Source organism: Nomascus leucogenys, chromosome 4 (genome assembly GCF_006542625.1).
Source record: "Nomascus leucogenys isolate Asia chromosome 4, Asia_NLE_v1, whole genome shotgun sequence".
Lineage (NCBI taxonomy): Eukaryota > Metazoa > Chordata > Mammalia > Primates > Hylobatidae > Nomascus > Nomascus leucogenys.
In genome coordinates, this window is record NC_044384.1 from 10,693,838 (window position 1) to 10,765,926 (window position 72,089).

The window sequence follows — 72,089 nt, forward strand, 5'->3', positions numbered from 1 at the left end:
CTTGAACCCAGGAAGCAGAGGTTGCAGTGAGCCGAGTTCACGCCACTGTACTCCAGCCTGGTGATGGAGAGAGACTCCTTCTCAAAACAAAAAAACAAAAAAAATCAACAAAACAAAACAAAACAAAAACTCCCTGCCCAGCATTTCTGCCATTGGCTTTCCTTGGGGACTTTGGAGGGACACCTGTCTGTTCTCCACCTTTCTCCCTTTCTCCCCCATTCAGCCTGGCAGCCCCTCATCTGCACTTCCATGGACCACCGTGAAACTTACCAAGATACTAACAGGGCTCCTGTGGAACAGCCCCCATCACTGCCCACCCACCAGGCCCCTTGTAGTCCTGAAAGGACTTCACTGGCAAAGCCAAGGCCCTTGGCAGGGCTGGTGGAAGCTCGCTGAGCAAAAGATCATCATTACCTGTTGTTAAGTATTTTCAGTACAATTCCTGTTGTGTCTGCTGTAACAGTAACTTAAATATACCATTCTCGATCATATCGCAGAGAAATATTTGACTGTTGTAACTAAGAGTGCTAGCTTGGAGTCAGATTTTCTGTTTCTAATTTAGATTTGCTAACTGTAGCTGTACATCCTCAGTCTGGTTACTTAGCTTTTTAAATTCTCAGGTTCTTCACTCGTAATATGGGAATATTATTATGTATTTTTGGAAGGAGTGAATGTGAAAATCATATGAAGTGATGAGCAGAGGTACTGGAGGGGGTATAGCACGGGCTAAGTTCTTGTTGTTGTTGACTTGGCAGCATGACTATTGCTAATATTTCTGAGGACCTCATATACTGTGTGAAGGGGCTCTGGCACTACCCAGCCAGTACCCATGGTTTTGCCCAAGTGTAACATGCAGGCAAGGCCAGGAGTGTATATTAGCATTGGGCACTAACAAAATCCCTTCTGTGTGCACGAAGGTTCTATGTCTGGGGTTTCTCGCAGGTTATTTCTTAGGCTATGTCTTTAGACCCTTTAACCCATCCAGATTATTGCTGCTATCCACCGTGACAATGCTGCCTGGGATTTGAAGGATTTCTAGGGAACTAACCTTTCCATTGTGTCAGTGATCAATTCTTCCACTGAAGTGTTTTGGGAAAACGTTCTTTCAGGAAAAGCTTTTTGTTCGCCAAGAATCTCTTGACTCTGTCCTGTCTTGTTGATGTGCTATAGATTACCACGGGTTTTACTTGACATTTTCAGGGGAGGACCTTTTCTGTCTTGATTAGGATAAAAGTGTCCTCTCTTCTCCAATTTCTGCCTTGTATTTGGCCGTCATCACCACCCACAGAGCCAGGCCAGCATATAACTGACCATAAATCCTTGTGTTATGCCAAACTCCATGGTTTCATTCATCTGGCACAGAAGGCCACCTCTTTGTGGAATTGTGTAAGGATAGTCCTAGAAATGCAAGTCTCAAAGGATCTGCTCTCAGCTCCACTTTTTCAAACCAATATTACAGGATATTTTTGAGTGAGAGTACATTAGAGGTAATATAATCTATTTTCTACCCATTGAAGTATTTCTTTTATTAATATCTGTAAACTTTGGTCATTAGGCCTCTCCTTAAAAATGTCTAATAATATCTCACTATTTTATATATATATATATATATAAATTCACCCTAATTGCAGAATGCTTTTCTTAAATTGAAGTCTAACTTTCAGTAATTTGAACTCATACAAATGAGATCTTAGTGTAGCCTCTGTCCCAAATCATCTCTCTAACATAGGTGACCAGGCTTTATCATTGTAACTTGCATCTTTTCAAGAAAAGCTTATTTGAACTCGTGTAGATGCTGAAAACAGGCTAATATGGGACCGTCAGAAATACTCAAGTCAGAGTTCCTGCCCTCCAGGGGTTAATGATCCACTAGGAAAGGCAGACAGACACAGAAGCGAACAGCTCAGATTACTGTGTGGGAAAGACTGTGCTAAATGAAGTGGCGGTGCGTAGTGACTCCGTAGAATCCGGACGCCACTGGCCCTGACTAATCGTGAAGCCTTCACGAAGAAGTGAGGTCTCTGGAGAGTCATAGAGGAGCCACAGTGAGGCAGGTGAAGGAGAGAGATATAGAGAGTGAGGAATTTAGAGGGTGCAACATGAACAAAGGTGCAGACAGATCAGCAGCACAAAGACTCTAGACCTGAACAAGCCCTTCCGAGGGGCTAGGACAGGAAGTCACGGGTAGACATTTTGCCCTGGGCCTCATTCTCCTACAGTCAAGTTTCTCTACCACATAGCCATATGGTGCCACGTCTCCTCGTACAGCACTGAAAACTCTATGTTCCCTGTCCAGCAGAAGTCATTGTCATCCCTAACATTGCTCTTCCTTCTCTATTTCCATCTTTATTGATACCACCACCATCATGATTAAAATATAGGTTGGCGAGTCGGAAGAGCAGGCTCAGCCGCTTCTATTTGACTGATTACAGATGAGTTATTTAACTTCTTGGGGCTTTAAAATCTCATTTGTAAAATGGGTATAAATAAAAGTACCCACTTCATTGAACACTAGAAGTTTGAAATGAACATTCTATGAATAGGGCTGTACAGTACCTTACCCACAAGTTCAATAAATAAAATTGTTAGTATTATTTATATTAATAATAACATTAATATTAATACAATTGTTAATATTAATAAAACTGTTATTTAATGATTTATTCTAGTTGAAACCTGGACATAAACAGAAACTTTTGCTTTTTCTTCATCGACCTCTGGTTACCCATAAGAATGTGTTAGTTTACAAATGCCCCTTTTCTGTATTAATTTTTTTATTACGATGATGAGTTTTTCTCTAATATACATGCATATAATCCTGTCACTTTGGGCCAGTATGGGATCTTTAGATATATTTTCCTTAAAGGACACACTAAGGCAGGGTGTATTAATCCATGAGACTGTTTGATGAACACTTTCGACTTTATGCTTACGCCTAAGACAATGTATGATTCAAACTATTAAAATGCCACCAATAGGAAAAACAAGTACCATGAGCGAGCCACTCTTAAGGTGAACATTCTTTAGGGTAAAGCTTTCCCCTGACAAAAGCTTTTAACAGTGTTTTAAAAATCAGACTTCAGGATGGTGGCGGTGACTCACACCTGTAATCCCAGCATTTTGGGAGGCCGAGGCCTGTGGATCACTTGAGGCCAGGAGTTTGAGACCATTCTGGCCAACAAGGTGAAACCACATCTCTGTTAAAAATACAAAAAAGAGCCAGACATGGTGGCGTGTGCCTGTAGTCCCAGCTGCTGGGGAGGCTGAGGCAGGAGAATCGCTTGTACCGGGGAGGCGGATGTTGCATTGAGCTGAGATAGCACCACTGCACTCCAGCCTGGGCGACAGAGCAAGACTCCGTCAAAATAATAATAATAATAATAATAATAAAATAAAAAAATTAGACGTCAGCACAGATCTTTCCTCTGGGAGTGCTGCTTTGCATCATTCCCCATTTCAAAGCACACTTTCTGTGGTGTGATCAACATTGGATGCAACTGACTGGCCACAGCCTGCTTAAATCTCCTCTACAGCTCTTGGCTGCCTATTAGATGGTGTGAAAGGTCCAGGGCCTGGTACACCTGAAGGTATTTAATGACCTCTCAACCAAGCCCCTCCTACATTTTCAGGCTTGTTTCCTGACGTACTTAGCTTTGCAGCAGGCTCAGCACAGGCTCTGCTCTTTCCCATCTCCCGCCTGATCCCCTGAGTGTGTAGCAATGGCCTTCACTCATTTCACAACCCAGCCCCTTCCCATCTAATAAGATTTGGCTGAGGACTTTGTGCAGAGTGTGTTTCTCTTTAAACCTTTTACAATCTTCTTTCTCTAAATTCCAGGGTGCATCTCCTGTTGTGTCTTTCTCCACCTGTGTCCTAGAGATAACTGTTGCAGTTATTTATCACACTATTACAGTCTCCGTTTCACCAAGTAGTTATTTTTCTAATTTAGCAATAAGCATCTTGTTGAATAAATAGTAACACTTTTAACTCTAATAGTAACACTTTTAACTCTTTGTCTGTATTCCAACCGTGTCCAAGAACCTTTTCTTCAATAAGCACAGAAAATAGAGATTACTTGCCTTTCATGTTATTCCTCTTTGGCACAATTAGCCTTTTCATTTTCTTAGCAATTCTATCATTTTGCAGATAAGTCCTTTACATTATTGGTTTAAAATTATATCTTAACATGCTCAGCTTGTCTTTTAGAATGTGAGGCTACTCATGGACGGAGGCCTTTTTGTTTATTTTTATCTATCTAACTCCTAGGACAATGCCTAGAGGAATGGATGTTAGTTAAAATTTAAAATATAATAATAATAAAGCAGGTATAACTCTTTGCATGTATAGCTACATATTTCCTGAGTATCTCAGTCAGAAAGGAGAGTTTAATACAGAGTCTTCAGGTCAATGTAACGATTCCATGCATGGCCAAACCCCCTATGATTCAAGATGAACTATGAATGGTCATGTTTTCTACTGAAAACTGCCTTACACTTAAATCTAGCCTAAAATCTCTGTGCATAAAACTAAGCTTCTCAAAATGTCAGTGCTATGAGATAAGTATTCTGCTGTCTTTAAACTGTGCTTAAAAATCTGGATGAAAGAATGCTGACAATTGACTAAAACATAATTAAAGTTCTCAGCAAATAGAAAATTTAATTTAAGAAAACTATCCGTTTTTTTCCCCAGAAATAATTCCCTTGGTTGAACAAGTAATTCCTTTCAGTTCTCACTAAAGTTAATGTATTCTTGAGCTACCTTGCATGATTTAACGCTAAACAAACAATCACTACACGCAGAGTAAAGAGTGGGATGTAATTCTTCTAGGAGGTAATTTCGCCGTAGATGCTATGGGTCAAAAAAGGAGACCTTTCCATGTGTTTGCTGAGGGTTAGTGAATCTTCTGGCTCCCCCTACCCCAACTCCTTGCTCAGCACCTCCTCTGTGTCCCTACCCTCTCTGCATTCTCATATCTGTTAGTTTAGTAAAGTCTAGTTGCAATGGGGATTACAAATGCCCATTGCCATAAACACGTGATATTTAATATGGGTATGTTGAAAGGGGTTGATATGGTTTGGCTGTGTTTCCAGCCAAATCTCATCTTGAATTGTAATAATCCCCACGTGTCGAAGGGCAGGGCCAGGTGAAGTTAATTGAATCATGGGGGTGGGTTTTTTCCATGCCCTTCTCGGGGTAGGGAGTAAGTCTCACAAGATCTGCTGGTTTTGTAAATGTGAGTTCTCCTGCACAAGCTCGCTTGCCTGCCAGCCTGTAAGACGTGCCTCGTTTCTCCTTTGCCTTCTGCCGTGATTGTGAGGCCTCCTCAGCCATGTGGAACTGTGAGTTCGTTAAATCTGTTTCCTTTATATATCACCCAGTTTTGGGTATGTCTTTATTAGCAGCATGAGAACAGACTAATACAGGGGAGAAGCAGAAATAATTTAAGTTTTTTTTTTCACTTTAAGCATATGTAAAATCTTCTTCCTTCTTTTTCCGAAGAGAATTAGAGCCTATGATGATATTCACTCACCTCTTTTTAAAGAGGATGCAACAACCTAAATTGTCACTAAATAATGGAAACACCCAGTTCTCTCCACAAAATTCAGTACTCCGTCTCTATTAAGTACTTCTAACCTTATTCTCTCACCTCAAGTTTTCCTGGATTAGAAATTAGAACATTTGCCCCAATAAAGTTCAGTACTCTTGGAAACTTCTTATCTTATTCTATATGCCAAACTATTATTTATCTTAGTTCTCCAAGGTTCTTCTGCAGATGGTAGTAATAGATATGAATACTTGGTTAAACCCATCTCAGCTAATTTGATAGAAAATGCATTATCCTTTTAAACTTAAATAACATATTAAGCTAGCGAAAGAGCACTGAAGGAGACTAAGAGGGCCAATGAGGTTGGAATTTGTGAAAACGAAGCAGTACTTTGATAGTTATTTTTGATTAAGAAGACGTTTTGGCCCTCTTCACCTTGCACTACGTTGACAGCAGCTGTCTTTTTCTATTCAAAACAAGGTCAGGGGAAAAGAAACCAGTAAGTGCCCCTTTCAGTTATCTCCGAGTAGTGTCTGCTTGTGGGCAGTGGTTTGGTGCTCCTCCCGGGTCTGCTTGGCAGGGATAACCCAGAGGTTAAATGGTTTTGGACAGAACACTCCGAAGCCTTGTGCCTTTAACGGAGTGGATTTTCCTTCTTCTCATAAATCAGACAGGCTCCCATGAAGATTTTACAACAGTCCATTTCACCCCGTGGGAGAGAGAAATGTTAGGTTCATTAATCTTTTTCTGCCTAAAAGATTTAAACATAAGAGAAGCACAAGAGTTCCACATGGGTGCTTTATAGGTAAACGTATGCAGTGAAATCTGGAATTATACACTTGCTTTTAATGTAAAATTCAGAAGCCATTAACAAATGCTAGCCATAGCTTGATATTAATACTTTTTTCATTTCAATAAGAAGGAAGGGGAGAAAAATGTCTATACCTGAAAGACACTACCAGGAGCTAGAAAAAAGGAAACAAAGGAGGTGTCCCTGCTCCCAGGAGTCTACATTTTTATCCAAGGTGGAATTAGAAGAAAATCAGATGCTTGATGCTATTAGGGAATTTGCGTATTTGAAAAGAAAATGAGATGATGAAAATAAACAGTGGATACACATTTAAAATTAAGGCATAAAAAAGAAAATGAAAGGCATTAGGGTAATTGAAAACATTTATTCAAAAAATCTCAAAATAATAAATAAGGTAAAAAATATAGTTGCATCATGTATATGGACTTGAAATATTTTCAACACTATAAAATTGCAAAAGCAAAATTATGGCTTTTAAAATAACGCTAATGCAAATTTCAACATACTAGGAGCTATGTTGACCCTCCGTTTTTTATTTTTAATTTTAAATAAATATTTTCTTCTATTGATTTACATTTCTAAACTCTCCTATTTAGATGAATCTGTTTTGATTTTAAATTTTGCTTTACTGAAAATAGGCCATTAATTTTGTTACTAATAACCTTGCTTTTGTGTTTGATTTCTTTAGTTTAATTAATTGAGGCCTTCCTAAGTTTAAGCCTTGTCAACACTGATAGACAAGGTCTTAAGCTATTTCTAAATAAGAATTGCCCTAATTCTTTGGTGACCCATGGATTTTTTTTTTATTTTTACTCCTGCTTTTCAGCAGTTCATGGATTAGCCAAGTAAGACTTCCATTTATCTGCAAACTGTCAGCATAGTAGATGAGCTTTGCCATCTGCTTAGCTGACAAAAATTTTTGGTTGAACATATTGGAAGGGCACCTCTCACTTTGATGACACCACCTGCCAGTACAAAGAAAAGAAAACTGTGTACACCTGTCTGATCTCCACATCCCTGATAGGATGGAATAAAAACCAGGTCTGCCATTCACGCCTGCACGGTGTTTGTTGTTACAAAGTTGTAGCGACTAAAGGTCCATTCCCTCACTGAATCATATTTTGCAGAATGATGGATGGGGTGGGAGGGGACATCAGATTAAAAGTAATTTTATCTTCATGTTTTTGTTTATGTAGATAAAATCTGCACAATGACAGTGAAAAGATCAGGCAAAAATACCTCTTTGCTTCCAGTGACATTGCCCTTGTTTAAACCCATCTTGACTTCCTTTAGTCTACTTATAGCTTTAACATTGCTACATAATTTCTAGGCAACTCCTTTAACCTGTCATGTCATCTATGACTCCCTCCTGCAGCATCTAACTCTGTAGGTGATTGATAAACATAAATATTTGGTGAATGGATGTAAAATAGTGAAAGTGGTTGGCTATGTTAATAGAATTGAAGAAGGAAAATGCTAAGAGGTGCACATCCAGATGAGAGAATGTGTGATTTGACGACAACCAAGACCAGATAGAAGAAACAAATTGAATATGTTTGCGCGTGTGTGTATGTGTGTTGGGGGGACTTCCTTCTGTGTAGATAAATCTGAATATAGAAAGGTTGCTTTAAGGCCTGGTGTGGTGACCTGTAATCCCAGCACTTTGGGAAGCCAAGGAGGGCAGATTGCTTGAGCCCAGTTGTTTGAGACCAGCCTGGGCAACATGTCGAAACCCCGTCTCTACAAAATAATACAAAATAGCTGAGTGTGATGGCATGTGGCTGTAGTCCCAGCTACTCGGGAGGCTGAGGTGGGAGGATCACTTGAGCTGGGAGGGAGTGGCTGCAGTGAGCCATGATCACGTCACCGCACTTCAGCCTAAGTAACAAAGCAAGACCCTGTCTCAAAAAAAAAAAAAAAAAAAAAAAGAAAATTTGATTTAAAAATTGCTTTCTTTATTTCAAATACAAGCATAAAAATACGTTTATATAATTACATACCATACAAATATTGTAAGACTTTATTTCTTAGCAAACGATGTTTTGATTACTTATCAAGTACTGAAACTACATAAATAAGTGTACTTGTCACAGTTGTAAAAGGATTCACTATAGATTCATACTCTTTTCTTATATCAAATTGGGGAAATAAAAGACAGCCTATTTCACTTCATTGCACTAAATTAATTTAAACTCTTCTGCAATCTAAGGCACAATTACTCTGGATTTAGATGCTAGATGAGAAAGTTAATGTTATTTCCAGATTGTTTTATTATTTTTAGATTATCTTTTAGGTTGTCATTTAAGTTTCATTGCTACAGCATCTGGTTGAAAATCCTACTATTACTGGTTCAGAACTAACTGCTGAGGAAGTCTCTAATCCTTCTTGCCCAATCTATGGCCTTTGGGTATCAACTTCTTTATTCCCTCCTTCACCAGAACCATGGTATATAGTGCTATGTGTCTCTTTTCATTTTTTGTCCTTATGATATGTTGTTCATACTTTATATAAATACACACACACACACACAGGCACACACATACTCTTTTTTGCCTTTCTTGCAAAGAATACTGAGAGATTCACTCTTTGCAAGGTGAGAGTTTACCGGTTTTCATACCTGTCCCCACTGCTTAGCATAATGACTGATGTATAAAGGTATTGGCATTTGGAAGCTGAATAAAACCTTTAAATCAGTCATGACCCTATTATATGGTTTGGCTCTGTGTCTCCACCGAAATCTCGTTTCTAATTGTAATCCCCACATGTCAGGGGAGGGACTTGGTAGATGTTAGATCATGGGGGCGATTTCCCCCACGTCGTTCTCACGAGAGTGAGTGAATTCTCGAGAGAGCGGCTGGTTTTAAAGTGTGGCGGCGCTCCTTCGCTTGCTCGCTCTCTCCTGCTGCCCTGTGCAGAAGGCGCTAGCTACCCCTTTGACTTCTGCCGTGACTGTAAGTTTCCTGAGCCTTCCCCAGCCACGTGGAACTGTGAGTCAATAATACCTCCTTTCTTTATAAATTACCCAGTCTCAGATAGTATCTTTATAGCAGTGTGAAAACAGACTGATACACCCTAAAATAATTATTTTTTATTTTTATAACTTCAACTACTTTTTGGATTCAGGGAGTACATGGGCAGGTTTATTACATGAGTATATCATGTGATGCTGAGGCCCAAATAGACTATTTGGATCTAGCCATTCTACAGAAAATTTCAATATGCTAAATCAGAACAAAGTGCATTTGATTTGGAAGCTTGCAGTTTGCAGAATATAAAGCTGGAAATACCACAATGTTAAAGACCTCAAGAGATCAAATTGACATGCTGATGAATTAGATTTCATCAAGAGTATCACACCAGATAAGAAAAAATTATGTAGTAGATAATATTTAGCATGCTAAAAAATAGAGGCGGAAATCAATGTATTTACCCTCAAAAGAATGCAAATGGTATTAAGAGTTTCCAGTTGTTAAACGTCTCTTATGAAGCAAGCATAGAGCTTGGTGTTTTACATGTCTTTAGTCTTCACTGAAACCATGCCAAGTGGTTTTACTTCCATTTTCCAGATGAACAAAGGGAGGCTCAGACTGATTATTAAACTTAAGCAGCAAAATTAGAATTGGAAACAAAGACTCATTTTCTCTGATCCTAAGATTGTCTACCTTAACCTCTCATTCATAACTGAATCATTCAAGCATAAAGTGATTTGGAAGAAGAAAATAGACGCCATGAATATTTTGAAGAACACAGTGTTCCTACCGTAATGGTAATATTATCCTCCTATTTAATTTAAGGCTTAAACAAAAGATAAGTAGGATATAATACTAACCCATGCTTTTATAGTTTGTAATATTTTTATAGCTTGCAATATTTTATAGTTTAAATGTCATTACATATTGTACTCTAGTTATTTGAGTTTTTGTTTGGGTTTAAGATATTTCTAGGATCAATGCTTCTTAAATTAAAATTCAGAAAATTATAAAACATTTTCTGGAAAGGGATTTGAGACCTCACCAAATTAGTTTGTTTTCCTGTCTAAGCCTATTTTCTATCCAGAATAATCTTATGTTTTTATATAAATAATTTTACGTACATATTTGATATTATATAATAGTATATATGTAATTATATAATGATATTTATGTATTTTACATGCATAGGTAAAATATGTGTTCATAATATGTCTCAATTATCAAATAATCATTTTATATAATTAATCTTTTTTAGAAATGGGTTATGGGAAATAAGGCCAAAAGTTTTTGTGAATGGTTCCTTGGACCATAACATGGGTGCCTTGATACTAAGAGACACCCTCACAAACGTTGCATTCTCAGGTAAAATGGAAAAGATAAACCACTCTTCCTATATCTAACGACCCTGAAATGTAGGGAGGGGGATATACACATAAGTATATTTGGAACAGTAAAGCTTATCACCAAAATTTAGACTGTGCAATTAAGTAACAGAATTTTACGGTGTAAAGCGTTATATTGGAAGAAAAAGGAAGATAGAAAACAATATTAAATATGAATCCCCAGTTCATGGATGTGTATTCAGGCAAATAAGATACAGTTCAGATGATAACAAATAGAGTAAAACAAATTCAAAAGTGAGTTGTATAGACAAAAGAGCTGGATTCAGAGAAATGAGAGATTATTGGAGGTGAAATGAGTAACATAGAAAATGCTTTATGAAAAAGAAATATTTTGAATGAGGCATAAATGGATGTGCAGCCTTTTGGAATAATGACAAAGTATCCCAGGTCTAAAAATAAGTGTAGATGTGGAAGTGCAAGGAATGTGATAAGAATGGTGAATGGCCCATTTGGGTCTTACCTGGGAATTGGGAAAGTTGAGTAACTGAAGAGATGTTTAAGAGGCAGTTTAAGCCAGTTTCTGAGCTATGTGTCTATCATCATTGGCTGACCATAAAACAGTGCTTTTGGTAATCTAGAATCTATTTTGGTTTTGAGTATCAGAAGATAAAATAAAAGTCGAAGAAGGACTTTAGGAAAAAAAAAGTTCTAAAAAGGCAGAGTAGGCACTTTTCTCTAATTCTGAAAATGTGAAAACTTCTCCCATAAATTACAGCAAGCAATTTCAGATTTTAAAAATTATGTCCAATAGCTCCAAAAAGAGTTCCCTATTGAAGGCTCTGTAATTGAATAACTTAAGCAATTCTAAAGGCATGAAAATGTAATTTTGTATTTTATAAAGTAAACATTTTCATATCCCATTAAAACATGTTCATTTATTGCATAAATGCTGTTCATGATCCTTTTTTTAACCACATTCTGGGCTTTTATTTTTATGTATTTTCGTTATTATACTTTAAATTCTGGGATACATGTGCAGAACGTGCAGCTTTGTTACATAGGTATCCACGTGCCATGGTAATTTGCTGCACTCACATGGTCCTTTTCTTTACATAAATCAATTATGCATGACTTTAGTGCATAAAAGCATTTTTCTTCCTATGGTGTGAATATATTAAGGATCCAGGATCATTTCAAAATAGAATTTTTTGTGTGTGTGAAAAAAGGAGATGTTTTCAAATATTAAAAAGAATAAAACCAACAAAAACCCACTTATTTTGATATTAATCAAATACCTTTTCCCCCCATAGCCAAAGATAATTTTTAAAGAAACTCATGGAATTATAACATATGGGCAGAAAATGTTGAATTTTACAAATTTTAAAAAGCAGTGCATAATATTCAAACCCAAAATAAATGTAACTATACAGAAAGTTTTGGATAACAGGTACATCTGTTAAACAAGAGGCTCGACATTTATCCAAGGGTTAGTATTGCTTTGTGAGTATTGTGAAGAGAATATGCATTAATAGTATAAAAGTTCTATTGTATACATTTATTTATTGTCAAATGAGTTTTTGTTATATTATTCAATGAATATTATGTTTTTACATTGTAATGACATATGTTAGAATGGGGAACTTCCTCTCTTTCCTTGCTTCTTATACATAAATAACCTACTTTCATAATATTACTTCACAGGATCACCTGCATAACATTCACAGTAATTTATTAGGCAGAACAAAATACTTTAGGTGAAGTAAATAATATTTTATTAAAAATTAATATTGAAAAACAGAAGTACAAGGATAGGAGAAATGAAACATGAAAATTCAATAACAAGGAGCTTAAGGAAGATGAAGATATTTAAAGTAACTTTTGGCAAGCATTGCAATATTTAGCTGAACATTTTCATTTGTAATTAGATTATGAAATAAAGCCAGCTGGCTTTGTAAAGTTTTAAATACTGTGTGAACACAAAAGCATATGGTCTTTTGATGGTGTCAGCTGATTTCAATCTAGATAGGATACTTACATGTTCCCAATAGTTACAGATTTCTGAAGAGATTTTCCATTAGCTATAAATAATTATCAATATAAATTAATATTTATCTGACCTATGCCAATTATTTAGCCACTTTTGTATGTGTTCCAAATACAACAAAAATGCCCAATATTTACTTTTGTCACTCATTTAGTGAGTTAATAGATGACATTTGTTTTAAGCTTTTTGAATATTTAAGAATAATTAAGTATAATTCTGAGATTCGAACTTGCCTAGATACTCGCTCTAGTTTTGGAAGGAATGTTAAAACAAAAATGATCTAGCTTCATATTTAATAAAGGTTGCTGTTGCTGGAATCTATCATATATTATTGATTTTTTGCCCAAACTTTACAAATTACTAAGCTTTCATGAAACATGCATCTGCTAATTCCTCTCAAATCTTTCCTTTCTCAAAATTAATAAGTAGACAAATAATTAAAATAAAATATTATTATTTAATAATAGTGGTTTTATTATCACCTAAGACTCCACAGTCTCCTAAAATGAAGAATCTCAGTATGTTATAGTTAATTTAAACATACTTTTAGTCTTTAAATACTGAATACTTTTCCATTTTCCCAATACCTTAATTAGAAAAAGGTGATTAGTAGAATGCGTGCATTCACTCAGACTACACACCCTTCTTTTGCGTATTAGTTTGTATTTGAAAAAATAGAGGTTTGAAGTTTGCCATCCAGCTTGAAATAAGTGACACTGACTTTAAAATACTCTTCTTTACATTTGAAAACTATAGCTAATTCCATGCTTCCTTTATCTTTTCTGTTACATTCAGTAAACAGAATGTAGACACATTTTTAAAAGGCAAATATTTCAAAACTAAGCAAGCACGCATCTTTCAAATCGCCTTCATATAACTATTCCAGAACAGGCCCCCGTTTCAACGAACTTTATGCTGTGCTGTCAGAAGATTCTTATTTGAAAAAATCAAGTATTCTCAATTTTCCTTAAAAATAAAATATAAACTTTTAAACCTGGCAGTTAGTGTAACATTCCACGCGTTGTCTGTAATGTTCAACTTCTCAGCTTCAACTTTTTGTCTTATTATTCCTCTTTACAAATAATCTATTTCAGCCAATTTGTACTCAGTGTTCTGTAAACTACCATGCTCTCCCCTCTAGGGGCCGTACTGTACTGAGTTCCATAAGCCTGTCCCATTTTTGCACACCAAATTATTTTATCATCCAAGGTTATTGGACTCCTCTTTGTAAGCTTTCTGTAATCTCCAGCACGTAAAATGCCCCACATTCTGTCATAGTATTTCATATCTATTACTGAACTTATTCGCTTGTAGCTCTATATCTGCCCAATTATATCTGTACATTGGTTTATTCGATTAGTAGTTTCCTGAAAACATACTCTATGCTTTCTAATATTTTTGGAAATATCTATCACTCAATTTTATTTGATAAATGACTTTTCCCTTGTCATATTTTATATCTGACCTATTCAAATACTTACCAAAGAGAAGAAGCAACAGAGAACATATGTTAGGTGGTTTGTTTGCATGTTTTTGTAGTATTTGATAAAAATAAATAACTACTGCATTACTGTTGATGTCTATAAGTAAGATAAATATTTATTTTCTAATTCTTGGAAAGATTATAGTTTAGGCTATGAAACTAAGCATTTTTCCCTCAATTTTTATGCAGTAGAGCACATTTGGTGCTAAACAATGACCTATAACCTTCCTAACTGGTTTTGAATTTGTGATTCTCAGTCATCTTGAATTCTTCATTTCTACTATGTATTGAATATTTGCTTTGTTATCAACATGTTTGCATATGAGACCTTCAGCATTAACTCTCACTTCATATAGCCATGTTATCTCAGCAAAAGCTATCTCTTCTCTTATCAGCGGATATTAATATGAACTCGAAGGTGCAAAATAAACATTGCATCTTTTCTACTATTGAATATAGAAGTTCCCCAAATTGCTGTTGGTTGGAAATTGACAAAATATTTGAAATTGCCATATAGCTATTGCTTTGGATTGTTCAAGCTTTTTCAGTGGCGTCCACTTGTTTATTAAAATCAAAGTAAAATCTTTGCAGCCTCTTACAAAAAAGAATAAAGGAATGGTATGTAGAAATGGGATAATCTTATTTTAAGAACAGTAGTTTACTTTGGATGACTTACTTTAACCTCTTTCACACTCCAGACAACACCATCAGATTTAGCCATACACAGAGCTTCTGGAGAAAAGGATTAAAAATAAAAGGACAAGTGAGCTTTTAAAATTAATGTAAAAGTGTCAGCCAACATTTGCCAATGTAATATCAGAGTTTTTGTAATTATAAATAGTAAGCAAGAAAGGTCAAGTCGCGTGGGTCAACAAATAAAATATTCTTATAGTGGAAAATAAAAAAGCACAGAGAAAACTGTTTTTATTTTGCAGATCATTTCTGCATTGCCTGAAACTAGTGGTTTTCATCCTAGACTTTGGAGATATCAATTCTGACCAAATTATTTGATATATTCAGAGAAAACGTGAAACTCTTTTTGAGATTCCTTGGGCAAATATAATGAAATAAATGACTATAGCAGTTGTCTAGAGTGGTCAACAATAGCACAAAGAAAAAATGCTAGAGAAATCTTATCTATGTGAACAACTACTAGAGGAAGAATGAATATGTAGAATATTTGGTGAACACTAGAAGAATATACTATAAAAATATTGATAAAAACATAATTCTATATTATGTGTTCTTTAAAAGTATTTAGAAATATTTGTCAATGAATCAAAAACTTGATTCTCTTTGATTGAATCCATTTGTATGTTCATAAGTCCAAGCATGAATTTAGAGTATACAATCTAATTCCATGATTTAAAATCTTGGTGTGCCCATTTGAAGACATTTCTTCAATTATGCTGATATGTTACCAAAATATCTAGATAAGAATGCTCCAGAAATATTGCCGCCAGAGGAACTTTTAATTGCTTCCAGATTGTAAGTGCGCTGAGGGCAGGGGCTTTGCTCTTTCTTTGTTGCTGTGTCCTCAGGAACAGCATGTGGCTTCTAGTGGGCGCCTAGCATGAAGACAAAAGACTTGTCACATAGAGGCAGGGATGTGGAACTGTGCCAAACAAAATACCTGCTTTTTTTTTTTCCAAGTGTCATTTCAGTGAGAAAAAGACTTTCTGTGAAGAAAATAAATTCTGTAAATTATCATCATGACAGTGTAGAAGAAAAAGCACCATTAAGCTACTGAGAAAGACATAACAGAGAGATTGCCGGCACAAACTCTCACGTTTGTTAACTGTTTCTGTTAAAAACCAACAGTGGACATTTAGCAGAGAACTTTGGAGGGAAGGAAATCCTTCAACAGAAAAGAAGTGCAACATGACATGACTTTTCTTTGAATAAGTCTATTGACAAACAAAAATTATTATGTGATGAATCTTAAAGGACTTGAAGCAAGAATAAACCCTTCAGTACAGAAAATATCAGGGGTTAGCAGACCAGGAATATTTGCACAGTACAGCTAGGACCATAAAATAATGATTGTCTTAATCACAATCAACAATAGTAACAGCAGCTATGTGGGGATGATTACATGGGAGTGCTTATCAGAATTCTTCTGTGAAACTATTAATTATATTCATTTATATTTAGACCTAATGTAAAATAAATTAACTTGTATATAGCATTTCTAAACTTTGGCTTGAGTTATCGAGAAAACATCTTGTAATCATTATACAGGTACAAGTTAAATAAATCATACCTCTATAGTTTTGAAAATGGATGAAGGAAAATGGTGATAGAATTTATTTTAATAGTATAGCCAAGTTTCCCATGTCCAGCATGAATAAGAACAGATAAGCCTTTACTGAATTCTGTCTAACTAAAAATAAATTCTGGCTAGGTATATAATTTGTTATACTTCTATTACCCAGCCCTTAACTCATCATGCTACTGTGATTAAATACAAATTAAGCATAACAATTGATATATCACTTCATATAATTTCAATTCAAATGTTATAAAATCATGCTAGCTATTGCCTAATATTTAAACATTTCTATTCTATATTTTAAATTGACACATAGTAATTACAAATATTTATGCAGTACAAGGTGATGTTTAGATACATGTATTGTATAATGCTCAAGTCGGGGTAATTAACATATTCACCACCTCAAACATTTGCCCTTTCTTTGTAGTGGGAACATCCAAATCCTTTCTCATAGCTATTTTGAGAAATATAATACCTATTACCGAATACTTTACAAAAGAATGGGTTAAAGGCTCCCACTATGTAGAAGGTGTAAATGTAAACTCATTTGCAAAGGCATTAACCTCAATATACAAACCATCTTGAGAAAGCCTCTGTAGGCTACCATGTTATTGGTAAATTAATACAGCCAGGATCCTAATGCTGACAAAGCAGAAGTTTTACATGCAAATATTTAGCTTCTGTTTTTTATATGCTTCTCTCTCTCTCCAAATCAAGATTTGATGAGTATCTATGTGAGAACGCTAATTAGTTCACCAGTAGAAATAGGAAGGAATTGCAGGTAATGATATCATAAAATAGTTTCAAGCCCTCTGGAAGTATGTCTACATATATTTATTTGCTAGTTTGCAAATATTGCTGAAAATATTTTGGACTAATGAATGAAAGCCCTGTTTCCACAATTACCTAAGGATAAAAGTTAAAATTTGGATGTCTTGGGAATTTAATGGTTTCTAGTAAATCTTTTATAGTTTCAAGGCAGTTTAAATTTAATTAGTAAATCTTTCTGTATGAGCTGAAGCTGTATCGTTTTAACAGCTTTTAAAAACCCACTGAGTTTTCTTTCTAAACCTCTAAAATGCAGAATAAGTAATTTGTTTTTCAGAAATGTCTTGGGCCACAACTTTCTCCATGAAGGAGCAATCGCCCCACCTGGTATCCATGCATTCTATAATTATATTGTAGACCAACAGTTTTACAAATTGCAGTGCCTATATGAGAATAGAATGATAGAAAAATAGGACAAAAAGCAGACCCCAGAATGAGAATGAATTCCAAATCGATGGGGAGAATTGGATATGGAAGTGAAAAATGGTAAATTTAGAACCTTACCTCATACCATCCTTTAAAACATAAAAGCAAATGATTTATGGAGTGGATATGAAAAAAGAAATTTTAAGCAATTAGAAAAAAAAGTATAAGAACAGCTTTTTATTTTAGGCACCTAGGCTACCAAAAATCAAGGTGTGGAAAACATAGGGAGAAGGAAATTCACAGCTGACTCTGGTTAACCATTGCAATAGCTCAAGTAAGTGATGGAGAAATGCTTCCTGGATGGAGAGCATTGAGTGGATTGAAGAAATAAATGAGGGAGCCGGTCTTCTCCACAAGATAGGTAGTACAGGGCCGGACTTTTGTCTAATGAACTGAAATAATATTCACAAGAAATCCATACATTTTTTCAAAAGAATTATATTTGCATATAACCAGTATCTAACTTCCTTGTACTAGGAAAGTGGTGCTAGAAATGAAAAGAAATGGGGAGATGTGTGAGTTTGAAGTAGAGAAAGTATGGTAATAAATTAGACAGGAGAAGTGAGGAAGAGAAAAGACCACAGATGAATCTCAATTTTCTGGCTTGTGAACTCAAGTTATTGTTCATTTTTCTATTTTTATTATTTATTTTGGCATTTTAAAACTTAACTGTACAGATTAAACATAGTTGAGTACCTTATTTCATTTATATTAACATACTGCTGGGTAATTGCTAAAATTGAATCCAGGATATCTGTTTATACATTTACAAATGAATATAATCTCTTCTTTTAATTTTTTTGATCAAATTTATATATATTTTTATTTTATTATACTTTAAGTTTTAGGGTACAGGTGCACAATGTACAGTTTTGTTACATATGTATCCATGTGCCATGTTGGTGTACCACACCCATTAACTCGTCATTTAGCATTAGGTATATCTCCTAATGCTATCCCTCCAACCTCCCCCCACCCCACAACAGTCCCCAGAGTGTGATGTTCCCCTTCCTGTGTCCATGTGTTCTCATTGTTCAATTCCCACCTATGAGTCACAACATGCAGTGTTTGGTTTTTTTGTCCTTGCGATACTTCACTGAGAATGATGATTTCCAGTTTCATCCATGTCCCTACAAAGGACATGAACTCATCATTTTTTAAATTTAATTTAATTTTATTATTATTATACTTTAAGTTTCAGGGTACATGTGCAGAATGTGCAGGTTTGTTACATATGTATACATGTGCCATGTTGGTGTGCTGCACCCATTAACTCGTCATTTAGCATTAGGTATATCTCCTAATGCTATCCCTTCCCCATCTCCCCACCCCGCCACAACAGTACCCAGAGTGTGATGTTCCGCTTCCTGTGTCCATGTGTTCTCATTGTTCAATTCCCACCTATGAGTGAGAACATGCAGTGTTTGGTTTTTTATCCTTGCTATAGGTTACTGAGAATGATGATTTCCAGTTTCATCCATGTCCCTACAAAGGACATGAACTCATCATTTTTTATGGCTGCATAGTATTTCATGGTGTATATGTGCCACATTTTCTTAATCCAGTCTATTGTTGTTGGACATTTGGGTTGGTTCCAAACTTTGCTATTGTGAAAGTGCCGCATAAACATACATGTGCATGTGTCTTTATAGCAGCATGATTTATAGTCCTTTGGGTATATACCCAGTAATGGGATGGCTGGGTCAAATGGTATTTCTAGTTCTAGATCCCTGAGGAATCGCCACACTGACTTGTTTGAACTAGTTTACAGTCCCACCAACAGTGTAAAAGTGTTCCTATTTCTCCACATCCTCTCCAGCACCTGTTGTTTCCTGACTTTTAATGATGGCCATTCTAACTGGTGTGAGATGGTATCTCATTGTGGTTTTGATTTGCATTTCTCTGATGGCCAGTGATGATGAGCATTTTTTCATGTGTTTTTTGGCTGCATAAATGTCTTCTTTTGAGAAGTGTCTGTTCATGTCCTTTGCGCACTTTTTGATGGGGTTGTTTTTGTTTGAGTTCATTGTAGATTCTGGATATTAGCCCTTTGTCAGATAAGTAGGTTGCAAAAATTTTCTCCCATTCTGTAGGTTGCCTCTTCACTCTGATGGTAGTTTCTCTTGCTGTGCAGAAGCTCTTTATTTTAATTAGATCCCATTTGTCAATTTTGGCTTTTGTTGCCATTGCTTTTAGTGTTTTAGACATGAAGTCCTTGCCCATGCCTATGTCCTGAATGGTATTGCCTAGGTTTTCTTCTAGGGTTTTTATGGTTTTAGGTCTAACATGTAAGTCTTTAATCCATCTTGAATTAATTTTTGTATAAGGTGTAAGGAAGGGATCCAGTTTCAGCTTTCTACATATGGCTAGCCAGTTTTCCCAGCACCATTTATTAAATAGGAAATCCTTTCCCCATTGCTTGTTTTTGTCAGGTTTGTCAAAGATCAGATAGTTGTAGATATGCAGCGTTATTTCTGAGGGCTCTGTTCTGTTCCATTGATCTATGTCTCTGTTTTGGTACCAGTACCATGCTGTTTTGGTTACTGTAGCCTTGTAGTATAGTTCGAAGTCAGGTAGCGTGATGCCTCCAGCTTTGTTCTTTTGGCTTAGGATTGACTTGGCGATGCGGGCTCTTTTTTGGTTCCATATGAACTTTAAAATAGTTTTTTCCAATTCTGTGAAGAAAGTCATTGGTAGCTTGATGGAGATGGCATTGAATCTATAAATTACCTTGGGCAGTATGACCATTTTCACGATATTGATTCTTCCAACCCATGAGCATGGAATGTTCTTCCATTTGTTTGTATCCTCTTTTATTTCACTGAGCAGTGGTTTGTAGTTCTCCTTGAAGAGTTCCTTCACGTCCCTTGTAAGTTGGATTCCTAGGTATTTTATTCTCTTTGAAGCAATTGTGAATGGGAGTTCACTCATGATTTGGCTCTCTGTTTGTCTGTTATTGGTGTACAAGAATGCTTGTGATTTTTGTACATTAATTTTGTATCCTGAGACTTTGCCAAAGTTGCTAATCAGCTTAAGGAGATTTTGGGCTGAGACAATGGGGTTTTCTAGATATACAATCATGTCATCTGCAAACAGGGACAATTTGACTTCCTCTTTTCCTAATTGAATACCCTTTATTTCCTTCTCCTGCCTGATTGCCCTGGCCAGAACTTCCAACACTATGTTGAATAGGAGTGGTGAGAGAGGGCATCCCTGTCTTGTGCCAGTTTTCAAAGGGAATGCTTCCAGTTTTTGCCCATTCAGTATGATATTGGCTGTGGGTTCGTCATAGATAGCTCTTATTATTTTGAGATATGTCCCATCGATACCTAATTTATTGAGAGTTTTTAGCATGAAGTGTTGTTGAATTTTGTCAAAGGCCTTTTCTGCATCTATTGAGATAATCATGTGGTTTTTGTCTTTGGTTCTGTTTATATGTTGGATTACATTTATTGATTTGCGTATGTTGAATCAGCCTTGCATCCCAGGGATGAAGCCCCCTTGATCATGGTGGATAAGCTTTTTTGATGTGCTGCTGGATTCGGTTTGCCAGTATTTTATTGAAGATTTTTGCATCAATGTTCATCAAGGATATTGGTCTAAAATTCTCTTTTTTGGTTGTGTCTCTGCCCGGCTTTGGTATCAGGATGATGCTGGCCTCATAAAATGAGTTAGGGAGGATTCCCTCTTTTTCTACCGATTGGAGTAGTTTCAGAAGGAATGATACCAGTTCCTCCTTGTACCTCTGGTAGAATTCAGCTGTGAATCCATCTGGTCCTGGACTCTTTTTGGTTGGTAAGCTATTGATTATTGCCACAATTTCAGGGCCTGTTATTGGTCTATTCAGAGATTCAACTTCTTCCTGGTTTGATCTTGGGATGGTGTATGTGTCGAGGAATTTATCTATTTCTTCTAGATTTTCTAGTTTATTTGTGTAGAGGTGTTTATAATATTCTGTGATGGTAGTTTGCATTTCTGTGGGATCGGTGGTGATATCCCCTTTATCACTTTTTATTGCATCTATTTGATTCTCCTCTCTTTTCTTCTTTATTTGTCTTGCTAGTGGTGTATCAATTTTGTTGATCTTTCCAAAAAACCAGCTGCTGGATTCATTAATTTTTTGAAGGGTTTTTTGTGTCTCTATTTCCTTCAGTTCTGCTCTGGTTTTAGTTATTTCTTGCCTTCTGCTAGCTTTTGAATGTGTTTACTCTTGCTTTTCTAGTTCTTTTAATTGTGATGTTAGGGTGTCAATTTTGGATCTTTCCTGCTTTCTCTCATGGGCATTTAGTGCTATAAATTTCCCTCTACACACTGCTTTGAATGTGTCCCCAAGATTCTGGCATGTTGTGTCTTTGTTCTCATTGGTTTCAAAGAACATCTTTATTTCTGCCTTCATTTCGTGACGCAACCAGTAGTGATTCAGGAGCAGGTTGTTCAGTTTCCATGTAGTTGAGTGGTTTTGAGTGAGTTTCTTAATCCTGAGTTCTAGTTTGATTGCGCTAGATTGATTGTGGTCTGAAAGACAGTTTGTTATAATTTCTGTTCTTTTACATTTGCTGAGGAGAGCTTTACTTCCAACTATGTGGTCAATTTTGGAATAGGTGTGGTGTGGTGCTGAAAAAAATGTATATTCTGTTGACTTGGGGTGGAGAGTTCTGTAGATGTCTATTAGGTCAGCTTGGTGCAGAGCTGAGTTTAATTCCTGGGTATCCTTGTTAACTTTCTGTCTCGTTGATCTGTCTAATGTTGACAGTGGGGTGTTAAAGTCTCCCATTATTATTGTGTGGGAGTCTAAGTCTCTTGGTAGGTCACTCAGGACTTGCTTTATGAATCTGGGTGCTCCTGTATTGGGTGCATATATATTTAGGATAGTTAGCTCTTCTTGTTGAATTGATCCCTTTACCATTATGTAATGGCCTTTTTGTCTCTTTTCATCTTTGTTGGTTCAATGTCTGTTTTATCAGAGACTAGGATTGCAACCCCTGCCTTTTTTTGTTTCCCGTTTGCTTGGTAGATCTTCCTTCATCCTTTTATTTTGAGCCTATGTGTGTCTCTGCACATGAGATGGGTTTCCTGAATACAGCATACTGATGGGTCCTGACTCCTTATCCAATTTGCCAGTCTGTGTCTTTTAATTGGAGCATTTAGTCCATTTACATTTAATGTTAATACTGTTATGTGTGAATTTGATCCTGTCATTATGATGTTAGCTGGTTATTTTGCTCGTTAGTTGATGCAGTTGCTTCCTAGCCTCCATGATCTTTACAATTTGGCATGATTTTGCAGTGGCTGGTACCAGTTTTTCCTTTCCATGTTTAGTGCTTCCTTCAGGAGCTCTTTTAGGGCAGGCCTGGTGGTGACAAAATCTCTCAGCATTTGCTTCTCTGTAAAGTATTGTATTTCTCCTTCACTTATGAAGCTTAGTTTGGCTGGATATGAAATTCTGGGTTGAAAATTCTTTTCTTTAAGAATGTTGAATATCGGCCCCCACTCTCTTCTGGCTTGTAGAGTTTCTGTTGAGAGATTCGCTGTTAGTCTGATGGGCTTCCCTTTGTGGGTAACCCGACCTTTCTCTCTGGCTGCTCTTAAGATTTTTTCCTTCATTTCAACTTTGGTGAATCTGACAATTATGTGTCTTGGAGTTGCTCTTCTCGAGGAGTATCTTTGTGGCATTCTCTGTATTTCCTGAATCTGAATGTTGCCCTGCCTTGCTAGGTTGGGGAAGTTCTCCTGGATAATATCCTGCAGAGTGTTTTCCAACTTGTTTCCATTCTCCCCGTCACTTTCAGGTACACCAATCAGACGTCGGTTTGGTCTTTTCACATAGTCCCATATTTCTTGGAGGCTTTGTTCGTTTCTTTTTATTCTTTTTTCTCTAGACTTCCCTTCTCGCTTCATTTCATTCATTTCATTTTCCATCACTGATACCCTTTCTTCCAGTTGATCGCATCAGCTCCTGAGTCTTCTGCATTCTTCATGTAGTCCTCGAGCCTTGGCTTTCGCTCCATCAGCTCCTTTAAGCACTTCTCTGTATTGGTTATTCTAGTTATACATTTGTCTATTTCTTTTTCAAAGTTTTTAACTTCTTTGCCTTTGGCTTGAATTTCCTCCTGTAGCTCTGAGTTGTCTGATCGTCTGAATCCTTCTTCTCTCAACTCGTCAAAGTCATTCTCTGTCCAGCTTTGTTCCATTGCTGGTGAGGAACTGCGTTCCTTTGGAGGAGGAGAGGTGCTCTGCTTTTTAGAGTTTCTAGTTTTTCTGCTCTTTTTTTTTGCCATCTTTGTGGTTTTATCTACTTTTGGTCTTTGATGATGGTGATGTACAGATGGGTTTTTGGTGTGGATGTCCTTTCTGTTTGTTAGTTTTCCTTCTAACAGATGGGACCCTCAGCTGCAGGTCTGTTGGAGTTTGTTAGAGTTCCACTCCAGATGCTGTTTGCCTGGGTTTCAGCAGCGGTAGCTGCAGAACAGCGGATTTTGCTGCTGCCTGATCATTCCTCTGGAAGTACCCAGCTGTGTGAGTTGTCAGTCTGACCCTACTGGGGGGTGCCTCCCAGTTAGGCTGCTCAGGGGTCAGGGACCCACTGGAGGAGGCAGTCTGCCCGTTCTCAGATCTCCAGCTGCATGCTGCGAGAACCACTACTCTCTTCAAAGCTATCAGACAGGGACATTTAAGTCTGCAGAGGTTACTGCCATCTTTTTGTTTGTCTGTGCCCTGCCCCCAGAGGTGGAGCCTGCAGAGGCAGGCAGGCCTCCTTGAGCTGTGGTGGGCTCCACCCAGTTTCGAGCTTCCTGGCTGCTTTATTTACCTAAGCAAGCCTGGGCAATGGTGGGTACCCCTCCCCCAGCCTCCCTGCTGCCTTGCAGTTTGATCTCAGACTGCTGTGCTGGCAATCAGCGAGACTCCATGGGTGTAGGACCCTCTGAGCCAGGTGTGGGATATAATCTCCTGGTGTGCCATTTTTTAAGCCCGTTGGAAAAGCGCAGTATTAGGGTGGGAGTGACCCGATTTTCCAGGTGCCATCTGTCACCCCTGTCTTTGACCAGGAAAGGGAGCTCCCTGACTCCTTGCGCTTCCTGAGTGAGGCAATGCCTCGCCCTGCTTCAGCTTGCACACAGTGCGCTGCACCCACTCTCTGGCACTCCCTAGTGAGATGAACCCAGTACCTCAGATGGAAATGCAGAAATCACCTGTCTTCTGCGTCACTCACGCTGAGAGCTGTAGACTGGAGTTGTTCCTATTTGGCCATCTTGGCTCCACCCCCCTAAATGTTGATTTCAATAGAGTCAATCATTCATTTCCATTTAGAGATTAAAATGGACAGATTTATGGCACTAAGAAAATAAATAACTCACTCCAGCATCTCTTATAATTTACTCCTATTAGACAGTACACATTATATACAGCAAAATTACCCCATTAAATACAAATTAACAAGTAATTAAATAATAAAATCTGTATTTTGATGTCCTCAATATTTTGTAATTAACATGAGACTCTGCAGTTTGGATAAAAAATGCAAGTCAGTTAAAAAAAAATTATTGGACACTTACTCTGCAAGGATAATTGATACTGTGAATAAATCACAATTTGTTTCAGTTTAACCTTTTTGAAGCTTACATTCCAGTGGAAGAAGATGTGTAACCTTAAACTTTCAGTACAATGTAATAAAGGTATTCAGAGAATAGTGAGGGCCTAAAATTTTTTGGTTTTGGTTGCACACAGGATGTTTGTGAATACAATCTGTATTAGTATCTAGAACAGCACTATTAGAAAAACGGAATCATAGTTTTGATTTTTTTGATGATAAAAAATAACATTTGGTTTTCTTTCACATTTGGATGTGATATAACTTTCTATTCAACACAATTACACCAAAAGTACTTCCAACAGTGGTGATTGAATTTCAAGCAAATAATTTTAAAGATTCAACCATTGCAAGTATCTTTTGATAATTTGATAAACGTTTTGTAAAAAGTCCTTTTCCATGACTGAAATGATAATTTTCTTAAAAAGGAAGAAATACAAGTGTTTAAATTCAGTTATTTATCAGAAATCACATCTTAAAATGATATTTATATAATTTTTTATGCCTTTAAGCAATTCAGAAAAAATTCCAAAGTTATTACAAATCATTGCAATTTTAACAAAAATATTTTCAGAACTAAGAAATTGCAAATTTAAGGAACTCAGTAAATAAAGGATAATATTAAACTATGATAAATAACAATGATATAGGATAAAATAGTAAATACATAGTAATACTTATATAAAATAATATATAGTGGTAACAATAAAAACAATAACAACATCAAACAAGAAAATACGTTCCAAAACCTAGTTAATCGACAACACAGCTATTTCATACTTAGAATTTATATTGTAACTATAGTTGTTTTAGGGTATCAGAAAAGTTAGGTCAATATATGAAAATACATAAAATTAAGGTGAAAATTTCTTAATATTGAAACCAATTTAATATTTTTACAGGCTTACTACACGAAGTGTATTACCCATTCAGTGGTCTCTTCTGAATTCCTTGTCTAATATATTTCACATAAAAGGGTGAAATTTCCAATTTTTCCATGGGAGCCTATTATATCAATTCACATTTGCTTCATGGCTCAACATTTTTCATTAAAGATTGTGGAGACAGTGGAGTTGAGTGGCTACCAACCAGCTTGGAGGCAGACTGCCCTGCCACAGGTTAGCTTAACCACCTGGACAACTTAGTTGATTTTTCTGTGACTTAGTTCCTCCATATGTAAATAGGGATACTAATCATTCCTATGTTGTGAGGACTGAACGAGTTCATAAATGTATAGTGTGTGGAGGAATACCTGGCATAAAGAAACTTTTGTGTAAGCATTAGCTGCTACACTATCTGTACTACATATATATGTGTATATATATATATATATACACACACACACACACACACACACACACACACACACACACAGGCAGTGCTTTCCAAAGAGTTGTCCTCTGATGAGCTGCATCAGCATGTGCATTATCACCTTGTAACTTATTAGAAATGCAAATTCTTAGGCTCCACCCCAGACTGACTGAATCAGAAACTCTGGAGGTGGAGCCTAGTATTTGTGTTTTGACAATATCTTGCATGGCCTAATTTAAGTACAAGTTTGAGAACAGTGTATGAAGGGAAAGACAATGATGGTGTTGAAGATGAAGAAGAAAGATCATATGACTCTAGTCAACATTGATCAGATTCTTTAGCTTTCTTAGAAAGAGAGAGAAAGGAAGGGAACAGATAATAAGTAGAGAGGGAGAGATAAGAATGAGGAATGACAAGGAAGAAAATAAGTGGAAAAAAGCTGATTTTCCTACTTTCTTGCTTTTGGGTGACAGAAGTGATGTGTCCTGGGTGTCCAAGGCTGGTCAGTGGGATGAGGCTGTAGAGTAACATTATCTGTCAGTGTGCAGATTTCCTGGGGGAGCAGACAAGCTATCATGATCTACTTGTTGGACCAAGGACCAAAGCCAATACCACAGCTTTTCCATTTCCATTCTCTCTCTCCTTGCCCATGACTGTACAAGCTGCTCAGCTACAGAGAATGCTCCTTCCTGGAGTCTTAATTAAACAAAATCACTTTCAGTTTGTAAGAAGCATGATGTAAGAATCATCATACACTGTATGATTTATAATTAATATGAGACTCAATATAATATGGGATTTATAATTAATATTTGGACAAAATTTAAATAAACAAGTGAATAATAATGTTAAGGAATTTTATTATTTATATTTAAATATCATCTCTTATAGAAGCCTAAAAAACTAAATCTAAGGAGCAGAAGTCAATAGGAGTTCACAAAGTATTACACATATGGGTGTATGTGGCGGAAGATGTAATTAATGATTTGAGGGTTATTTTTCTTAGATTTTTATTTTTTTAATAATGAGAAAAAAGTAGCAATAATTTCAATATTAATGATGCCTTATATTTTTAAAGATGTTTTCTTATTTTTCTTATACTAAGAGCTGCTAGATCCTTTAAAGTTCAGTACTTTGTTGCATGTAGGATAATACTATATTTATATTTCTATGAAATTAAATCACATTGCTCAAATTTTAATTATAGCTTAATATTATTTTCACAGTTAATATAGCAAGCATAATTTCTGGCAAACAAACCATGCTGAATATAATAGAAACTAATATTTGTATCTAAAGATGAACTATATGAATTCACATTAAATTCTTTTTGGAATAAAACTATACATATGAAGGGATGGAGAAATATTGCAAATATTCAATTTTTTGAATTTATTATCGTGTTTCCACACATCCCAAAGTAGGAAAATATATTTTTGCCAGTTCTTTATAGTTTCTACATTATATATCTTATCAAGCCCAGAAAATTACAATACCCATTAAGCACAGATTTGCGCCTCTGATTTGAAATGTATGTAATATTCCTCCTGTGATTTGAATGTGTCCCCAAGGTTTCTTACATTAAAAATGTAATCCCTAAGTTCATATATTGACAGTGTTTGGAAGTGGGGCCTTTGCACAGTAACTAGTGCTAGACAAGCTCATCAGAGTGGAGCTCCCATGATGGGACTGGTGGCTTTGTAAGAGGAGGAAGGGGGACTTGAGTGGACGTGCACGCTTTTGCTCTCTCACCATGTGATACCCTCTACCATGTCATGGCACAGCAAGATGGCCCTCCGTAGATGCCAGCCCCTTGATCCTGGACTTTATAACATTCAGAATGCTAAGAAATCAATGTATTTTCTTTATAAATTACCCAGACTCTGGGGTTCTGCTAACAACAAAAAATAGACTAAGAGAGTTTCTAAGTTAACATTTTTCCATATAGCTCTTTTATATCTTTAATATTGACAAAAAATTTGTCCTCACATAGTCGATGTGATTTGTTTACAAAATGTTATTCAGTTTCAAGGCTTTGGTCCCATGAGGACAAGATAAAGATCATGGAAGAAAAAATGGAAGATAATTCTTATGTGGCCGGATGTCTTCCCTGCTACATTTAATTTTAGCTTACTTAGTGGAACAAAAATATTATTTTTGATGTTTGCTTCCTTTATCAATAACGTCTGGCTCAAATGATTTCAGAAATGTTTAGCATGACAAAATCAAACAATATATCAAACTTATTTACCTATATTTTAGGCGAATTAAACATCTAACACATTTCTTTAACTTTTTATTGTACCCTAAAAATATAAAAATATATGCTGTCTTCGGATGTACTAGGTTTATGATTGAGAAAAAATAGTTTCAGTGTAATTGAGGTCCTTCAAGAGAGCATAAATAATAAAAGTTGCTAATCTTGGAAAAGTATCACTTCTGATGTTATCTATTGTTGATTCAACATGCAATAATAAGATTTTGAGACTGCGCAGCTCAAGATTAGAATTTAGTGTTTAAAGTCACATATTTATTATAGTATCTCTTATGCAAATTATTTTCAGAAAATTTAAAAATATTCTTGTAGGATCATGTTCAGTAATATTCTGTTTTGTTACACATTACTGGTATTGACAATATGTAATACATAAAATTCATGTTTGTCTACACACTTTCGGTACAATTTTGTCTAGCTTTTTGTGTTTTTTCAGTTGAATCTTTATGCAAATGGATTTTTCTATGAAGATGTGATTAATTCAGTATTTTATTTTCAATTGTTCAAATATCTAATTCATGGAATTGTTGTGAAGATTAAATTTGAGAATATGCAACAAAAGGCTTGATCTCATCCCTAAGACACAGAAAAGACTAAATTATCAGTTATTAACATTGTGTCATGTTTGTATAATTGAGGGGTTTGCATATTAGACTTCTATTGCTGTGTAACAAATTACCACAAATTTAGCATCTTAAAATAACACTCTATTTTTAGCTCACATGCTATAGGGCAGAAGGCTGGACACAGCATGGCTCAGGATATCACAACACTGAAATCAAAGGGCCAACCAGGCTGATTTATGCAGATGGGGAAAATTTTCTTTGAAGCTCATTTTTGTTGTTGGCAGAATTCAGTCTCTGATCTTAAGACAAGTCCCCAGTTGTTGCTTTATTTTTTTTTTCCTCAACGCCATCTTTAAGCCAGCAGTGATGCACTGAATAATTTTTATGTGTCCAGGTGCTGAAATCTGCCACCAGCCAAGGAAAACCCCCTGCTTTTAAAAGGCTTGTGCAACTAGGTTGGGCACACGTGGATAATCTCTCTTTTGATTAATTCAAAGTCAATGATTGGTACTTAATTACATTTGCAAACAAGGGAATGGAGACCACAGCGGCCACCTTGATATTCTGCCCACCACAGTCTCAAATTTTGTAACATATAGTTTTGTTGTATTTCTAATTCATCTAAGGACCAAATTATTTCAAGAATTTATAGGAATGACAAAAATTGTCACTCTCTGAAATACACTGACAATTAAGAGCTGATTTACCAAGTAAAATGGTGAACAGGTTGACAAAATAAGAAATTGACATGTTGCTTTTTTACTTTTGACAACTATCATTGGGAGTCAGATTTCATGAGATCAATTCATACAGAAAGTAATACAGAGTGACACAAATATTACATGAAAAGTTCTTTAATGTCTTTTATAATATTAGAATTAAACTAAAGCTTGGTTAGCACAACTGGGAAAATTAATATCAATCATCATCTGATATGGTTTGGGTGTGTCCCCACCCAAATCTCATCTTGAATTGTAGTTTTCATATTCCCCTCATGTCATGGGAAGAACCCAGTGGTAGGTAATTCAAACATGGGGGCAGTTCCCTCGTGCTGTTCTCATGATAGTGAGTGAGTTCTCTGGAGAGCTGATGGTTTTATAAGGGACTTTCCTCCTTTTGCTCAGCACTTCTCTCTCCTGCTGCCACGTGAAGGAGGGTGTGTTTGCTTCCCCTTCCACCATGATTGTAAGTCTCCCGAGGACTCCCCAGCCATGCATAACTCTGAGTCAACTAAACTTCTTTCCTTATAAACTACCCAGTCTCATGTATTTCTTCATAGCAGCATGAGAATAGACTAATACATCATCATTTTGTTATTCATAGTGGTATTTGTAATTAATCGTGGTATATGTTTTTCCATATGATGAAAGATATTTTGTTTAAGTTCCAGTATTTGAAAGGAAAAGTCAGCTCAAGTAATATTCCTTGACTCCAGAAATAACCAGAAACTCCAAGCCCTTAAAAATCACTCTTGGCTTTTGTTTAACCTGCACATATCTGGAAGGGAAAAAGAAAAGGCTTTTAATATCATAAATTGCAGTTTTATGATATATTATCTTTCACCTGACTTCAGGAAACCGCAGCTCACGTAGCTTATATACTCTCCATTCCCACACTCTTCTTGCACTAAGCTGTCCTACATGCTAGGTACTGTGATATTTACAAGAGATACAACGAATAATATGGCATAAATGCTAGTTTTAGAGAACTTAACAATTTATTTTGGAGATAAACATGAAAACAAAAATCAATCTTCAGTGTGAGAAAGTGAATACGTGAAGTGCAGGAATATAGGAAATACAGGAAATGCTTCAAACTAAAGAATAGTTCATGGCTAAAAGAACAAATATGTATATTTATACCAACGAGGACCAAATACATCCAGAAATAGAAGGCAAATGATTTTGATGCATTTCACAGACGTCAGTCTCCTGGGGCACAAAGCAACGCAGAAAAGGACAAAGTAAAAGGTCTAAAGACTAAAAACAAGGAAAAAATAGGACAGTGTTTTAGAGAAAGACATAGCTTGGGTAAACATATGATGACACAGTAAAGCATGAACCATCCAGGGTATGTGGCCACGATCAATGCCAATTATGTTGGGTGCTGCCAATTATGCAAGGAGGAATTTAAATCAGACTTAAGACATGTGACCCACGGGATTGAAGAGAAAGGCCAAGACCATTTTCAAGGTGCTATATTAAAGGTTGTAGTTTACCTACAAGGTGAGTGGTCTCTAAACCAGGCTTTGAAACATGTTCACTTAAGGAGCAATTTAAAATTTGGTTACTAGACTCCACAGCAAACTGGGAATTTATTTTATTTTTAAAAGTTTTCCAAATAATTGTACCTTGATGCCGTCAAACCCCAGAACAAGATGTGGGGAATACTGTTACAGGTGATTAGGCTGGATATTCTGCATCAGACTTCAAATAAGTTTTCTGCCCTTTTCTGCTATGACTGTTGGGCTGTAAGGCTCACCTCTGTGGACTATACAATACTTGTCCTCTTATATTCTGAATAGTTGTCAGGTTTGAACAAAGGGAGACATCAGTAGTAGATCAGAGGGTGGAAGAGAGAAAGACTAAGGTACTGATCCCTCTTCTCTCTCCCTGTCTAGCTTTGATTCTTCTGATGGTGGGAGAATGTTTTCTACTGCTCCTGCCAAGCAGGTCATCTGCCGAAACCCCACTTTGGCAGACTCCACTAAAGCCAATTCCTCCCGTAGCCTTTGAAGTCTGTGGGTGGCTTTCAAATAATGCTAGATCCTTACTTACTCATTTCTTCTTGGTTCTCTCAATCAATAATACATTTACTGAATTGTTTTCAGTTAAGCCTTTCTGTGTCATCACTGTTTTTTTGCTTGGATTCTGACAGATACAGTGATGGTTTATGAGCATAGGGTTAACACAATCAGACTTGTGCTGGGTGAGATCAGAAGTAGCAGCAGTGTGAGGGCTCAATTAAGGTAGGAGGAACTTAAATCAGGATGCCACTCACAAGACAATGACAAGATTCTAGGTAAGAGATGGCTGGTTTCTGGAAATTGGATTCAGAAGATATTTAGGACTTAAAATCCCCTGAACTCTATTAATACTGAATTGACAGACAGTGGGGGAAAACAGTGAGGGAGAAGGCTGCATTACAGATAATCCACCTGCTTTACAATTACACTACTTGTGTGTGTGCCTGTGTGAGTGTCTAGCTATACACATAGACATTAAAACTGGAGCACGTTGTATTTGGAGAATGGTAACATATATAATGACTTTATTGTTAGAAATGGCAATGGCAATATCTGTAGTATTTCCAACATTCAGATGGAAGTATAGGAGCCAAGAATAGAGGCCAGAGTATTTGGCGAGGAGATACAGTTCATTTTATGAACCACATGCCTTCCACAGGCATGCCACACGTACCTGAGAGACGTATCAGGTTTGTTTTTTATTTTATTTTATTTTTTTTTTAAGTAAGACTGCACTTGATGGGTGTTGTCACCATAAATAGTGCAAAGACTGAAGCTGCATAGCATAAACTGAAGAGGTCCCCTGTTTTCCGATCCCCAAATATTTTATCTGAAAATATCTAAAACCATAAGTTTATACAATATTTTCCAAGTTTCTAAACTTGGAACAGCAGGCTCAAGATGTGCTAGGAAACTCAGTCACTGCCATGGCTACAAGTAAACCACAGTGCACTGATAGCAGAACATTTCTTGGTAAAGCACTATTCATGCTATGGAGGGTGCCAATTCATGTTTTAGATGTATTTTGTTTTTTGTTCAGTTCATATTTTCAATATCTAGCATAAGCATATTTGTTCTTATGTGGTTTCTTTTGTAAAAAATAAAAATAACACATTGCTTTCATCTTCTTGTTTATATAGCACCTACATCAAAACACAGTTCAAAATGTTCCTCTAAGTTCTGTTGTGTTTAGAAAAGAAAACAGATTCTTGCATAAAGCAATGCTTTGATGGAATCTTTACACCGTGAGAATGTTTCTAGAAATTGTCAGATGCTCAGAGTTCATTACTTAACACAGAAGCTCTTTGCCTTGGTTATACAGAGATAATTAACTCTGCTTTTCTACTGCTATTCTTCAAATGGCATGTAATAATCATGACTGGTGACAGCATGTTCCCTCCTTTTGTAGTGCATTTATTATAATGACTGTGGCTACATTTCGATTACTATGGGTGTAGACTGAAAAGTATCCATTTGTTTATGATCATTATAGTGTTTCCCATCATGCAATGTCTCTCAATGTTAGTATGACAAAATCAAAAGGTCTGTTGGTCCTGAGCTTGCAGCTTAGCTGTATGATGGATGGTCCAAGCCTTTGTTCTTGATGCTTACTATGCATGAACTACACTGGCCGGCCATAGGTCCTTGAGGGACAATGAGATTTTAAACATTATCCCTAGCCTTAAAAAGCTTACAATCTAGTCTCATGACAAGAACCTACACACTCTGAAGAAGTTTTAAATAACACATATGAAGCATGAGGGGAATGGTAAATTGTCGAAACTGCTATACTCTGACAGGGATCAGGAGCAGTAAATAATTTAACTGAGGCTTGAACAAAGGCTGAGCCTTGGGCATGTGGTTTGTAGCAAGAAAGATATCACACATGTTCTCATTTTTACTACGAAACTGTGGTTACCATTCTTAGGTGTGGTTTAAATGAGACCATGGGAATGAATTCCACATTGTGTATTTATTAGTAACTGATTTTAATTCAACACATTTATGAGTTAAGGGGTAGATATTACATCGATGTGGTATTAATTGATGACTGCTTAATTTAAATGGTAGTTTTCTACTTCATTAATATACAGAAGTTTTACCTGGTAATTTCTAATCTGAAAAGATCAATTAAACATGATGGCTATTTCTGTCAAGAATCTTATCATAGAAAACCCATTTTATATGGCTTGATAGTAGTTTTATTTTAGTACATATATAAAAATTTATCTATTTATAAATAAATAGTCTGCTCCAGTGTAAAATTTAGGGTGACTAAAAAGTATAAGGACTGAGATAAAATGTCATGGATTATTTTTGAATATATGGGGAGTTATTCATACAATCACTTTCATTGTGAAATCCAGAAAGATCTGCTGTAATCATTTACTTATTAGGATTTTTCAACTAAGCAAAGTGCATACGGAAGATTAATTGAAAGGATGGGAGCTGACATGTATTAAATGTGAAGCTGAATGTATGGTAAATAGAATATCTCAAAAATTGTGAATAAGGTAACTACTAAGTTTTATCCTTAAGGCAGTACTTAAAATAGTGCCAGCTTGGTTTTCTCTGATGAATTAAATATTTATCTCACAATGATGCTTACCTTTGGAATTAAAAACATCTGAAACACAGGTAATTATGAAACTGTATAGTGAATTTTCCTATAAGTTTAAATGCATTAGATATCAGGATTTTCTTTCATTAGCTCTTTTACTGCCTAAAAATCTGTTATTTTTATTTCTATATTGCATAAAAGTTTAGAATTTTTGAATTATCTGTTTAGACACTGGGGTGTTTTGTCTTTGACTTGACCTTGCCTGATACACTCAATAAATATTATCTCCAGCTACTAATTTTTTTTTTTTTTTTTGATGGCATCTCACTATGTCGCCCAGGCTGAAGTGCAGTGGCGCTGGAGTGCAGTGGCACTGCAACCTCCGCCTCCCAGGTTCAGGCAGTTCTCTCACCTCAGCTTCCCAAGTAGCTGGGATTACAGGTATGCGCGACCACACCCAGCTAATTTTTGCATATTTTGTGGAAAGGGGTTTCACCTTGTTGGCCAGGCTGGTCTCGAATTGCTGACCTCAAGTCATCCACCCGCCTCAGCCTCCCAAAGTGCTGGGATTACAGACAAGAATCACCGCGCTGGGCCCAACAAATAATTGGTTTGTTTGCTTACAACATAAAACAAGGTCCTTGAAATGAGTCCTCCTAATAAGGAAAACTGTAGTCTTGTGGTCCTGCCGCAGGGGTTATTCAGGGATGCACCGAGAAGTAGTGAGAAGAATGATGAAAGAAAGACACAGAAAAGCGGGATTAGGAGGGACGGTTCCCTGATAGGGAAGCGCCAACAGCTCTGGTTTATTCAGTGCTTTTATACATGCCAGGGGTCAAAAGTCCGGATAATAATTGTTTTTGTCTTCCTTTGACGCGGCCTCTGCAGTCTGTCCTGTGCTAATCATTAACTATGAAAAGCCATTCACAGTGCTTCACTGATCTGGTAAGAACAGGAAGGTACCCATAACAGGATCTTCGGTGGGGTCCTTGCCATGCCACCTACGATCTCCGGTGGGGTCTTTGCCATGCCACCTACTTTCCTGTCTGCAGGCTTTGCCAATGCATGGGAATGTGAATTTGGCTCCCCACACTGTAGTATCTAAAGTATTAATGAATCTATTTCAAGAGAAAGACTATATTTTATTATGAATGTTATACATTAGTATTACTTATTACTATCATTTATAAGGGGGATACATTTTAGAGGTGTTTCTAAATTCTGTGATTTTTTCTGCTGCAAGATATGAATCTTCTAAATGTAATTTAACACACTTCATCAATAAAGTATTTCCATGTTAAAAAAGCTGAAGTAAACACTGTATTTAGTTGCATTATATGCGGTTTCTTTATATTCTGGCATAAAATCCTTATGTTGTTGAAGGACCAGCATCAGTCTGCAGACCATATTTGGAACAGCAGAGTTCCAGGGAATCCAAGAATGGAGAATTTATTCTAGTATCTGGTTGAAGATTTTAGACTTATCTGTATGATTCTTCTGAAGGTTTTCCCTTCCATCATTATAAAGCCTTCTGAAAACATCATTAAATTAATACTCATGGAATTCCAGCTTTAACTAATTGTAATTATTTTCGAATCCTCGAAATTTATTCTGCAATGACTATAATGCATTTTTTGAAAGACATTTCCAATTTTAGACAACTGCTTAATATATTTCGCTTAGTAATGATAAAAGTAGTGTCTCATCTCCCATTCTCCTGATGTATGTGGCATCTTTGCCTATCTTTACGTCAGATGGAGGCCATTGTTTCATCAGCTGTTACCTGGCTAAATCTGTTTTTTTGTTTTGTTTGTTTGCTTTGTCATTGTTCTATTCTTTCCCAATTTTAATTGGCTCTGTTTGGTTTGATTAGTGTCTGCAGCTGTTTGTGAAAATGAAGTTGCTCTGTCCCATTGCACTTTATCCTCCCATTGCAATGGACAAGCATTTCTGGCAATTAGATTATTGTTTACTTCAAAACCCTAAACTAAGCAGTCATTGTCAACTTTCAGAAGCATCAGTGTTAATTCACACAGTACCTGCCATCTGTTCGTTTCATGGGGTCATAACAGATCATTTCTGAACTTGACTGCCTTTTCTATCATTTTACTGAATGATGTATCAGAGCATCCCATAACGGTTATCAAGCTATGAAGCTATCAAGCAATACACCTATATTTTCTTCATTTATATACCTGTGTTAATTCACTGCTAAAGCCCTTGAAATCGGCAAACAATGTCAGCTTCATGAACAATCAAGTAGAACTGATTCCCTCATGTTTCCAAACATAAAAACACAGAGCTGTCTCTACAGTCACCACTGGAAAAATGAAAGCTTAAGAAATGAAAACTTTACCTCAGTTCTTATGTTTATTCAGTTACCATTTCCATATAAAGGTGTCTGAATTGATCAATTTTACATATTGACAAAAACTTATAAATTCAGATTTAAAATGTGTATGTTCATTTATATCTTTCATGCAATGCTCTATTTACAGCATGAAAGAGGCATTTTCATCTTCGCTTTCTTTGGTGTATAACTGTGCTATGAACCATACAAGTACACTTTTTTAGTCATAGAAACCTGCTTGGTTAGGTGCAGCTGATAAAGATGGTTTCTTTGAAATTCTCTATCTGCCTTGGCTTTCAGTCAAATTAGTGCATCTTTTCATTCTTGGGAATATGCGGACCTTTATGGTTGTTACATATCTCAACTATGAGGCAGCCAACACTCCCCGCTGCTTGCCTTTCCACCCTTTCCTTATGCTGTGACATCCTTTTTTACAGTATAGGTCAATTTATAGCTTTTATAGTGAATTTACAATTTACAGTCTTAGGTCAATTGTCTGAAGCTTATTTTTTCCTATTAATATTATACCCAGTCTTGCTTCTTAGGATTTTCTCTGTGATTCAGTCAATATCAAAGCAATTTTGTGGTTTGGTTTGATTTTGCTTTTCCTATATTTACTCACCCTTATAATTCTCTGATCACTGAGATTTCCCAACCTAATCTAGCCAGGATGGCACATAAATATCTTCCTATTCCATTTCTGAATCACAGTACAAACAAACATACATTGTTTGAATAATAATACAAACATACATTGTTTGAATAATAATTCAAACAAGTGGAAAACAGATGCTATAAATACCTGTCTCTGTTGCATTTATAATGTCTAAGAATTAACATCTTAATTCTTAAATAACTATACATGTACAATTGTGTGTGTCCATACATATTTGGATATTAAACACATGGAAAATTAGTATTTTCCTCTTTTTGTCTATGTGAGTTCATTATGCTTTGGCATTTGTGAAATTGTTTAAGAAGCTATATAATAGATGGTCCAAGTACCAGCCCCATAGGTATCACCCAGAAGCTTATTAAATGGAAATTCTCAAGCTATTTAAAATACTATTTAAGTTCATTATACATTTATTCAGTTCCTATTTTATGAACCATGTTAAAATACAGGTGTATAAATAATTCATGATACACATTGACAGAAGTCTATAAATTCAAATTTAGAATATGAAATGCTAATTTATTTTTATTTCCTTTATTATAAAGAGAATAAATGACAAGCAGAAAACTTGGGCAGGAATGAAGGTGTTAGAATTTTGTGATGTTAGCTTGTTTAATTTCTAGCACTTGGAGACAGCTGCTTGTCAATTTACATTCTTGAAGATCCACACCATTTAAATGTTGCTTAATATTTTACCAGGTGCACAAAGCCCTCTAAGTGCAATTAATTAAAAGTGCATGAATGCTGTTCAATTTATCAACATCCGTGGAGTCTCACTAAAACCAAAAATCAAAATAAACACTTCATTAAAGATACTTGTCCATCTCTATTTTAATGTGAGAATTTATCATCACTGTCATAATTAAATTATACTATGATTGCATATTTTATGATTTTTAGTCTTTCCTGTATAAAATTAAATTTGCCTTTATGGAATATAAATTTGGATATTAAACACATGGAAAATTAGTATTTTCCTCTTTTGTCTACGTGAGTTCATTATGCTTTGGCATTTGTGAAATTGTTTAAGAAAGCTACGTAATAGATGGTCCAAGTACCAGCCCCATAGGTATCACCCAGGAGCTTATTAGATGGAAATTCTCAGACCCATCCAGTCAAACAATGGAAATCAGGATGATTCAGTTGGATTTGTACAAGCAAGTAATAATTGTAGGTTACAAATATGCAATGTCACTATTTGATTTTTAATTTTTATTTTAAAACAAAATTTGGTCCCTGAATTCTTTCATAATGGAAAAATTTTTGTGAGCATCACTAACTGAAATAAAACTTCCAATTATTTAAATATGTTGACTAACCAAGTGAGAATTGTTCCCCTTTCTACAGGACACCTGGGCTTTCTGCCAACTGGTTCCTTTAGGGCTTATGACTTCTTTATTTTTGGTGGATAGAACTAAAGTGTGGTAATGGTTGCATGACTCTCAGTATTTGCTAAACATCGTTTACTGCTACTATTAAGATAATTTATGGTATGTAAACAATACCATAGTTAAATTGTTTTAAAAAGTGAAGAAACAGACAAACATAGTTGGATAGTTTACTACTGGATTTTCCTTACGGGTTTGGAAAATCATTATTTAATTGTATATACAAACTTTTTTTCTCTATATAGAGATATACATAAGTAATCACTGGAATGGCCAGAAATACATCTTTGAATGTCAAGAAACTGAGATATTTACTTGACAAAATGGAAAAAATTTACATTATTTTCAAGGGAACAGAACAAAATTGCATGCCTATTAACCTGTCATTTGTTTTTCTCAGAAGCTTACTTTAGTACAACTAGTAAGCATATTTTTCAATAAAATAAAGATGTGGGAGATTGTGTGTGTGTGTGTGTATCTGAGTGTGTGTGGTTAAGTAATCTTACATCCTTTGAATGTGGTATTAGGAAGGAATTAAAAGTTAACAATCTAATTTTGGAAAGGGAATTACAATAAAACTATTAATATGAACATAAAAGTGTTCAACCATCCTTTATTAAGACAAATCAACATTCAAATTAATTTCAAGAGGATAAGCTAATATTTTGCTGATAAGCTATAATTTTCCCTTTAATAATTATCTTTAAAAAAGTCGCATTTTATTGAAATGACTAATTAATTCACTGCACTGCTTTCCTAATAGCAAAAGAATCATGGTAATTAAAAGGAGATAACAAGAATTTTCACTAAAAAGAATAACTTGAGTGGTGATAAATTGGTACTGCCTTCTACAGTGTCAATTTAAATTTAAATCTACACCCACGATATTGGCCACCTCCTAGAGAAGCAAGATGGGATTTTTCTACTCTAAGAATTAAAAAACATGTTAATAATGATGCAAATATACTGTGATGTAAGAAATGTTAAGATTAATCATACCTCCAAATCCCCTTATATCTTTGCATTGAATTCAGACAAATCACAAGCAAAACACTTCTCCAGTATCACAGGCAATGTGCATATAAGGCAACTATGTACAGCATTCTACCAATGCCATTTGTATCAAACTAATTTTTACATTATATCTTATGCTTCATGATCATTTTAAATTTTCACCAGTAAATATCATGGTGCCTTGGGTTTTCTCCTAAAATTCAAGCATCTGTTTTGTTAGCCCGGTTATATAAACAAATAGTATTTTGTTCTACATGAGGGCAAAAATATTTTATCTGAACTGATAGGGAATGACAGTCACTGTACCTGTAGGGAATTGCAACCATACTGACAATTAAATGGTATTATCAAGTCTATGGAAACAGGGTATCTGTGGCACATTCAATGAGAAGGAGTCTTAGCTGTGAAAACTGGAGTTTATCTACCACAGTGAATTTATTTGGCAGTATACAGAAGGAATTACTCAGATTTAAGTTGAATTCCCCTTCTGATGAATGTTTTTGCTAGGGACTGAAAACAAGAGCCTATACAATTTTATCACATTTCTATAAATTTATCCATTCACCAATTCCTCACAGTGACTGAATTTGGAATTTAAAGATATGAGATATCCTAATTTCAAAATTCTGAATTTCCATAAAATATATTGTCATATTATCATTATGCTTTGATGAAGTTTAGATCATTATCATCTGAACAACTTGTTGTATTTTTTCTGGTATCCACAATAATACCTAATCATTAGGGGATTAATTTGCATGACCAAAACAACAACAACAAAAAAACAAAAAAATAAAAGCCGCCCTGGGTAACTCAGTTTCATGCCGTTGGCAGAAACAGAGACTTCCAAATTTCTGCATCTTGAGCACATGGCTTAAACCAATTTATATTCCTTGATAACTGCTAGAGACTGCGCTGTCTGCCATGTGTACATTTCATAGAGAAGGAAGTTAAAAGTGGAAAAATATGCCCTATTTTTCTAAGACAACTTTCTGGAAGTGACAACACTGCAGCCCTCTCATTGGCCAGAAATTTTTTTTTTTTCACAAGGCCACATGTAGCAGCAAGGTAGACTGGAAATTCTATTCTCTGTTATAGGTAGCAATGTACAGGAATAAAAACTGGGATATTACTACTAATGAAGAAAGTGAAAATGAATATTTAGAGGCAACAGCACCTTCTGATGCAATCAATGTTTTTATTATAGCATTTATATTTATCTAACTCCCAAAAGATACTTCTTCCATTTTGGCATATTTAAAATAAATATTACTTTAAAATTCCATGAACACAACTATAATTTGAGACTGTTCCTAACTTTACCATATACATAAAAAGACATTTTCTATTTTGCTATTAACATAAAATCTCGATACCCACACCTAAATAATAACTTTCCCACCTTCTTCTCAAGAAGGAAATGCCATCTCTCTTTTCCTCACAGACCTCTGTGACTTTCTCCCTCAGGCATATGAACTACATGCTTTTCTAGGTTTATTTCTCTCTCTGATGTTTTGAGAATAAGACAGTGTGGTCTGTTTGGGGGAAATATCAGAGCCTACATCCCAAAAGGCTGCCATTTTCTTGCCCTTTCCTCTGAAAATTAATGTATTCTGAACAATCTTGCCCATCTGTTTGTACAGCAGAGAATGGGTTTCCTGATTTATTCAAAGCCTCTTTCCAGTTTGTTTTACCATCTTTGCCTTTAACTCGGGAATAGAACAGAGTGTATTTTGCATTCCTTGCTCGGTTTTAATAGAATAAAATGAAAAGTTTAAACAGGGTTAACCCTTGTTTCATTATCATTTCTCAGCACGAAAGACCAATGAATCCAATGTGTGTCTTCTCTTTTGTGGATAAGACACCACCCCCAGGGTCTGTGTAATGTCCAAACAGGTAAAGTAAACCTAAGCAAAACCTATGATCTTGTGTAGATTTGCAGTGCTCCTATAGTGGATGTTAACAGAAAACAGATTTTATAAATACCCATCTGAATTAAATTTAAGCATATGTACCTTGACATATGCAGTTTTTTTACATAATCAAATGTCTTTTGTACTTGCTTCATAATTGTGAATGCATTTGTGTGTATATAAATTCATATAATATATAGTGTATATTTAATATATATTAATCCTAAGGGTATATTATGTGAGCCTATATTTGCAGGTAGCCTAGAAGTCTCTGTTAAGGATACTGCTTGTGGCCAAATAAATATATAAGTCAATGCATTGTTTAGAAAATAGGTAAGTTGGTAAATATTTAGAAGTAAATACATAATTTTGTAAGCATTATATAACTAATATATGCTATCAGTATGTACATATTTGATAGATAAGTAACATAACCATAGCATTATATAGCATAAAATATGTTTAAGCAGATGAAGCATATGGAAAAATACCCACAGAGCCTAGCGAATGCACGTGACCATTTGTGGGTGTATGAATATTTGTAGGTGTGTGTGTGTGTGTGTGCATATGTGTGTGTATCCACATCTGTGCTGGCAAAGTCTCCGGACTGGGTTTGGTCTCTAGCCCATACTCCAGGAAGAAGTTTTGTAAGTCAGTTAACTAAATTATGTCTTGGAGCCTCAGTTTGCTAGTCTACAAAATGAAAGGATTGGCTTCCTTGGATAAATTGTAAATGTTTTTCTTCTTTAAAGTGTCTGTGGCCTTTAAGAAATGGCATCATCATACAGAAGAAGAAAAACAAAGAAATATGTCATTTCTGAATCATTGTTGGACATAATGATGTCTAGAGATAGCCATCCATAAATAATGTTATTCTAACTCACAGGCTGAGTGCGCCTAGGATCTTAATTGAGAACTCCCTATACTTGCTCATATAGTGTGTCTTCACGCTGCACATTTGGATGCAGACTAAGTTACTTTACATTTACAACTTAGCATAACTAGATGGAATTATAGCACACTGAGCACCTACCTCCTCTGAGGATTTATCAACTCTGGAATTGTTCTTCATTTTAATTAAACAAAAATTCATTCTTGTCATTTCTTTATTCCTGCAGATACAATGTATTAATGTATAAAATTTTTGAAACTTAATTATACATCTTTTTTGGAGGATCAGTTTTATACTTCTTTGACTCTTCCATATAGCAGGTCCTTGAAAAAGATGAGCAAATATTATAAGATTTTTTTCAATCAATGACATTGACACAATATGGAATGTGTATTGTCATAAATTTGTGTAGTCAAATGTGAAGACTTGTAGAAAACATTTGTGTGAAGACATTTGAATAATGAATATGAATTAGTTTATGTGTTGCTTATCCTAACTCAGGACAATCTTTACTTCCATATAGAACAGAACAGATGCCATCCAATTCACAATGATACCAAATTCTAAGCCATATTTATGCCCTACTTTCTTCTGGTATTTCTAATAGATAATGAATATAATTTTTGAATAATTTTAAAAGGATATTGTCTCTTCCTAGATGAGAAGTGAAAAAGCAAACATGAAGACAAACTCTATAATGACCTTCTAGTGTATTTTAGTTAAAATCAAGACTCTGTAGAGATTGCTTTTCTAAAATCTGAGATTGTGAGTGCTATTGGGAGTATAGCATGTATTATTTTGCAATTAGAAGTGCACCCTCTTCCTGTGCAAATGGAAGGATGATAATAGAACAGGGTAAGCCAAATCCTGGAGAAGTTTTTGGTAGCCAAGAGGTGTCATTTGGTTGAGGAACAAAGCTGTATCTATTTCTTGTTTAAGGGTAGTTTAATCACTCCAGTGATGCTTAAGTAGGTACACAGGGACTCTCACCATGGCCTACTCTCCCTCATGTGAAGAAAAAAAGAAATGGGGATGAAGCCACCAAAGTGTACTCCCACCTTCATGTAACCTGCAAAGCAACACTAAGAACTGCCCAACATGCATAATATTGTGGCAGTAATACACCCTGTGAAACAGTAGCTACATAAAAATGCTTAATCATCTCATTTATATCACTCCATCAGGATTGTCCTATGACTTCAAGATTACTTCACAGTAGGTACTTGATAAAATAAGTATGCATTAGATTATTCAGGGATTAGTGAGGTACTTTTACCAATTGTAAGGGCAATGTACTTTTTCATCTTTAAATCTTACACTGATGAGTGAAAGTTTGCTTCTTTGTAAAATGAGAGTTTCTCAAAATGTTCTTTCATTTTAAAAATTGCATTGTTTTATCAACTCTCTTCCCCTATTATCTACAATACCAAGCAGTCTTCTTGAAAGCAGTAGAAAAGGCAGCCTGGGTCTCTTCAAGAATTATTATTGAAGTGTCCTGAGCCTATTCAGAAAGGTCACGCAAAAAAGAAGAGGACCCAAAAATCTCAGAGAACTTTCACTGCAGCCGACAGGCTAAGGTTCAGAGAAGACACATCACAACCGGTATTAATGGTAATGGTCACCCTCAGCAGAATTGGAGACTTCCATGTATTCTGGCTGAAATGGACCTCAGCGGCTATTTGTTCCTCACCATTTATGGTTTATCAATAACAAAACAAAGGCCCCGAGACATTAAACGGCCTGTGCAACAGCGAAGCATTTTGTAGTATTGCTCTCGGGTTTCCTCCCTCTCTTTGTCTTTTAATTACTGATTTTAGAAGTCATTTAACTTCTCATTAAAAACAAAAGGAAACGAAACAGGATTTTTGTACAAGTGACCCTTTGCCGTGACATGTCTATTCTATAACATAAATAGACTTTCATAGAGAAATGTTGTCCTGAATAAAAATAGCTCACCTCTCAAAGACTTAGAAAACTAAGCACCGCAGAAAGTGATATAAACCAGTAGCAGAATTAGGTGATGGCTATTTATAATTGTATTTGAAAAAAGACAGAGGAGCCAAAATAAAATGTAACATCACCCATGATTCCACAAATTAAAAAAAAAAATTGTGACCTGATGAAATTGAACTTATTGAGGAAAAGTTTAAACTTGCCATTTCAGTCTGCATGTAGTTGCACATGTGAATATGAACAGATGTGTGTATTTGTGCACGTGTGTGTTCAGAGGTAAATAAATGCAAATTGGGGAAAATAGATTTCACCTATAAGCTGATACTTTTCTCAGTCCTGGAAACGTAGGTGTATAATGCATGAAAGGTAAACAAACCTAAAAGTCACCTTAAATGTTTTGTGTCTTAACTCGATATTTACATTTCAGTGTTGTCTTTTTACCTCCGTGTTTATGTACTAACCAGGATATACATGTAGACTCCACTCCCTGAACAACTTACAAGAAAGCAGCATCGGTAAAGCCTACATTAATTCTAGGGTGCTGATTTCATTCTTGTGTTCTCTTAACACATCACTGATGATGCAACATTTTCTTGGGAATATTATTAGAACCAGGTCACCATTAACAGCTTTCGAAACACTGCGAGTGGATAAAAAACTTCCTATGAATTTAAAGTGAATTAATTTGCATAATGAACTTTTCCATTCTTCCAGGGGCAGTGTATGAGAATTATCTGAAAGCTGTTAAATTATGTTCCTGCTTTGTTTCAGTGCACCTGAAAAGTGCAAAATTATCAATCTCATCAAATGAATGGATACTAAGCTATTCAACTTTCTAAGATCCTTACATCTTTCAGTGAAGTTCTTTTAACAAACCTGTCTATATTATTGCCAAAATTAACGTAGGTGAAAACGTGGAAAATGCCAAAATTTTACTTTTACTCAGAGTGAAGTGAATAGCTAGGGTAGCAGTGTAACCTGGCATATTTTATAAGGACCAGTGTATCTGAGACAGAGGATGGGGAACAGATGTGGAAGCAGAAATACCAGTCAGGAGGTCATGTACTAAGCAGGAAAGAGCATGTGCAGTAGCACTGTAGCAACTGGGAACTAATCAGACACGGGCCGTTGAGCCGTTTTAAATATTTAGCAGGTAGATGTGTGGTGAGAGAAATAAATGAGTTACACTGACTCCAAGCCTTTGTCCTCAGCTCCTGAAGGGATAAGATGGGAAAGGCAGTAGAGAGAGTCAGTTATGGATAGACAGACCAGGAGGTCAGCTTTGGAAATGGACATGATGATTTAAGAGGTATATTTGACTTTCCAGTAGAGAGTTTGAAAAAGTCATCATGAAATAAGTGAATTTTGTTTGTAATCTTACAAAAGATTGCATTCATGTATTTGTTGATAAGGACTGAAAGTACTGATAGATTATAAAATAATATTTGTTATTATTCCCCTTTTTTATACTTTTTTAGGGTACATGTGTACCATGTGCAGGTTTGTTACATATGTATCTATGTGCCATGTTGGTGTGCTGCACCCATTAACTTGTCATTTAGCATTAGGTATATCTCCTAATGCTGTCCCTCCCTCCTCCCCCAACCCCACAACAGTCCCCGGAGTGTGATGTTCCCCTTCCTGTGTCCCTGTGTTCTCATTGTTCAATTCCCACCTATGAGTGAGAACATGCGGTGTTTGGTTTTTTGTCCTTGTGATAGTTTACTGAGAATGATGGTTTCCAGTTTCATCCATGTCCTTACAAAGCACATGAACTCATCATTTTTTATGGCTGCATAGTATTCCATGGTGTATATGTGCCACATTTTCTTAATCTAGTCTGTGGTTATTGGACATTTGGGTTGGTTCTAAGTCTTTGCTATTGTGAACAGTGCCGCAATAAACATACATGTGCATGTGTCTTTATAGCAGCATGATTTATAGTCCTTTGGGTATATACCCAGTAATGGGATGGCTGGGTCAAATGGTATTTCTAGTTCTAGATCCCTGAGGAATCACCACACTGACTTCCACAATGGTTGAATGAGTTTACAGTCCCACCAACAGTGTAAAAGTGTTCCTATTTCTCCACATCCTCTCCAGCACCTGTTGTTTCCTGACTTTTTAATGATGGCCATTCTAACTGGTGTGAGATGGTATCTCATTGTGGTTTTGATTTGCATTTCTCTGATGGCCAGTGATGATGAGCATTTTTTCATGTGTTCTTTGGCTGCATAAATGTCTTCTTTTGAGAAGTGTCTGTTCATGTCCTTCGCCCACTTTTTGATGGGGTTGTTTGTTTTTTTCTTGTAAATTTGTTTGAGTTCATTGTAGATTCTGGATATTAGCCCTTTGTCAGATGAGTAGGTTGCAAAAATTTTCTCCCATTTTGTAGGTTGCCTGTTCACTCTGATGGTAGTTTCTTTTGCTGTGCAGAAGCTCTTTAGTTTAATTAGATCCCATTTGTCAATTTTGGCTTTTGTTGCCATTGCTTTTGGTGTTTTAGACATGAAGTCCTTGCCTATGTCCTGAATGGTATTGCCTAGGTTTTCTTCTAGGGTTTTTATGGTTTTAGGTTTAACATGTAAATCTTTAATCCATCTTGAATTAATTTTTGTATAAGGTGTAAGGAAGGGATCCAGTTTCAGCTTTCTACATATGGCTAGCCAGTTTTCCCAGCACCATTTATTAAATAGGGAATCCTTTTCCCATTGCTTGTTTTTGTCAGATTTGTCAAAGATCAGATAGTTGTAGATATGTGCCGTTATTTCTGAGGGCTCTGCTCTGTTCCATTGATCTATGTCTCTGTTTTGGTACCAGTACCATGCTGTTTTGGTTACTGTAGCCTTGTAGTACACTTTGAAGTCAGGTAGTGTGATGCCTCCAGCTTTGTTCTTTTGGCTTAGGATTGACTTGGCAATGTGGGCTCTTTTTAGGTTCCATATGAACTTTAAAGTAGTTTTTTCCAATTCTGTGAAGAAAGTCATTGGTAGCTTGATGGGGATGGCATTGAATCTATAAATTACCTTGGGCAGTATGGCCATTTTCATGATATTGATTCTTCCAACCCATGAGCATGGAATGTTCTTCCATTTGTTTGTATCCTCTTTTATTTCGTTGAGCAGTGGTTTGTAGTTTTCCTTGAAGAGGTCCTTCACATCCCTTGTAAGTTGGATTCCTAGGTATTTGATTCTCTTTGAAGCAATTGTGAATGGTAGTTCACTCATGATTTGGCTCTCTGTTTGTCTGTTATTGGTGTATAAGAGTGCTTGTGATTTTTGTACATTGATTTTGTATCCTGAGACTTTGCTGAAGTTGCTAATCAGCTTAAGGAGATTTTGGGCTGAGACAATGGGGTTTTCTAGATATACAATCATGTCATCTGCAAACAGGGACAATTTGACTTCCTCTTTTCCTAATTGAATCCCCTTTATTTCCTTCTCCTGCCTGATTGCCCTGGCCAGAACTTCCAACACTATGTTGAATAGGAGTGGTGAGAGAGGGTATCCCTGTCTTGTGCCAGTTTTCAAAGGGAATGCTTCCAGTTTTTGCCCATTCAGTATGATACTGGCTGTGGGTTTGTCATAGATAGCTCTTATTATTTTGAGATATGTCTCATCTAATTTATTGAGAGTTTTTAGCATGAAGTGTTGTTGAATTTTGTCAAAGGCCAATTCTGCATCTATTGAGATAATCATGTGGTTTTTGTCTATTATTCCCCTTCTTCATGGCCCATTTATTTTTCCCCACCATGAAATAGTGCCATGACAACAGGACACTTATGGAATTATTTTTTACTCTGTGAGTGCAGTGTATTCATACAATATGTGGATTCTCTTTTGCATATATTTGTCAAGTCTTGCCCTATAATCAAGGAATGTACTGCTTTCTCTCTCCTTAAAGGAACTTTTCGTCAACAGGGAACAAAGAGGTATTTCTAGCTGAGAAAGCTAAAATGGTATTATGTCAAGCCCACCCATAACAGTTAACCTACTTTCATCATTTAAGATGCCTGTCAGAAGGAACTTGAGGCCCTTTAACACATTTGCCTTTCATATAATAACTGTGATTAGATAAGTCTGACATACATTTTCCCACTAAATATTAGTTAATATCTGCAAAGAGATCACACATATAATTGATCTTCATATATTATTTTCTGTATAGGAGACTTCTGGTGATTTAGCAATGTGCTTCATAACTTGGTAAAAGATAGATGAGGAATCGCCTGTGTCTAAAGCAAGTATTTCCAGAATATATTAATGATGTATAAAGGTGATTTTTACTTTGGAATTATGATTAATAAAATGAAAATTAATACAAATATAAAGTGGATGCATTCATGTTTAAAACAAGCCACACTGAAACCAAAATTGAAGCTGTCCAAACTTTTTATTGCCAGCAAGAATCTCTGCCTTTTAATTACATGTGACCATCACTCTCCATATCTAAAGAAGTTTTGCATTATTTCCGAATGACACCCATCAGAGATGACATATGAAAGACAGTTTTCCCTAAGCATCTATTTTATTCAGTGTTTTGTTTGCTTGCTTATTTCTTCAGAAAATACACCTCGAGCTCTAAAAATTCAGACAAAATGTGTATTATCATAAATATCACATGTATTTTAGCTGTGGTAAGGCACTTTACTCAATGGTTTAAAATGATTTTGTCTGTTTTGTTTCTATTTGAATCCTAGAAACAGTCTGTTTGAATCCTCTGAGGTGAATTCTATGTTCTGCATAGTGATGAGACAAGTAAAATTTATTGTTAGGAAAAACTCATAATATGAAATATAGGTGAGGCTTGAGACACACACACATCGTGTTCCTTAGCAATGTTTGTAATTTTGCTTGTGTGTGTGTGTCATGGACTCATCAGGTTTTGTCTTGAGGGTTAACTTGGCCTCTTGAAACAAGTTATGAAGTATTCTCTCCTCTATATGCCTGAAAACATTTGTATATATTTGATATTATTCATTTATTTTCATTTCAGAAGTTACCAATGAAGCCATCTGAACATTTAGAAAAGTTGTAATTATGACCTCAATTTCTTTTCTGTTTTTAAACTTTATAAATGTTATAAACCCCACACATTTTGTTTTTAAACTTCATAAATTTTAAGTTCAGGGTACATGTGTAGGTTTGTTACATAAGTTAACTTATGTCATGGGGGTTTGCTGTGCAGATTATTTCACCACCCAGCTATTAAACCCAGTATCTGTTAGTTATTTTTCCTGATCCTCTCCCTTCTCTCACTATCCACCCTCCTGTAGGCCCCGGAGTGCATTACTCCCCCCTATTTGTCCATGTATTCTTATCATTTATCTCCCACTTTTAAGTGAGAACATGCAGCATTTGGTTGTCTGTTGCTACATTAGTTTGCTAAGGATAAAGGCCTCCAGCTCCATCCATGTCCCTGCAAAGGGAAATATCTCATTTTTTATGGCTACATAGTATTCTGTGGTGTATATGTATCACATTTTCTTTATCCAGTCTAATACTCATGGGCATTTAGGTTGAGTCCATGTCTTTGCTGTTGTGAAGAGTGCTGCAATAAACATACACATGCATGTGTCTTTATAATAGAACGATTTATATTCCTTTGAATTATACCCAGTAATGGGATTGCTGGATTGAATGGTATTTCTGATTTTAGGTCTTTGAGGAATGACCACACTGTCGTTCTTTCACAATAGTTGAACTAACTTACACTCCCACCAATAGTGTATAAACATTCCTTTTTCTCCACAAATTCACAACCATTTGCTATTTTTTCAACATTTTAATAGCCATATGACTGGTATGAGATGGTTTCTCATTGTGGTTTTGATTTGCATTTCTCTAATGATCAGTAATGTTGATCTTTTTTCATATGTTTGTTGGCTGCATGTACAACTTCTTTTGAAAAGTGTCTGTTCATGCCCTTGGCCCACTTTGTAATGTTTTTTTCTTTTCTGGTAAATTTAAGTTCTTTATACATGCTGAATATTAGACCTTTGTCAGATGGATAGTTTGCTAAAATTTTCTCCCATTCTGTAGGTCACTTGATAATTTCCTTTGGTGTGCAGAAGCTCTTCAGTTTAATTAGATCCCATTTGTCAATTCTTGCTTCTGTTGCAATTGCTTTTGGCATCTTCATCATGAAATCTTTGCCCTTGCCTATGTCTTAAATGATAATGCCTAGGTGTTCTTCTAGGATTTTTATAGTTTGGGGTTTTACATTTAAGTCTTTAATTAATCTTGAGGGGATTTTTGTATATGGTGTAAGGAAGGGGTTCAGTTTCAATCTTCTGCATATGGCCAGCCAGTTAGCCCAGCAGAATTTATTGAATAGGGAATTTATTTCTGCATCATTTATTTTTGTCAGGTTTGTCAAAGATCAGATAGCTGTAGGTGTGTGGCTTTATTTCTAGGTACTCTATTCTGTTCCAATGTTCTGTGTGCCTGTTTTTGTACCAGTACTATGTTGTTTTGGTTACCGTAACCCTGTAGTATAGTTCGAAACATGATGTCTCCAGCTTTGTTCTTTTTGCTTAGGATTGTCTTGGCTATTCAGGCTCTTTTTTGCTTCCATATGAATTTTAAAATAATTTTTTCTAGTTCTGTGGAGAATATTAATGGTAGTTTAATAGGAATTGCATTTACTCTATAAATTCCTTTGGGCAGTATGGCCATTTTCACAATATTGATTCTTCCTATTCATTAGCCTGTTATATTTTTATATTTGTTTGTGTCGTATCTGATTTCTTTGAGCAGTATTTTGTAGTTCTCCTTGTAGGATTCTTTCACCTCCTAGTTAGCTATATTCCTAGATATTTTATTCTTTTTGTGGCAATTGCAAATGGGATTTCATTTCTGATTTGGCTTTTTTTTTTTTTTTTTTTTTTTTTACAGGCAATGCCTTTGCAGTTTTTGAGGTTTTTAAAAAAACCTCAAAAAGCTGCTCTGGTAGCTTTTCCCCAGATATTTCTATGTATTTTGTTTGAGATACAAATTAACAAAATAATTTTAGCATATACACATTTAGAAGTGACCAAGACAGATTTTTTTTAAGTTACCTGTAGTTATGATGATTATCTGTTGCACAGCAAAGAAGGCCAAGGTGAAGTCTGAAACATTTAAAAATGACTCAATAATCTCTGGCTTTCAAGATACATTCTTGATAAATATGTTAGCCAGTTTCCCTCACGTTTTCAGGAAATTTATCACGAAAGATGCGGAGAAACTCCATCCTAGTTTGCATATTGCAAATTAATTGCTAGGTTATTTTTAAAACAATGAATGAAAGAATCGGGAAATCAAGAGGGTTACATGTGAAAGAATAAATTGCCTGTGCCTGCTGTGTGTGTGACAGAAAGTGAGGGTCATATACCCGTCACACACACATTCACCTGACTTCATAGGCCTCTTTTTCTTAAAACATATATGTGTGTGTATGTCTGTGTATGTATGCATTCTTGAAATATATATATATATACACACACACATAGTTTTTAATTTTTAGCAGAACTGAGACATTCCCATCCTCCCACCCAAGTCATGTTAAGAGGGAGAGACAGAAATGGATCATTCTCCCTGTGCCTGATCTAATCACAGCTTTCTGCTCTCAAAATAACTTGCCTCTCTCTTTTATCTTAAGATTGTTGGTGATGTCATGCAATTGCTTTTTCTTTTTCAGTGGAGTGAAAAAGAGCACAAGTTATAGAGACTGAAAAACATCTCATTTCTTTGTTCCCACTTTTATTATAATTATATATGAATTTTCTCTTACCAATATATGATAGCTAGAAAACATGCCACAAAATTCCTGACCTTTCATAATGGGATGGAGTCTGATTTTCCCCTCCTTATATATGGACTGGACTTAATGCCTCATTCCTAAGAGAGAGAATAGCTTGGACATGTATTCTTGTGCGGCTTGTGAGGCTAGATTAAAAAGGATGGTAACGTTTCACCTGACTCACTCCCTTTTGGGACATAAAACTTCGGGGCTCTTAGTCACCAAGTAAGGTGTCCAGCTAGTTGGAAGCCATGTTGTTGGAGAAATCATGAGACCAAATCCTCTGAAGACAGAGGAGGCCCAAGCAGCCTAGCTACTCAGCTATAGATCCCGGCTCCTCACCATCAGCTGCCAGACATCAAATTCCTGAGCAAGTGAGAAACATCTGGGGGACTGAGCTTTAGACAATTGCAACCCTCAGTCTCCACACCTTCTAATGGAGGCATCAGACGTGCTGGAGCAGAGACTCTTAACCCTTCTGCACCCACCTTGAATTTTTGACTTAGGGAATCTGAGAAAAATTAATGTTTTTTTATGTCATTAATTTATGGTCCATTATTTTGTAGCCATGGGAAGACAACAGGCTAGCCCTGGCCATGATACCACATATTAGTGACAATTGACAAATCCACCGTTTGTAGATGGAGGAAAGTTTGTTACGTGACAGAGGACTTTGCTATACAACCAATGTCACAAGGTTCTTAGACATATCCCTTAAAGTAGATAATGTTACTTGATATGTTGAAGAACTTTCAGTCTCTCATTTAATAAAGTGCTTACTTGCTAACATATTACTTTTCAAATTTTTAAACAAATATGTTCATTTGTTTATTAGAATGAATGCCAAAATTTGAAAGTCTTCTTTGTTTAAGCAATTATTTCCATGCAGTAGGAAAAAAATGAAAATTTTTAGAAATCATTTATGACAGTTTGCTATTGAGAAATATAAACATGATATAGCAGTATAAAATAGTCACCATTTGTGCTAATTTATTTATTTAAAGTACTGACTTTGTTAATATCCTCTGAGTAAAAATGTCTTGACTATAAACAACAGATAACTAAATTCCTCTCTGCAGACTCAAACCACAGGTAGGAACATTTCATTTTCATTAAATTTTTAGCACCACTGGTGATAAATGTGAATACATTTTACATAGTTTATTATATAATATTATTTTCTAAATTAATTTTAAATGTAATTATCTTTCACTAATTTCAAATTGATAGTCACAAAACATCTGAAAATACATTTTGTCAACCATCTTCTTCATGACTAGATATTTAATCAAAGAGAGCAAATGCGTAACAAAATGGATGAATTTGAATTTGTCTGCTATTTCTTCTGGGTATTTGTTTCCATAGCCTTTGTCTCCTGGACCCCACAGTGGTCATGGGCTCTAGCAGGAAGTGACTAATGGAGGAAACTTGGAAGGAAAGGTCTTACAAAACTGATGAAGCACATGACAAACCTCTTAGTAAATAACATTTTGACTATTCCAAACACAAAATGGATTACACATAAGAAACTTGAAATATTCTATGTATAAGAATAATTCTGTGTTTAGTAGTACCATTTTCCTTATTAAGAATTTTACGAGCTGGGTGCAGTGCCTCACACCTGTAATCTCAGCAATGCGGGAGGTCAAGGGGGGGTGGATCTCTTGCGCCCAGGAGTTGGAGACCATCCTCTGCAACATAGCAAAACCCTATCTCTACAAAAAATTAGCCAGGCATATTGATCCACACCTGTAGTCCCAGCCTCTCAGGAGGCTGATGCAGGAGGACCACATGAGCCCAGGAGGTTGAGGCTGCAGTGAGCCTTGTCCGTGCCACTGTACTCCATTCCTGGGCAACGGGAACGAGACCCTGTCTCAATTTTTTTTTTTTTAATTTTACCTTGGATGTTTATTTGTTATATATTACTTGCTTCTTTAATTCTATCAAAACATGAAGATTACTTTTCTTTCAAGGTTATTAGTCTTTACTTCAACATTATATAGCTAATAAATATTTCAATTCCCTGCCAAATGATGCCTTTAAACCTTACCACTTCTCAAATATTCCCAATCATTTGTCACACTTTTGCATTTATATTCTTGTAGAGAAAATTAAGTTGTAGCCTTTGAAGTGAATGAAAACACTATAACTCATTTATGAAAAATGAGTTCAGTCCATTTTCTTACACTTGTATCCAGTGCACTTCTTTATATTATCTGTTTAACATCGTGTATGCAACTCCATGGTAAAAGTTTCACTAAATGCATTGTAATTACTACACCATTAAATTTTATAAAAGAAGCTAGTACAAAAAGGGTTGTGTTGCTCTTTGAAATCATGCTAAGAGGAAGTTGTGAAGCAAAAGACTATGTGTGGGTGTTATAAGGCACCCACCAGATGATTTGTGAGGCACCCACATATAGCCTTTTGCTTCACAACTTCCTCCTAGCATGATTTCACAGTCCCTCAGTTACAGCAGCCCTATTTCTCAGTTTACTTGCCTCAGAATATGGTAGAGTTTTATAGAAGTGGCATTATAAAGACAGCTTTCTGTTCTTTCTCAGTATGTAACACATTGCAGTCCAATGCGTGTCCAAGGTATTACAACAAGCTCCATGATGATTTCTTCCCATATTTCTAGATATTTTAGGTATGGATGGAAATTTTCTCTAGGATTATCTGAACACCCCTAATTGGGCAATGTGCCACTCTATTTAGACAATGGTTCTATAATATGTGTATAAGTTTGGAAAAGAGAACGTTTAGGATCTACGGGCTGAGTTGTTCCTCTAAATGCAACCAACTACCAAACTACTACCCTGGTAAATAGCTCATATCATCAAATACTATTCAATTGTCACATTGAAAGATGCATCAAAGCTTAATAAAGACCAACAAATGAATAAATGAATAAATAAGCAAAGCAACCAATAAATAACTGAATGAATATATATATGTGTATATATATATATATAAATTTATCTATAGATGCACAATGTTCTGTGATGTGAAACATTTAGACAGAGAATTTAAAGTCAAGTTCTAGCTCTCCTTATTCCTGGCACTAATGTTTGGAAAAAGTAACTTAATTTCAGTGATATTCTGGTCTCCCCATCTGAAAAGAAAACAACAGCAAAAGAATCTACCCCATATGTCTGTTATCAATATTAAATGGGAATATCCTTGTTAAAAAGCACCACATTGAATCTATAGAATTAATAAACTATATACCTTTAGTCTTACACTAGATGGTGCCAATAAGGCCCTAAGCTCTTCAGCTATTAGGGGTCTCACACTGGTGTGCACTTCAAAAAAAAAAAAAAAAATGTGGCCACTTCTTTATTTGTGGTCTGTTAGTGCTTAAACCAAGAGAATAGTTTTTATTTTCTAGTGAAGATGTGCCATGTATAATTGGATTTGAGGCTTGCCAAAATTGAGCATCTGCCATATAAACCTACAGAAGTTATACTTGACTCTGATGATAAGCTCAAAGAATTCATTTTTCCAAATGCCATTAGAATGTAAGATGCTAATTAAGCCAAACTTCTCAGGTATCTCTAGTTCTTTACAGGAGGCAGGCTGATATTGATCTCAGGGATGTATTATCTATTTACCATAAGGTCCTCCTAAATAAATAAATGTTATCTACAGGATTTTGCTGGGTCCCCAACTGCCCACCTTGAAAATTCAGTAAAATTACTTTTTGCAAGTGCACAGACCTCTTTTTGTATGTCATAAAACATAGGTCAAATAGCCATGTTTCATATTTATGACATATGTACAAATTGACTACATTGTCGTAGCTTATAATAAGGAAGTATTATACTGTTACATGTACTTGTGCATTCATATCGCATCTTATAATTATGACTGTAGACACTTTTATTCAATCATCTGTGAACCTCAGAAGAGCTAAGCAGGGCACGCCTACACAGGTTCTACACGGCAGGACTTCTCTTGGCTCTATCACATCATCATTTAAAGTATGATTCTCAAAGTGGTAGCTTCTGTAGCACCTGTGAGCTTGTTAGAAATGCATTCTTCACTCAACGTTTACTCAATCAAAATTTGCATTTTAACAAAATCACCAGATGGTGCTTATTAATGTTTAAGGAGTGCTGTTCGAGTACTTACTTCAGTTTCATATCAGCTCCTCATGATTTGTGTGGTTATAGGAATGGAAGCATTCTGCACTCCCATGTGTATTGCAGCACTATTCACAATAGCCAGTATGTGTATTCAACCTAAGTGTCCATCAACAGATGAATGGATAAAGAAAATGTGGCACATATGCACAATGGAAAATTATTCAGCCATAAAAGTAACGAAATCCTGTCATCTGCAACAACATGAATGGAACTGGAAGACATTATATTAAGTGAAATAAGCCAGGCACAGAAAGACAAATTTTGCATGTTCTCGCTCTTATGTGGGAGGAAAAAACTGAAACAATTGAACTCATATAGATAGAGAGTGGAACAATGATTACCAGAGGCTGGGAAGTATATCTGGGAGGAGGGAATGAAATGGGGATAGTTAATGGATGCAATATATATAACTAGATGGAATAAATACAATCTAATATTTGATAGTGCAAAAGATTGACTATAGTCAATAATTTATTTCATCTTTTAAAATTAAAGAGTGGACTTATTCGGAATGCTGTTCACACAAAGAAATGATCAATGCTTGAGATGATGAAAACCCCAATTACCCTGAGGTGATTATTACACATTGTATATCTGTATCAAAACATCACATGTATGTCATATATATATATATATAAAATGTAACTATAAATATTTAAAATATTTTTTTAAAAAGTTACCATTAAGTAGTAAAATAATCAAGGGATGACTTCAATTGATTTCAGCTACTGATGATCAAAGTTGCTGTGTGTGTGTGTGTGTGTGTGTGTGTGTGTGTGTGTATTTCTTCACCCACTAAAAATGTTTAACTACAAAAGTTATTTTTCTGAAAAGTCCCTTCTGGAAGTCCCAGGAGGGACATTGAGAGAAATTAAGAAATTCAAAGATTTAAAGACACATACTCGTTAATGGTTGATAGAGCCCAAAATCTCTAGTCTTATGCTTTGATGACTAAATTCTGCTATTACATCTATTGACTTTTTAAGCGATCAGAAGAGTATTGAATTTCATACACTTATATAGATAAGTATTTAGTTAGATATAGACATAAATTTATAGGCATATACATATGTGTTTATACATACATGTATACATACACATATACATTTAAAATATTGTTCTAAAAGAGTAACTGAAGTTGTCAGTGAGTGGTACTATTCAAGACTATTTTTCATTATATCATTTGTATTTCTGAAGCTACATTTTGTAATCAGGAAAAATAAAAAGATTTTCTTATTTGAAAAATATACTTGATCTTTGATAACTACTTATTAATGTTCATATAGAAAAATATCCAAACTATGAGAAAGCTCATGTAGCATTTTATTTGATAAATGGCTAAAACACGTATTTAAAAATGAACTTATAAAAAATGAACTTATTTTATTCATCTCAAATTTAATGAGGGCATTTCCAGAAATTGCTTGTTTGATTTTTTTAAAGAAAATAAGTTACATGTGACATTTTGTAAGCTATTTATTAAAATCATGATAATGTTTCCATAAAAAATATTGCAATCATGGTTTAATGTAACAGTTAATTCAATGGAAAGATGATAAGGGTAAGAAGGAGCTAAATAAATCCTTCTTAATAAATGTTATAAGATATTCTAAAGTTACAACTTATAAAATTGAATAGCTGGCCAATGCATCTTAAAAATTAAAGAATTTTAAAAAATCTTGTGAATATTCTGAGCACAAATACCTACAATTCATTTCGATATACTAATAAAAACAGGCAAAGAACATGAAAGACAGGTTTACCTTGTGTGTTTATCAACAACTCAACCTAAGCTGAGATCTGTACAATTCCAGCCCGGGAGTAAAGATTGATTAGAAAACCGATGTTGTTTGAGCAATTCATAAATATCTCGCATTTTTTGAAACAATGACCCATTATACCATAAATACGAACCTTTGGGATAAATATAATGGCGTATCCCTAGTTGACTGCCACCATCAAGGCCCCTGGGTTTATATGCTTCTTCACAAACTCCAGGGCAGTTTGGTAACTGCTGTTTACCACTATAGACTGGGTTGCAGTTCATTCTGTGTATAAAGATTCATTATTATATATTATTACTGAAGAGTTTCTACCATTATGATGAAGGGTGTTTGGAGAAAAGACACAGATTATTCAAAACTGTAGCTGTAAACAAACAAAAAAGCATGGGCTGTTCCACTGAGATCTCTGAAGGCTTTTAACACCAAAGTGTCAAAATACCTATTATAAGAATGAATTAGAAGGTCATCCATGTGGAGGCAAGCCAGGATAGACTGTAAGACCAGTAGATCAAATGATACATTACACTACCGATTCATCCAGGGAGTGTTTCCAGGTCAGAGAGTCCTAAAATAAGCCTACAAAGAAGGACTTGTGACAAAAAGAGTATTCATCATGTAAACAAAAACTCATCCATCCATCCACATCCACACACAGTTTCTCTTTATTTTAAAATTGAAGATTTCTTAGACTAATGTAATAAGAAAAAACATGAGTCTCAGACTGAATGAGAAAGAATGTGAAGGAACATCTGGCAGTTAACAGATATGCACATTAACACTTTGTGTTTCTGCATCTGGACATGCCAAGTGGTGGAGAGCCAGATGTTTGCACAAGCGCAGTGAGAAGTCATGTGTTTCTGACTTGTTTTAAAGCGCTTTCACATCTGTGTATTTTAGGTGTTGTGATTTTTTAAATAATCCTTTTCAAATTATGTATAGATTCTAACAAATAATCATGCAACAGAGGGTAAATGCCTATTTGCATTTCTTTTTTCCCAACTGGGACCAAAATTGTAAGTCAATTTGAGCTAGTGTTTAAGCAGACTGTGCCCAGTTCAAGCCAAACCACTCGCTATAAACTATTCCCATGCTTGTCTTAATCTTTAGCCCCATGCAGCTTACAGTTTAGCAACAGTTTCTTGTAACTCAAGCCACCCTTGAAGAATTTATGGTATGATTTAAGCCTCTTCATTCTATCCCTTTAGACTTTATCATATTTCTTCTCAGAATTGAATAGATTTGTGTTAAAATTTATACTTTACAAAGCAGATAGTTATAGGTGTGTGCGTTTGTGTGTGTGTGGGTGTGTGTGTTTGCAACAATGACAAAGTAAGTTACATCCCTTATTACATTCCAAGTATTCTGAGGAAAAGATTTAAGGTACAGGGAATGTGCCGCCACAAATATTTCAAGAGATGCAATATTAATAGATGATAGTAAATTTTACTATTTGGCTCCAAAACTCAGAACTAGAACAACTTGCTGCAAATGTCAGAGAATCTACTTAATAAGAAAGCATATTCTCATAACACTGTTCGTAATGCAATGAGCCTAGAATCATCACAAACATTCAATTTGAGGCTGAAGGCACACACACACACACAAAAATCTCTACATATATTCACTGCCCCATCCAGACACTGAAAGGAGACATCCACCATAATTCTGTTGGGCTTTTTTTACTCACTGTGATGATTCTTCCATGCATGTTGTATTAGTTTCCTACAGCTGTTGTGTCAGTTCTGGGTTAATTTCTAATGAAACAAAATGAGGGAAATAGTGAAAATATCAAAATAATTAATGGCATAAAACAACAGAATGTATTGTCTCACAGTTCAACAGTGAAGTCCTCTTTACTCTTCCCTTTTTTTCTCTTCAAGGGGAGGGAAGGAGACTCTCCCCTCCAGTCTCTCCTGCAAGCTGTGCTGGGTTTGGGAGATGACAGTGCAAATACTTCTGTGGCCACACCAGCTGGTGTCTCACTAGGTCGTGTGCACCTCAGATCTTCAGGTTTAAGCCCAACGTAGCACCAGGACTTGCCCAATAATTGCAGTCTATTTAACAGACAACCTTTTAAGTTTATTTAAGTCCCCAAGGCCCTTTAGTTCATGGAGGCAGGGCTTGCTGGAACTCAGGTTTTGATTGCTAGGAGGGACCATCCCCTTCTGGCTTTGGCCCATCTACATTCTCCCTCTGTGGGCTCTGGCTGAGTTATCCCCAGTGTGGCTTTCTGCTATGACAGAGCTGCACTGAGTTCCAATCCAAAGTCCCACAATCACTGTGCTTCCTTCCCCTGAGTGCACAGATTCTCCCTCCATGCTATGTGGCCACTACCAGGGAAAAGGATGGGGTGGCGTAAGGAATTCAAAACGGCCTTTTCTACCCTCTTCAGTGCCTCTTTCAATGATTTGAAGTTAAAACTAGGTACTTTGATTGCTCACCTGATTTTGGTTCCTATGAAGGTGATTAGTTGTCTGGGGGGACAACTGAAGGCTTCTATTCAGCCATCTTTCTCCACCTTCTCTCTCCATTTATTCCTGACAATTTTTTTGCTTCTTATGTTTGTGGAATGAAACTCGAGCATCTCGTGTGGATCTTTATCAAAATGTGTGCAGAGTTCATTTTTATTTTGACAGTTGTTGCTATAGCCAAACAAACTTAATTAGCTTGTATTTAGTCATTAACCTGTGTTTTTTTTAATGTTCATGCCAACGATATAATTACTTTTTAAAGTTAAAATAACATTTTGAATTTAGAATCTTCAATTCACTTAAAAAAATCCTTACTAGAAAGTCCCAGCTAAATGAGTAAATTACACAATATAGAGCCTGGATGAGCAATCTAAAATGTTTAAGTGTAAACTCTGTGTTTGTCTCAATTTTGTTTGCAAAATCTTGTAGGAATTAATTACGGCTTTCAATCATGGGACAATGGCATCAACCACAATCAGAACTACTTTTCCATTATAAATATAAGATAATCATTAATATTTAAAATATTAAATGTCTAAAGCATTACAAGTCATTACTTTAACCATTTATTTTTAATGTGCTTTTTAAGTATAAATATTACTATTTTATAGCACATACAGTACAAATGTCAATCCAAAGAACTAGTGCAAAAGAATCAGAGACTTCCTTTCTAAATTCTATCTTTAAAGGATATTTACATTTGAAAATGTTTGATAGTGTTTTTAAAGGAAGATTGATTTAATTGATTAATAAAGATGTTTTTCATGTCATGTGATCACTTGATTTTATATGCTATCTGTTATAGTTATGAAAAATCATTTTTTTAAAAACAACAACTTAAATGTTTGAGGAATCCCAGCTTATCTCCTAGAAAATTGATATTAAATCAACAAACTTTTATAAATATTGATCAAAACTTGTAATAAACTTCTTAATTTTTACTTCAGATTTAAACTACAATAAGAGATGCTTATCTTATAAAAAACCATTTCTATTAACACCCATAATTCCAGTCCTGGCACACCAAATCTCTTACATACATATACAGCTGAGGTTCAACAAAAATAATGATCATCAATTCTTTATCATTTTGACTTTCAAATCCAATTTAAGGGTCAGCCAGAATTTACTTTTCCTATTCTCTAAGAGTAAATATAGCTGAGTATTTTATCTCAATATTTATTTTAATTTTTAATTAATAAAAGTTTTAATAGTTCAATCAAAATTTTAATTGTAATTTCACTTTGGCTTTTATTACTTTTTTTGCTGCTTAGGTGCTGTTTCGTTAATATTAAGAATTTTAAATGGGAGAGTACACAGGGAAAAATATAAAATAAAAATATTCAGTTTAACAGATTAGCAAATAGACAACACCGTAATCACAGGACCCAGATCAACAAGTAGAATAAGCTCTTTCTCCAGGAGAGCACAGCCCAGCCCTACTGAACGCAGCACCTAAATTGCTGTGGGGCTCTTAATTCTAGAGTGATCAATTCCTTGCTGCTTCTTACAATATTATCTTTATATTTATATTAGTATATATCCATAACTATTTTTGTTTTAAACTTTATACAAATATTAATGAAACTGGATATATTAGGTATTCCTTCCGTTCAGTATTGTTTAGAGATGCAATCTTTGCTGTATGCAACTATAATTCTTTCATTTATTTTGCTATGTAGCATCCCCACAAATGATTATATTACACAAATTTATGCTACAGTTGATGCTATTTGATTTGCTCAGATTTGGGGCTTACAGAAATAATGTTATGAGTGTTTCCATACATGTCTCTTTACTCACATATGCATGAATTTCTGTTGGATATACACCAACAAGGCAAACTAAGAGGTCATTGGTGTGGAAATATTTAACACTGGTAAACAGAGTTAAATGGTTCTCCAAGGCATGAGAGCTACCATTATGCCACATTTGCACATATTCTTGCTATCACCAATCATTTTATTAATACTTAAAATTAGCCATTCTGGTGTTTTTGTGATGCTCTCTCATTGTGATTTATAACAATTTCCCAATTTTGTAATGAGGTTGATCAAATTTTTAAATAGTTGATATATTTATTGGGCATTTCATTATATTTTTTAAAATATGATTTTGGGCTTGGTGCGGTGGCTTATGCCTGTAATCCTAATACTTTGGGAGGCCACGGTGGGCGGATAACGAGGTCAGGAGTTCGAGAGCAGCCTGGCCAACATGGTGAAACCCCGTCTCTACTAAAAATACAAAAATTAGCTGAGTGTGGTGGCGCGTGCCTGTAATCCCAGCTACTCGGAGGGCTGAGGCACAAGAATCGCTTGAACCCAGGAGGCAGAGATTGCAGTGAGCCCAGATCGTGCCATTGCACTCCAGCCTGGGCGACAGCGAGACTCTGTCTCAAAAAAAAAAAAAAAAAATAAATCATTTTAAGTCTTCTGTTTTTCTAATGTCTCACATCACTTTCTTATTAATATGTAGGAGTTTTGTTGTGTTGCTTTTGGTTTTTTAATTTAATTAAGTTTAATTGTAAACATTTCCTCCCACTCTGTAGCTTGAATTTTAATGCTCTTTAATGAGAGTACGTTACAGTCATTATGCATCTTCACTCATGAACATTTTAGTGTACATGTGTGTCTCTATAATATATCTGTATCTAGCTATAGATATGTCAGATGAAAAAAGGACATTGTCTGCCAACACCACAGTGTTTTACATCAGTTTCAGTAAATTTAACGTTGATGAAAATATTATGTAATTCCTCATCCATATTTAAATATCATTTATTGTCCCAATAATATCTTTTATTGAAAACTTGTGTCCTGACTCTGAATTCAACACATCTAATATTTAATGGGCATGTCTACATAGTCACCTTTACTCTAGAATTTTGCTTGATCATCCTGACTTTTTTTTTTTTTAATTGTACTTTAAGTTTTAGGGTATATGTGCACAGTGTGCAGGTTTGTTACATATATATCCATGTGCCATGTTGGTGTGCTGCACCCATTAACTCATCATTTAGCATTAGGTATACATCCTAATGCTATCCCTCCACCCTCCCCACACCCCAAAACAGTCCCCAGAGTGTGATGTTCCCCTTTTTGTGTCCATGTGTTCTCATTGTTCAATTCCCACCTATGAGTGAGAACATGCAGTGTTTGGTTTTTTGTCCTTGAGATAGTTTACTGAGAATGATGGTTTCCAATTTCATCCATGTCCCTACAAAGGACATGAACTCATCATTTTTTATCACTGCATAGTATTCCATGGTGTATATGTGCCACATTTTCTTAATCCAGTCTATCGTTGTTGGACATTTGGGTTGGTTCCAAGTCTTTGCTATTGTGAATAGTGCCGCAATAAACATACGTGTGCATGTGTCTTTATAGCAGCATGATTTATAATCCTTTGGGTATACACCCAGTAATGGGATGGCTGGGTCAAATGGTATTTCTAGTTCGAGATCCCTGAGGAATCGCCACACTGACTTCCACAATGGTTGAACTAGTTTACAGTCCCACCAACAGTGTAAAAGTGTTCCTATTTCTCCACATCCTCTCCAGCAGCTGTTGTTTCCTGACTTTTTAATGATGGCCATTCTAACTGGTATGAGATGGTATCTCACTGTGGTTTTGATTTGCATTTCTCTGATGGCCAGTGTTGATGAGCATTTTTTCATGTCTTTTGGCTGCATAAATGTCTTCTTTTGAGAAGTGTCTGTTCATGTCCTTTGCGCACTTTTTGATGGGGTTGTTTTTTGTTTGAGTTCATTTTAGATTCTGGATATTAGCCCTTTGTCAGATAAGTAGGTTGCGAAAATTTTCTCCCATTCTGTAGGTTGCCTGTTCACTCTGATGGTAGTTTCTCTTGCTGTGCAGAAGCTCTTTATTTTAATTAGATCCTATTTGTCAATTTTGGCTTTTGTTGCCATTGCTTTTGGTGTTTTAGACATGAAGTCCTTGCCCGTGCCTATGTCCTGAATGGTAATGCCTAGGTTTTCTTCTATGGTTTTTATGGTTTTAGGTCTAACATGTAAGTCTTTAATCCATCTTGAATTAATTTTTGTATAAGGTGTAAGGAAGGGATCCAGTTTCAGCTTTCTACATATGGCTAGCCAGTTTTCCCAGCACCATTTATTAAATAGGGAATCCTTTTCCCATTGCTTGTTTTTGTCAGGTTTGTCAAAGATCAGATAGTTGTAGATATGTGCCATTATTTCTGAGGGCTCTGTTCTGTTCCATTGATCTATGTCTCTGTTTTGGTACCAGTACCATGCTGTTTTGGTTACTGTAGCCTTGTAGTATACTTTGAAGTCAGGTAGTGTGATGCCTCCAGCTTTGTTCTTTTGGCTTAGGATTGACTTGGTGGTGCGAGCTATTTTTTGGTTCCATCTGAACTTTAAAGTAGTTTTTTCCAATTCTGTGAAGAAAGTCATTGGTAGCTTGATGGAGATGGCATTGAATCTATAAATTACCTTGGGCAGTATGGCCATTTTCATGATATTGATTCTTCCAACTCATGAGCATGGAATGTTCTTCCATTTGTTTGTATCCTCTTTTATTTCATTGAGCAGTGGTTTGTAGTTCTCTTTGAAGAGGTCCTTCACGTCCCTTGTAAGTTCGATTCCTAGGTATTTTATTCTCTCTGAAGCAATTATGAATGGGAGTTCACTCATGATTTGGCTGTTTGTCTGTTATTGGTGTATAAGAATACTTGTGATTTTCGTACATTGATTTTGTATCCTGAGACTTGGCTGAAGTTGCTTATCAGCTTAAGGAGATTTTGGGCTGAGACAATGGGGTTTTCTAGATATACAATCATGTCATCTGCAAACAGGGACAATTTGACTTCCTCTTTTCCTAATTGAATACCTTTTATTTCCTTTTCCTGCCTGATTGCCCTGGCCAGAACATCCAACACTATGTTGAATAGGAGTGGTGAGAGAGGACATCCCTGTCTTGTGCCAGTATTCAAAGGGAATGCTTCCAGTTTTTGGCCATTCAGTATGATATTGGCTGTGGGTTTGTCATAGGTAGCTCTTATTATTTTGAGATACATCCCATCAATACCTAATTTATTGAGAGTTTTTAGCATGAAGTGTTGTTGAATTTTGTCAAAGGCCTTTTCTGCATCTATTGAGATAATCATGTGGTTTTTGTCTTTGGTTCTGTTTATATGCTGGATTACATTTATTGATTTGCGTACGTTGAACCAGCGTTGCGTCCCAGGGATGAAGCCCACTTGATCATGGTGGATAAGCTTTTTGATGTGCTGCTGGATTCGGTTTGCCAGTATTTTATTGAGGATTTTTGCATCAATGTTCATCTAGGATATTGGTCTAAAATTCTCTTTTTTGGTTGTGTCTCTGCCAGGCTTTGGTATCAGGATGATGCTGGCCTCATAAAATGAGTTAGGGAAGATTCCCTCTTTTTCTATTGATTGGAATAGTTTCAGAAGGAATGGTACCATTTCCTCCTTGTACCTCTGGTAGAATTCGGCTGTGAATCCATCTGGTCCGGCACTCTTTTTGGTTGGTAAGCTATTGATTATTGCCACAATTTCAGAGCCTGTTATTGGTCTATTCAGAGATTCAACTTCTTCCTGGTTTAGTCTTGGGAGGGTGTATGTGTCAAGGAATTTATCCATTTCTTCTAGATTTTCTAGTTTATTTGCGTAGAGGTGTTTGTAGTATTCTCTGATGGTAGTTTGTATTTCTGTGGGATCGGCGGTGATATCCCCTTTATCATTTTTTATTGCATCTATTTGATTCTTCTCTCTTTTCTTCTTTATTAGTCTTGCTAACAGTCTGTCAATTTTGTTGATCTTTTCAAAAAACCACCTCCTGGATTCATTAATTTTTTGAAGGATTTTTTTTGTGTCTCTATTTCCTTCAGTTCTGCTCTGATTTTAGTTATTTCTTGCCTTCTGCTAGCTTTTGACTGTGTTTGCTCTTGCTTTTCTAGTTCTTTTAATTGTGATGTTAGGGTGTCAGTTTTGTATCTTTCCTGCTTTCTCTTGTGGGCATTTAGTGCTATGAATTTCCCTCTACACACTGCTTTGAATGCGTCCCAGAGATTCTGGTATGTTGTGTCTTTGTTCTCGTTGGTTTCAAAGAACATCTTTATTTCTGCCTTCATTTCATTATGTACCCAGTAGTCATTCAGGAGCAGGTTGTTCAGTTTCCATGTAGTTTAGTGGTTTTGAGTGAATTTCTTACTCCTGAGTTCTAGTTTGATTGCACTGTGGTCTGAGAGGCAGTTTGTTATAATTTCTGTTCTTTTACATTTGCTGAGGAGTGCTTTACTTCCAACTATGTGGTCAATTTTGGAATAGGTGTGGTGTGGTGCTGAAAAAAATGTATATTCTGTTGATTTGGGGTGGAGAGTTCTGTAGATGTCTATTAGGTCCGCTTGGTACAGAGATGACTTCAATTCCTGGGTATCCTTTTTAACTTTCTGTCTCGTTGATCTGTCTAATGTTGACAGTGGGGTGTTAAAGTCTCCCATTATTACTGTTTTAAATATTGTAATTGTTCCACAGGTTCTTGTCTGCTGCACAGATAAAACCAAGTCACTTATACAGTGATTTTGTGACAGATAAATAATTTCATAATCTCAGAGCTAGCTGAGCAGAAAGATGGGAGTAATTATTCAAATCAGCCTCCCCAGAAGCTCAGAGGATCAGCTTTTACAAGAATAGTTTGGTGGGCAGGCAGGGTTGTAGAGAATGGGAAATGTTGGCGGTTGGGTTGGGGGTAAACTTATAGTGGGTAAAAACTGTCTTCTTGCACTAAGTCACTTCCTGAGTGGGGTCACAAGAACAAATGAACCAGTTACTTGGATTGGATTACTTGTCCAAATGATGTCAGCTGACTCATCAGAATGAAGGGTCTGGAAAGTAACTCAAACACAATCTTAGTTTTTACAATAGTGATATTATCTGTAGCAGAAACTGGGGAAGTTACAAGTCTTGTAACCTTTAATTACATAACTCCCGAACTGTAATTTTAACTCTGTGGCTAATTTGTTAGTTTTACAAAGGCAATTACTGTCCCTGAGCAAGGAGGGGGTTAGTTTTGGGAAGGGGCTGTTAGCGTATTTATAAAAATAGTTAAACTCATCTGGGCAGAGTGGCTCATGCCTGTAATCCTAGCACTTTGGGAGGCCGAGGCAGGCGCATCACTTGAGGTCAGGAATTCAAGACCGGCCTGGCCAACATGGTGAGACCCCATCTCTACAAAAAGTACAAAAATTAGCTGGGTGTGGTGGCACACACCTGTAGTCCCAGCTACTCAGGAGACTGAGGCATGAGAATTGTCTGAACCTGCGAGGTGGAGGTTGCGGTGAGCCGAGATCGCACAACTGCATTCAGCCTGGGTGATGGAGTGAGACGTGCTCTCTCTCACAAAAAAAAAAAAAAAAAAAAAAAAGCAAACAAACAAAAACAGTTAAACTGGAAACTAATTTCCCCCCATAGTTAGTTTAGCCTACTCCAGGAGTGAAAAACAGCAGCTTGGAGGTTAAAAGCAAGATAGAGTCTGTTAGATGTGATCTCTTTCACTTTAATAATATTTCGATGTCAGATTTTTCTCACCATCATAATTCTCAAAAAGCAGTTTCAGTATTCTAGGAGAGTTATTTATAAAGTGCTCCAGAATTTGAATCATTATTAAATTCAAGTTACATATTTTTGGCATGGATACAACTCAAATGATAGTGTGTCCTTGGTACATGATATCAGGAGGTATATGATGTCCATTTGTCCCAGTCTTGGTAATGATAGATTTGATCATTTGTTAAGATGTTGTAAACTGGGTTTCTTCTCTTTTAAATTATTATTTTTTCATTTTAATAAATAATATCTAGGGAGATAGTTTCAATCTATGTAAGTATTCTGTTTCTCATCAAAATTTTAGCTATTAGTGTAATTATTCAGTAATTATTTTCTAATTCTATCACTCCTTCTATACTATATTATTCATTGGCACTCTAAGGATTTTTTTTATTTTCTCCCCATGGAGGGCATAAAGTCATTTTTATCTTAAAGACTGAAAAATTATTTTCCGAAGTGGCTGTACAATTTTGTACTTCCTCCAGCAATGTATGGAAGCTTCAGTTGCTGAACATTCTTATTAAAATGTGATATTATGATTCTTTTACTCATTTTAGCCCTTCTAGTGCTGGAAAAGTAATATCTCATGAGATGGTTATATCTGCTATTATACTTGCCCATTAATTTGTTAATTGCGGGTATTGTAATTTTCAGTTCTAATATTTCCAGTTAATGCATTTGCCATTCTGTAACGTCTTAATGGTTTCCATATTTTTGTTGAAATTTGTAACTCTCAGTTCTTTTGCAATTTGTAAGGTTGTTGTATGGTGAAACCTCTACTATCTGAATCCTTGCAAATCTATTTTATTTGTCCGTTGTGTGCCTTCTTATTTTTTTAATTTTTTATCATTTACTTATTGTTTATGTGTCCTTCTTTGAGCAATTTATACAAAAATTCTAGAAACAATTTGAGGCTTACAATCATGTTTACTTCTCCTTCAGAATGTTTTCTAAGCCATTTTATTGACAAGGCAAGAATTACCTCATTTAGTTCTTCTTTTACACTTTATTTGTTTTGCTCTTTTGCTCAGATTTGACTGCAGTGGATTAATCTCAGCTATTCGCTGAAATATCTGCCTGCTGGGCTCAAAGGATCCTCGTACCTCAGCTCCCAAGTAGCTGGGACTACAGGCACGCAACACCATGCCCAGCTTATCGGCTTATTTTATTTTGTTTTATATGGACAGGGTTTTGTCCTGTTGCCTAGGCTGGTCTCAAACTTCTGGGCTCAAGCAACCCACCCACCTCAGTCTCCCAAAGTGCTGAGATTACAGGCTTGAGCCAATGTGCCCTCATCCTTTTACACTTTCCAGAAAAATGGAAGAAATGCTATGGGTTTTTTGTCTATATACATTTATATTACTGGAAACAGCACGATGTCAAAGATATTGGCACGTCACATTGGGGATCAAATAAATTTTTATTTTTTAAATTAATGTTATTTTTTATTTTAAGTTCTGGGGTACAGGTGCAGGATGTGCAGGTTTGTTACATAGGTAAATGTGTGCCATGGTGGTTTGCTGCACCCATCCACCCATCACCTAGGTATCAAGTCCAGCATGCATTAGCTATTTTTCCTAATGTTCTCCCCCTTCTCCTCACCCCTTGACAGGCCCAGTGTGTGCTGTTCCCCTCCCTGTGTCCATGTGTTCTCATTGTTCGGCTCCCACTTATGAGTGAGAACATGTGGTGTTCGGTTTTCTGTTCCTGTGTTAGTTTGCTAAGGATAATGGCTTCCAGCTCTATCCATGTCCTTGCAAAGGACATTATCTCATTCCTTTTTATGGCCACGTAGTATTTCATGGTGTATATGTACCATATTTTCTTTATCCAGTCTATCATTGATGGGCATTTAGGTTGATTCCATGTCTTTCCTATTGTGAGTAGTTTTGCAATGAACATAGATGTGCGTCTTTGTACTAGAATGATTTACATTCCTTTGGGTATATATACCCAATAATGGGATTGCTGGGTCAAGTGGTATTTCTGGTTCCAGATCTTTAAGGAATCGCCACAACGTCTTCCCCAATGGTTGAACTAATTTACATTCCCATCCACAGTGTAAAAGTGTTCCTATTTCTGAAATTTATTTGAAAACTTACAGCAAACAGAATTCAAACATTTTGCTTGCATCTCATTCAATCAAAAGAACAATTGGAAGGCATCATAGAAGTTTGATGTTTACACAAGCCAGTCATTTAAAAAATATTTTTAATATTTTTATTTTTAATTATTATGGGTACACAATAATTCTATATATTTATGGGGTACATGTGAAATTTTGATACAGGAATAAAATGTGTAATGATCAAATTATAGCAATTGGAGTATTCATCACCTCAAGCATTTACAATTTCTTTGTGTTAAGGACATTTCAATTTCACGCTTTTACTGGGCTGAACTTTTAACTTTGTTTAAAATTTTATCAAGATTAAACTTGTGAGTTGTTTCTCCTTCAGCTTAAAATATCAGAAAAAGAAGATATTATCTGTGCTGTTCTAAAAATCTCTAATTCATTTTTAGCCTTTTTTGTAGAAGGAATTAGAAATATTCTAATTTGACTATGATACAAAAATACATTTGAGTCTTGTATTCCAGAATTATATTCTGATACACCCTTTAGGCATTATAGTAGAACTAAAGAACAGTTATTCTACCAAATTTGCTAACTTAATCCATATACACTGTGCCTTATCATAAGAGGTAAGCCCACAGTCTAGAAGGACTAGTCTAGAAGGCCTAGGCCAATGCTTCTCCCCTATAGCATACACTTTTTCTGGCAGCCCACTGGGGTGCAGTCTTGCTGACAAGTTTGAAAGAACCTACAGCTGTGTGTTGAGAAGGTCAGAATTTATATGACTGCCTTGTATCCTTTTTTAGGGCAACCAAGAAAGTCACTGATTTCTAAAATTAAGAGTCTAAGAACAGCTTCAGTAATGTCACTATGTTTAGCTCTTGGAGCAGTTAAAACAAAAGCTATTTGTGTATCTGTAAAAAGAAAATTTAGAGTTCACGAACTGAAAAAAGTAGCATTTTTTAAGTGTTAGGATATCTTAAGTAAAAAAAAAAATCACTTATTTTCTTTCCAATAGACATCTAAAGACAAATAATATCTCCAAAAGCAGGTGAATCCCCAGACAGAGTAACATTCCTGTCCAGACTGAAGAGAGTTGCACTACAGGGGATTCTATGCATAATTTTATAGCTAAAGAAAATGTTTCGGTTAATAAATGATTGAGCAGGTTAATGACGTTCCTGCTTGTCTGTCAAATTTGATGGTTTTGCAGTTCTGACAACTATTTTTATAAGGCTGAGAAGGAAAAAAAAAGTTCCCATT